This window comes from Pan paniscus, chromosome 1, assembly GCF_029289425.2.
Source record: "Pan paniscus chromosome 1, NHGRI_mPanPan1-v2.0_pri, whole genome shotgun sequence".
In the NCBI taxonomy this organism is placed as follows: domain Eukaryota; kingdom Metazoa; phylum Chordata; class Mammalia; order Primates; family Hominidae; genus Pan; species Pan paniscus.
This window is the reverse complement of record NC_073249.2, coordinates 78,533,134-78,595,408: the sequence shown is the minus strand read 5'-3', so window position 1 is coordinate 78,595,408 and position 62,275 is coordinate 78,533,134. Positions and strand designations below refer to the sequence as shown.

The window sequence follows — 62,275 nt, the reverse complement described above, 5'->3', positions numbered from 1 at the left end:
ACAGATTTTCAGGCTGAACAAAGTTTAACAAAATGTAAAGGCATTTTATTTTGTCCATTATAGTATATCAACCAATGTATTTTTCATATTAACTGAAGTTCTTGACATTAAATCAACATAGAGAGATAAGTTTATACCAATACAACAACAAAGATAAAATGAACACATTGCTTGAAAGATACATACTGCCAAAGCTCTCCCAAGAAGAAACATATAACCTGAATAGACCTAAATCTATTAAAGTACTTGAATTTGTAGTTTAAAAACTCTTCCACAAAAACAGGCCAAGAACCAGGTCTTCACTGGTTAATTCTGTCAAACATTTGAGAAAGCAATATACCAATTATATGCAAAATTTTCCAGAAGATTAAAGAGGACAGAATAATCCTCAGCTCATCGTAGCCCTGACATCTAAACAAGACAAATGCATTCTAAAAAAATAAAATATAGATCAATATCCTTCATGAAGATATATGCAAAAATTCTTAACAAATGTTAATATAATCAAACAGTTTATAAAATGAATAGCATAACCATGCAAGAATTATTCTGGAAAAGCAATGTTGGTTTCATAGTCAATGTAATTCACCACATTTGTAAACTAAAAATGAAAAACCATAGGATCATCTCAATAGATGCATAAAAAGCATCTGACAAAAGCCAACATCCATTCCTGAAGAAAACTCTCAACAAAGTGATAAAAGGAAACTTCCTCAACATGAAAAAGGGCATCTATGAAAAACCTACAGCTAATATCATACTCAATGGTGAAAAACTAAATGCTGTATTTCTAAGATCAGGAACAATATAAAGGCTTTGGTTCTCACCACTTCTAGTCAACATCCTACTGGGATTTCTAGCCAGTGCAATAAGGAAAAAAAAAGAGGAATAAAAGATATCAAAAGTGGAATGGGAGAAGTAGAACTTTCTTTATTCTTAGACAACATGATTGTCTATGCAGAAATTATTTTGAAATCTACATAAAAATTACAGAACAAATAATTATATTTCTATATACTAACAGTAAACAGTAGAAAATTAGAAAATTGTAAACTATTATTTATAACATCCAAAAATATGAAATATTTAGGATAAGCCAGCATAAGAAAGGTAAAAACTATACACTGAAAGCTAAAAAACATAGTTGAGAGTAATTAAAGGTCTAAATAAATGGAGAGTTATACTATATCCTGGGTTGAACCACCGATATTGTGGTGATGTCAATTATCCTCAAGTTGATCCATAATTTCAATGCAATACTAATCAACCCTCTAACATGCTTTTTTATAGAAATTGAAAACTGATTCTAAAATGTACAAGGTATTTAAAGGACCTAGAATTGTTAAAAAATAACTTTGAAAAGGCCGGGCACGAAGGCTCACGCCAGTAATCCCAGTATTTCGGGAGGCTGAGGCAAGCCGATCACCTGAGGTCGGGAGTTCGAGACCAGCCTGGCCAACATGGAGAAACCCCATCTCTACTAAAAATACAAAATTAGCCAGACGTGGTGGTGTATGCCTGTAATCCCAGCTACTCAGGAGGCTGAGACAGGAGAATTGCTTGAGGCGGAGGTTGCAGTGAGCCGAGATCGTGCCATTGCACTCCAGTCTGGGCAACAAGAGCCAAACTCCATTTCAAAAGAAAAAACAAATGTGGAGCATTAACACTACCTGACTTCTGATTTCAAAATTTCTTATTTTATGAAGCTACAGTAATCAAGTCAGTATGTTATGGTGTGAAGATAAACAATAGGTCAATAAAAAAGAATGGCATGTCTGGAAATAGAACCACACAATATGGACAAAGGTGAAAATTCAGTAAAGACAGGAGAGTCTTTTCAACAAATGATGTGGGAACCATTGGATATCATGCAATATGGAAAAAAAAAACCTTCAGTCAATACTTTGTACTACATACAAAAAGTAACTGAAAGAGGATTATAGAACTAAAACCCTAAAACTTCTAGCAGAAAATGAAAAAGAAAATCTTTGGGTTAGGCAAAAATGTCTTAGATACAATACTAAATGCACAATATTCATTTTAAAAATTGTGTAAATTGGACTTCATCAAAATTAAGAACAGTTCTAGCATATTCTCACTCATAGGTGGGAATTGAACAATGAGATCACATGGACACAGGAAGGGGAATATCACACTCTGGGGACTGTTGTGGGGTGGGGGGAGGGGGGAGATATACCTAATGCTAGATGACGAGTTAGTGGGTGCAGCGCACCAGCATGACACATAACCTGCACAATGTGCACATGTACCCTAAAAATTAAAATATAATAAAAAAAAGAACAGTTCTAATATTCCTTTAGGAAAGAATATAGTAAGTACATTGATGCTTATGACATCCACATTATTTGTATCTAATAAAAGCAGGATGAATATTCTAACTCAATTTGTCTAATTGGAGAGATGGATAAGACATAGTAGAAAAAGTTCAGACTTGAAAAGAAAAATGTATACCAAACTATCTCAATTTGTTTTTAGAATACGTATAATTTATCCTAGTAATCAAATTTGGTTCAAACCAGATGTGTCTCCAAAGTATTCTTGTGTACATGTGTGTATGTGTACACACATGCTAGTGTTGTGTTGTGTTTAGTATGATGCTAGATTGTGTAACAGAAAGAGTCTGTAAGAATTATAAGCTGATTTTCCAAATATCCTATGCACATATTTCTGAGTCCTCTGTTCAATCTGGGGACTACCAATGAAGACTAATCTGGAATCTTGGAGAGAGACACTTGGGAAGAACAAGAAAAATAATATTTTGAGTGGGGGTCTCTTTTCTGGAACATGTTTCAGGGTGTGAGAGTCTCATTCCCTCCTCAGATCTATTACTAGAGGGATGTTCTCCTCAACAAAGACTGTGGTGAAAGTTGGCTAAATGGACTGCTGAGCCCTTCAGACTTAGTTTATTTGAGCCAACTAGAAACTTTTTTGTAATTCAGACTTCTTGATATTTTATTCAATCATATGGATAATATTAATTTGCACTAAATTAAATTTGATGGAATGTTGCTTATAACCTCTGTGTATTTGGTCATGTGTAGTAAGTAGACATAAGTGTGGTCCTTCCCATCATCTTTACCAACTATGCAAAATAAAGTGAGAACAAAGAGCCGTTAAGGAGTGACAAAAGGCGAGGGAGCATGCTAACTCAAAGCTAATTCATGCACCTCATTCTACTGATTGGGTAGCCTGCTCATCTGTGAAATCTATGTTTGTGTGTATATACAATCTGTAATTGAATCTAGTGTAAGGACTATACCAGACAAACTCATTAATAAACTAACTAAATAAAACCCTTTCACCAGCTGATTCCCAAAGACAATCAGCTTTTCAGTCAGATCAATAGCAAATCTCACAGTTAAGAAACTACTATGTTTTGCATCATCAGACACAGAAGAAACCATATTTTTAATGTTTTACTTTGCCTCTAAAATCCTAGCATAAATTAGCATATTTTTAAAATAGGGTTAAGAGTAGTAGTTTATGCCTGGAACCCCAGCATTTTAGGAGGCCCAGGCACAAAGATTGCTTAAGCACAGGAGTTTGAGACCAGCCTAAGCAACATAGCAAAACCTTGTCCTACAAAAAAATTAAAATTAAAAAATTAGCCAGCTGCTATGACTCGGATGTGTGTCCCCTCCAAATCTCATGTTGAAATGTGATCCCCAGTGTTGGAAGTGGGGCCTTGTGGGAAGTGATTCTCTCATAAATGGCTTAGTGCCCTCCCCAGGGTAATGAGTGAGTTCTCACTCTGTTAGTTCACGAGAGCTATTATAGTTGTTTAAAAGAGACTGGCACCTCCTCTCCTCTCTCTTGCTCCAATTCTCGTGCTCCCTTTCACACCATGTGACATGCCTGCTCCCCCTTCACCTTCTGCCATGATTGCAAGCATCTTGAGGCCTCACCAGAAGCAGATGTCGGCACCATGCTTCTTGTACTGTCTGCAGAATGATGAACCAAAATAAACCTCTTTTCTTTATAAATTACCCAGTCTCAGGTATTTCTTTATAGCAACACAAACTGTGTAACTGGCAAAAGGGTCCTGCTGCTTGCCACTTTTAGAAAGATACCAACATAACAAGAGCGAGATGTGACAGAGAAAGAGTGAGTTTTATCATCTGTGTTAGCAAGGAAAAGAGTGGGCAGAATTCTTTCCCAAAATTTCCACTCTTCAATTTGTGGGAGGAACACAGGGTTTTTTTTTTAAGAGACAGGGGTTTGGAATGCAGGAGAGGAAAAGGGCAGCTACACAGATCAAAAGGCAGGCCCTTAGACATGGCACCTTGCTCTGTATATACCAATCTCTTTAAGGATATAAACCACAATCTGGTTTATACATTACGTTGATGATTATAATACTTTGATAATTAACAATGGTATATCTGGATGCAGTGTCATAATATGGCTTTTTAGTAAAAAGTACTTGAAGGCAAAATGAATAATTAGATTAAAAAATGAAGCCACAAGGAAATGATAGCTGAAATTTAAGCCACAAGGAAATGATAGCTGAAATTTCTATGCATATATTTAAAATTTACATCTTACATTGAACTGCAGTGATCTAGGTGCCTTCAACTGCCCTGTCCTTAGATTTAATAAGGTGTAGATAGCTTCACAGATTACCTTTTCTTATATTATAATAAAAGAAGTATAACCAGAGCCTTTATGACTACATTTGTTAATTTCTCCTCTCTGAAATAAGACAATGTAATCTTCAGGTATTTGGTTTACTAATATATCACAGATTCATCACCACCCCACCCAACTAATCATCAAATGAGTTTTGAAGCTAAGAACTGACTCATGTTCTATACCTGCCTTCTTAATGTATTAAGAAAATCCTTAAGCTCCCTTAGGCTTTGGCCAATATGAGACATCCAAATCCAGATACTTTTGGGACTAGACTGAAAAAATAAGTAAGTAAAGCAGACAGATTGCATATTAATCATTCTGTTGGCACATTAAACATAGAGAAATCATCCTTTACTTCTGCAAAAATATTTGCAGGCCCAGGACAACCAGATTTTCTAAACTTTTTAGAGAAGCCTTGTATTGATATTTCCATCTCTTATTTTCTGGATTTTTAATGTTTAGCAACAACTTTTAAAAAGAGATTTGTAAGTCTTAGATGGGCTGGAGAAAACTCAGTAAGGGCAGATTTCAGCTGAAGAACCTCCACTTCTCCTTACCTTCTCTGGAAACAATATGTATTGCCATCTTCCAGCCACCATTCTCAGGGTTCAGAGGGAGTTTAAAGATCTCCTAATTCAACTCTTGGTTGATATTTGTGTTCTTTCTACAATATCCAGCCTCCTCTTTAACACCTCTTTGGACACAAAATTCATTCATTACCCTCTGGAGCAGCCTTCAGATAAATGACTGCCTCTGGCATTTACCCAGTACAGCCACCATTCATTCACAGTGGCGAACACCAGCCCTGTGAGATAGAAAGAGGTTCAAATGCGGGAGTCACAGCTACCTGCTCAAAAACTCAAAGCAAAACACTGAACTTATTCCAAACTAGAGTCTTCGTAACTTAATAGAATATTTAAAAAGGAATAATTATTTCTAGGAATCTGTTATATGGATATTTTTGCATTAAAGCACAAAGATGGATGAACAAGGAAAATCATTGCAGTCTCATTTATAATCATGAAAACCTGGAAACAATTCAAATATCTATAATAGTATAAAATAACATATAGTAAAATATAGGAGATCAACGTATATATACTGACATGGAACTCTTTTCAAAATATATTGTTTAATGAAAAAAGCAAGTAACAAAGTAAACAATATTTCTTCATTTATGTAAAGTCTAGTATCTGTGTATACAAATGTTATTTTTACACAGAAGGAAATGTCTGAAAGCCAGTTGTCATCAGTAGTATTCTCTGAAGATTAGACTGGGGCTGGAAATGGGAGGAAGGAGTAGGAACCGCACTTTTGTTTCTACATACTTTTGCATTGTTTGAGTTTTTTCATTGAAGACATTTTCATACATGACTTGTTTTATATGTAAGAAAATAATTTTTTAAATAGGTACCATTTAGTCTAGAAAGCACCTACAAGATGCCTGATTGGTGAACCTTGTGAAGACAAGAGAAAAATGAAAGATTTTGTGTATGAATTTTAGTCTCAACTGCAAAATATTTTTCTGCTTTCTCAATGACACTACTTTGTCCTGTGTGTCATGTTACCACTCCCTGTGTTCAGATGACTGTGTTTGTGCATTACATAACAATATTAATTGTGCTATTGCCAGAGAAGGCTGTGACTAATGAGGTATATACTAATTAGAATGCACTTTACCAGAATACACAGTTGTGGATAAGCCAACAAAAGTTTGAGCGCAGGTTGTGAACTTCTCCTTACCTTTCCTGAAAACAACATGAATTGTCATCTTCCAGTCACCATTCTCAAAGTTCAAAGGGAGCTCAAAGATCTCAGCCGCTTTGCCCTGTACATGGGAAAGGGAAGAATAATGGAATCGCAAAAGTCCCCAGGTAATGCATGTAATTTTTTCATAATGCATCACCCAGATCAATGCTGAGATCTGGAAAGAGAGGACCATAGGTTGTGATAATGCCCTGCCACCTCCCCATCTATCCTCAACTCTGCTGCAAGTCTGGCCATAGCACGCCCCGCTCAAAACCCTTCAAAGACTTCTCATCACCTTTTGGATAATGCCCAAGCTCAAGAGCAAATGAGGCCCTCTACCACCTGGCTCTACTCTTTCTCATTTTTACCTCTTCCTTGCTCCCTCTTAGTACTCTGGTAGTATTGGACTGGCGATATTTCCTAAACTCATACCATAATGATCCTCACCTCTTTGCTCCAATTCCTGCTGTTCCCCTGGTCACAGATACCTTCCATCACCCCACACACATCTCTACCACCATAGCCTTGGGCAACTCCTGCTCTTTGTTATTTATCTTTATTCTTTCTGCACAGTGGCTTTTCCTGGGGACCATTGTCTTCATTCCTCTTTGCCTATACCTATCCTTACATATACATGTTGAAATGATTGCTACAGTCAAGGCAATTAATATATCCATCATCTCACCCTTCCCTAATTGGTATGTGTGTGTATGGTAAGAGCACCAAAAATCTACTCTCTTAGCAAATTTCTAGTATACAATACAATGATATCTGCAAGAGGCAGGCAAATGCCTAGGCAGACAGGGGCAGGTCCCTGGTGAAACCCCACCTTCAAGCCAAAGACAGTTTAAAGCCTGAAAGCCAAGCTACAAGTCAAATCCACAGACTGGATTGAGAACCTCTCTTCCCATTTGGTACACTTTCCTCTGAATGATCCCTACACTTCACCTATTTTATATGTACCTACCCTTCCCTAATTGGTTTTTTATACTGCCATGCCCACTGAGTTGTGCCTTTGTTTTAACCTTTTTTGCATACTCACAAACCAATCACCACTCCCCCATTCTGAGCCCATAAAAGCCCCAGACCCAGCCACACTGAAGGGGAGACCACCCAACTTCATGTGATGGACCACCCTCATGGCCCCTCTTTGCTGAGAGCTGTTCTGTCACTTAATAAAGCTCTTCTCTGCCCTTCTCACCCTTCAATTGTCAGTGTAACCTCACTTCTCTTGGATGCAGGACAAGAACACAAGAATTGCTGAACATAGGTATGAGCTGTAACACAGGTGGGCTGGGGCACTCTTGGGCCAGTCATGGGGTGAGCTAGTGTGCAAATGGGCAGAGTACCTCCTGCAGCAGGCCTGGGGCTGAGCGAGGCCCAGTTTGGGGCATCGCCAGCCAGACACTTCCAGCTGGCAAAAGTGACAGAAAAATCCTGTATCAGCAACACTATTAACTATAGTCCACATGCTGCATATCAGACCTCTAGATTTATTCATCTGACAAAACTGCAACTTTGTTTCTTTTTATCTACATCTCCTGATCTCCCTCTACCTCTGGTAACCACCTTTCTACTCTGTTTATGTGTATTCAGCATTTTTTAAGATGCTGCATATAAGAAAGATGTGGAATACTTTTTTTTTCTGTGGCTTATTTCACTTAGCGTAATGTCCTCTAGGATCATCATGTTGCAAATGGCAGGATCTCCTTCCTTTCTAAGGCTGAATAATATTCCTGTGTGTGTGTGTGTGTGTGTGTGTGTGTGTGTGTGTGTGTGTGTGTGTAGAAACCAGCCCTTTCAAAAGATTCCATGCGTGATTTCAACCAACTGCCTGACTGATAAGAGATCACTGATGACCATGGAGTGGTTCTGGCCAGTCTGCAGAGAATGCACAGTGAGGATTTTGTGTCCTCTGCTTCACCTTTTGACATCAGAGGGCCAAAAACGCCACCCTTGGGTCATGCTGATCCTGCCATTTTTTGAACATGGGTCCCGTGAAGGAAGATGAAGCTCAGATGTGCACATAAATGTTTCTCATTTCATAAATACTCATGATTCCTCCTATAGCATATTGAATTTGCATATTTAGCCACCCTGCTCAACATAAATTCATGTTCCCTTTGCCCCACCTCCACACCCCTCCCCCCAAAAAGTGCCTGCTTCCAGCTTCTGGCCAGAGGCCATGCTTCCCAGCTGTCAGAAGGGCCACCCTTCAGGCTATAATCATTTATGAGAAATAAAGCTCTCCTTCACAAATTTATGAACCTTGTCATTCTTCAACTGACACTAGTATATCATGATCCACCAAGCTTAAAATCTTACAAATAACCTTTATTGTCTCTGTCTCCTTAGCTATTTGTAGTTATTAGGTCACCAAGATCTGAAAATAGACACATCTATGGGAATAGAAGAGGCAAGGTCAAACCACAAGATATCTATATTCTTCCTGAATTCCTCCCTATGTGAGCATGTATGCACATGCACTCATGGACATGCACATGAATGCACACACACACTCAGATTTGAACATGAAATACATTGGGCTTAAAGTAAATAAGTTACTCCTGTTGGCAACCTGTTCTTGTTCCCACTTTAAAGTAAGACTCAGCTATTCCCTAAAAGTACATCCGATTCTATGAAATGTTAGCAAATCATTCCAATTTTTCTATAGGAAGACAAAAGAATACACCTGACAACAAAAACATTAATAAAAAATCCTCATTAGATCTCTGTTTCCTCTCAAGGTTCTTCTCAGATGACTTGTCACCCCCACCCTTTTATCAACCCTTCCTCCCCAGAGCTTCTCCACCCTTGATTTCAAACTAACTGCCTATTCAGAGCAAGGTCAAAGAATTATTTTATGGCCTATTTCAGGGAAGAAAGACAGCAAGAAAGTCAAGGAGTACTTTCTGCTTGTGCTGTTTTCTCAAATGCCAAGCTGTCATATTTTGAAGCAATGTATCCTCAATCCCATCACCACCAAGCTTCCACTCTTTTCTCATTAGAACAATTCAGTTATCTCTGGCTTTTCCAACTCAGTACCCTAACATCTATTATCTCAGTTAACAAAAGATTATCCTTTGAAAATATCTGGGAATAGTCCACACAACTACTTTTCCTCATGTGTCATAATTGTTTGTCCTGTGACAGGTACATCCAGTACAGGCTTGAAAGGTAAAAGAAGCCATAAAGAAGCATCTGCAATCAGAAAGAGGTTGTAGAAAAGAAGAAAAAGTCAGTTATTTTGCTTTCTCTACAGTTAGAGCCAAGAAAGCTATATTTAGAAAATTGGATTTTATTCTAAAATTTGGAGATTTTTCCCACATGTCTTCTCTGGATAGATTATAATTCTATACCCCTATCTCAAAACTTTTAACATATGCAGAATAACAGGTATTTGCATTCCTCTTAAATATCTGGTTGTGACAAAGCTTGTTGTTGATCAGACTCCGTTTCACTCATACATATTATAATGGTTTTGTTTTATAAATGTGTTACACACAACCAAAATGTGATTGCTTCAAAATATTTATAAAATATTGAGGAAATTCAGGATGTACCACCCCAATATAACTGTAGGAGACCAGACTATGCCACCTTAAGAATGCCTCTTTGGCACAAAAAATTACTTAAAGTTGATTATTTTGAGAAACAGCAGACACAAGAGAAGCTTTGAAAACAGAAGTTATTCTTTTGTAAGGAAAATTTATATCTATAAAGGAAATCTTCATTTGTAAGGGTATCTCCCTCTCTGTACCAGGAAGAGAAGGATTACTTAATCATTAGAAATTCTTATCAGTGGAAAAGTCATCAGCAAAAATCTGCATAATAAACCTTGTTCTTGTTTAACAGGCTTTTCTTGGCATAATTTTTTTCTTGTCATAACTGAGTCTCTCTCACATACTTCTTTGTATCAGGGAACCATGGTATTTAAGCTCGAAGTCAAAGCCACCTGTTTCAGATCTACTCCAGAGAACTCCTCATTTTTCCCTGAAAACGTATAGATAAGATATACATGTGATTAAACTTCTGTTTGTTTTTCTCTTATTAATCTGTCTTTTATTACAAAGGTCTGTCCCAACTAAGAACTCATGCAGGGTAGAGAGAAAATCGTGTTTCTTCACCTACAGCTCATTAAATGACTCAAAACAATGTTTAAATAGGAAACCAATGGGGTGTTTAAGCAGGGAAGTAGCAAAAATTGATTTAACAGTATAGGAAAATACTTTTACCTTCAAGGCAGAGAATTTATTATAAATGGGAAAGACTACAAACAAGAACACCAGTTGAAAAGCCACTGCAACAATCTAGGCCTGATTTCAATAATTCAGAACATATGACAATTTTGACAAGAACATGGCTGAAGTGTCCCTTTATTTTATCTATAAAAGGGATATTTCATGAACACTTAGCACTATAAACAAAATTGTAAGAGAAAGCTTAAACTATTATACAACACAAAATATTTTAAATACCGTGGAAGCAATCACATTCCCACAATTAATGTACTAGTTATAAACTATTACGTGCTTTTGAAAGTATGTTCTTGAAAGACTTTCACTGGGCAAGCACTTGTTCAGTAGTTCAAGTATGTGCAATACCTGGCACACAATATGTACTCAATAAATATTTACTAAATAAATCCATACACTCATCATTTCTTTAAAAATAGCACCCCATTCAGATATCACACCAATTTACTGGCTTTACCACCTCCACCTACCACCCTGCCTCCAGTTACTATGGAAAAAAAGTCTTTTATCCATAACATATTCTCATAGAATATGAGCTACAATCCTAGTATATAAATATTTTTAAATAGACCAGAAATTGTCTTTGACTTATAAAATTAAACAACATAATTTTAAATCACACAAAATATAGTAGGATTAAAGTTATGAATGTATCTACAGAGAAGCCAGCAAAAATTCAAGTTGTTTGTTTTCCTAAACATTAGTCATATTGGAAATGTGTTGTGTTAAAAGACAAAATTACAACAAATCTAGTTTTACAGGCGTTAATTGGCCTTTATTTGTGACTTTAGAATTGAACAGCAGTTCAGTCCAAAAATGGCTCAGAATGTTCCATCCCACCAAATGTGTAGGTTATATTTGTAACTAGAGAAAAGGAAGTGACATACAGAAAACTGCACTGAGGTACAGAGATAGCCCAATTGGTTATAGTTCACATCTGTCTTATTTGAACATGGTTTGAAGAATTGGCCGTCTGTGATTGGCTGAGATTCTGTTCCTAAGTTATGTTTTCAGTTTGTTTAAGTGCTGAGTTGGGCTGCATTTAGGAACTCACACATAGGCCTCCTTGGGCCCACTTTTAGTTTGTTTTAACAGTTGTTCATGTGATTTAATGGATTTGATTAAATACAGTAAAGAACTTCCTGGTGGTGAGGACAGGTAAAAGAATGAGTGATAAAGAGAAATTCAGCATCTCCCTCTCTAGGAAGCTTTATAAACACACTAACTCCTGATAAGTCTCGGTAAATTTCTATGTAAAATTCATAATGTCATGGGTATAGTTTGAGCTAAAATTTACTTCTGCTAACTATAACTTCTGTTTTTAAGTTTGCAGAGTAAATAAATTAAGTGAACAATATTTCAATGGGGGAACTTAGACTACTGAAGAAAACAAAATGCAATCTGGTACTATTTTAACATAAAATCCGTACAATTAAGAAATATAACAATTATAAATAATTACTTCTTTGCAAAGAAAGTGCTCCTGAAGGTCCTCACCACACCTGAAAGTAATCATACTGCATTTATTTTTAAATAAATCATTATTCAAAGCTTTCACTAATTTTCACTGACATCCTAAAACGTAAATACTAGTCAGTCTCTTTACATTTTGTTTGTTTGTTTGAGATAGACTCTTGCTCGGTTGCCCAGGCTGGAATGTAGTGGTGTAATCTCAGCTCACTGCAACCTCCACCTCCCAGGTTCAAGCAATTCTCCTGCCTCAGCCTCCCAAGTAGCTAGGACTACAGGCACACACCACCACACTGGGCAAAATTTTATATTTTTAGTAGAGACAGTGTTTCACCATGTGGGCCAGGCTGATCTTGAACTCCCGGCCTCAAGTGATCCTCCCGCCTTGGCCTCCCAAAGTGCTGGGATTATAGGCATGAGCCACCACACCTGAATAATTTTTTTATTTTTAGTAGAAACGGGGTTTCGCCATGTTGGCCATACTGGAGTCTCTTTACAGTAAATTCAAAAAGTATCATAAAATAAAACTAGTTTACATTAGAAACTGTAAAAAAGCATGTAAGCAAGTCAGAGTACTGGCTACTAGAAAGTAATTTCAAATACTAGCTATTTAAAGGACTAGGCACCATTGAAAAGGATTGATGCAATATAAAGAGACAGGTGAGATTTAAAAGGATAGACTACATTTTAAAAGTTGGTCTTTGAAATGCATAGCTCTGAGTGAGAAAAGTAAAGGCAAAAAGAAGGAAGACAAGCCCTGTGGCAATTTGGCAGTGAAGGGAGCAAGAAGAAAAAAAGGAAGAAAAAAATTAGGGTTCTATAAGACAAAAAAAGAACCATAAAATTGGAGGATTCAAAACCCTTCCCCAATCATCATCGTTAAAACAAACAAACAAAAGGAAAACTGTTAAATATCTGAACTTTTCTACTTTTTCAGAAGAGGGCACCACTAAATAAGGAATCTGGTAAAATATCCTAATTTCATAAAAACAAATAAAGATAAGCTATGTCCAGAGAGATAGGAGAGAGATGAAAACAAGAAAGGAAGGAAGGAAAGAAGGAAGGAAGGAAGGAGGGAGGGAGGGAGGGAGGGCGGGCAGGAAGGGAAGGGGAGGGGAGGGAGGGAGGAAGGAATCAAAAGGTTTTCTAGAGATCCACTGGGAGAATTCTGTTTATACCTCATTGGTCAGAGTGGAGATTGCATGGTGACTTCTAAGTACAAGGGCATCTGAAATAATGATAAATAATTTTTCCCAGCCTATAGTGGAAGGTAAAAAGAGAAAAGTGAACTTGAAAACTTTTGGGTAACCAATAAACAGTATGTGTCATACCTCTTCTGTAACTGAAATATATTACTTCCATGCTCACACTTTATTAGTAATTCAGCTAAATGTAAAAGTATAAGCTGAAAATTATACTACCTTAGACTTTTAAAGTCATTGCCCCATTGCCTTCGAGCTTCAATATTGTTAAAAGCCCATTGTTCATTCTACTTCCTGTCCTTTATATGCGACTTGTATTTCCTTTTCTGAAAGGTTGTGGAATCTCTATCTCTGGGGTTCTGAAATTTCTTGGTGAAGTGCCCTGGTTTTGAGTCCTTTTTATATTATCAGGTCTGGAACTTTACCAGTTCAATTTCCACAAAGATCAAACCTCCAGTCTCCAACCAGGATGAAGGAAGGTCAGTCTCATAGTTGTTTGCAGAATGGGGATGAGAAATATCCATTTCATAAAAAGACTTTCAACGAATTCCTCTGTTATGTCCCATTACCAACATCTTTGCAGTTCCTGATGCCTCCAATCACTCACTAAGCTATCTTAAAATCATCTGGCATGCATTCACTTTTTTCATGATAGCATCCCATTTGCAAGCCCTTGGTGTTAGCGTTCTCTTTTCTGATAATTCATCAACTCACTTCTCATCTTCAAATAGTGTGTTGACATTTCTTCTCACTGTAATCCCAATCTCTTACTTCATTTATCCTCTAAGTTTATGCCTTTTAAAATACTCTTTCGTGAGATTTCAAGAGGAAGCAGAGGAAAATGTGTCTTCAGTCCACCATATTTAATCTGAAGTTCTCTCAATTTCAGCTGTAGTGTAAAGAATGAATTGGTAGGGGGAGAGCTAGAAGTGGTTGGAGTGGGAAGGCGGTGGTGGGTCAAGACTGAGAGGGAGGAGACAATCAAGACTTCTAGTAAGAAGTGGTGAGTATCTGAACCATGATAGTAGCAGGAAAAATAGAGATAAGGGGACAAATTTGAGACAAACTAAATTGATAGAAGCAACTGGAGTTGATAAGTGTCGTAAAGAAGTCCAAGAGGTACAGCACATAAGAGGAATTTCTGTAGGTTACATTTCAATAGTAGCAACAGTGAGCTTTAACTCCTGGCTGGGGTAATCAGAAAAAATGGGTGAAATTTGATAGATGGGGATGGAGGCAGGGCATTCTAAGTTAGATGATTAATCATGAGCATTTATTTGTAACAAGTGTTTTGTGAAGACTAGAACTTAGAATGTTCTGAAATAGAAAAACTTTTATTTTGACAAGCACAATTAGTGTGTGTCTTCCTGAGTGGGGAACTGTGATTTGCCTTTTGGGCATATCTTCCCTTTGTTCCCTTTGTTCATTCCTCTATCATTTCAGTAATGACCATGTAAGGCAAGTGCTCAGACATTTTACTTAGGCAAGCCTGAAATCAGAGAATCAACCCAAATGTCGATGCTTTATTTATCATGGGCTAACAATAAGTGTTGTGTTTGTGCTATTGTTTTAAGTTATATGTTCTCATGATTCAAAAAAAAATTTAAGTGAAAAAAATCTTACTTTCACTCCCAGCCTCTATCTGCCTAAACACTGCCTTCTTCTTTTCAGTTCCCACCCCCTGATCCTCTCAAGTGTCCATTCTTACTAATTTCTTGAATATTTTTCAGATTTATGCAGATATGAGAAAAATAAATTGTATTTTCCTTTTTACACAAAGCATAACATTGTGTATATGCTGTTCTGTATCTTACTTATTTAATGATATACCTTGACAACTAATATATAGAGAGCTGTGTCATTCTTTTCAAAGCTACATGTTACTCAATCATAGAGATGTACTATAAGATATGGAACCAATATTCTATCGATGGACATTTTGTTAGTTTTTGGAGCGTTGATGGAAAATTCCCCTCTGCTCTCTGAAGATTTGCTAAAAATCTACTGACAAAAGGCATATTAATAGAAGAAAATGTACACAAATTTATTAACTTCCACAGGAGTTGGGGTAAAAAATCACATGATTATCCCAGCATGCAATGGGGTACAGATGCTTATATACCCCTTCCTTAGGTGACAGGGAGATGAGAAAGTGTAGATTGATTTTAGGGTGACTATGAAATGATCTCTAGGGGACCCAACGGGCTTGAAGAACATACAATGGCCTGGAATAAAGTATGTTGGGCCCTCAGCGCAAACAATGGCTTATGACAAGTCTGTCTAGGTGTGTTGACAGAATTCTTTCTTCCTGCAGTATGAGTTCAGTTAATGAAAACTCAGGGAAGGTACCAAAGGTAATTGATTTCTTCTTTGGCAAGTCTAGACTTTAGGCAAATAAGGGAACTGCAGAGAACAACTTCACCCTGTTTTTTGGGAGAGTTTTGGGGGATACAGAGGATTGAGATACAGGAAGAAAGGGAAGGTCAGAGAGATCCTGAGTCGTCTTCTTCAGTTCAGCATGTTAAAGTGCCATATTTTGGGGTATTGGTTTCTAAGTCCCCAAATTTTCAATCTTATTTGGCTTCAGTGAATAACCTTACACATGAACCAGTTCACACACATTCAACTGTATTTGTAAAAAGCAAATATTTTAAGGAATAAAAATTGAGTGTTTTAGCAAAACTATAATCATGCAGACCCAGTAAAATGTTTAGCCTTGTTTTTCTATTTTTTCATAAATCTGGAGCTAGACCAATGTATGCTTAAAACCAGTTTTTGAGTAACTTCTGTGAGTTTGTGTTTACTTATAATTTAACTTCCAGGATACTAAAGTAGAATTGAGAGCACAGCTAAAGAAATATGCAGGAAGTCCTCTGAGAGAAGAACGGGGTAGAATGATATTGGCCTTGGCAGCACAATATGCCCCAACTGTTGGAGTCACCCACATGGTGTTGAGGCTTTCTAACTCCAACTTTGGGATATCTCTACTGTCATTCTAACAGTCTACCAGTTTTTTGTTTTGCTTCACTTTGTTTTGTAGAGATGGGGTCTCACTATGTTGCCCAGGGTGGTCTCAAACTCCTGAACTCAAGCAATCCTCCTGCCTAAGCCTCCCAAACTGCTAGAATTACAGGCATGAGCCACTGTGCCTGGTGTACTGTTATTCTATTATATTCTTATCCTATTAACCTATTATTATGTTCTGCCCTGACCATACAGACCAAAGATATTCTTTATGAGAATGGATTTTCCCTGAAGAATATTAAATTCTCATTATCAGCTGAATGGAGAATGGGATAATCCTCAGGCAGCACATGAGGTGGACATTGGTGAACTTGATCTCTGCGTTTTGCAGGCAATTTGGCCTTCGCTTCAAGGTTAGTGCCTCCTAGAAGCTAAGCAAAAAGTTGGTGAGAGACTCTAAGGTCTAATTTAAGTATATGGGCTATAAGAGAAGCCAATTCTGGGCTGGGCACCGTGGCTCATGCCTGTAATCCCAGCACTTTGGGAGACCGAGGCAGGTGGATCACCTGAGGTCAGGAGTTTGAGACCAGCCTGGCCTACATGGTGAAACCCGCCTCTACTAAAAATACAAAAATTAGCTGGGAGTGGTGGCATGTGCCTGTAACTCCAGCTACTCAGGAGGCTGAGGCAGGAGAATCACTTGAACCTGGGAGGCCAAGGTTGCAGTGAGCTGAGTTCATGCCTTTGCACTCCAGCCTGGGCAACAGAGCAAGACTCCGACTCAAAAAAAAAAAAGCAACTCTGGCCAGGCACAGTGACTCAAGCCTGTAATCCCAACACTGAAGCAGAAGGGTTGCTTGAGACCAGGAGTTCAAGACCAGCCTAGGCAACATGGGGAGACCTTGTATCTACAAATAATTTTTATTTAATTAGCCAGGCAGTGTGGCATGTGCCTGTGGTCCTAGCTACTGAGGAAGCTGAGGTTGGAGGATCACTTGAGCCTAGGAGGTCAAGGCTGCAATAAGTTGTGATGGCTCCATTGCACTCCAGCCTAGGCAACAGAGTGAGTCTTGTCTCCAAAAAAAAAAAAAAAAAGAGAGAGAGAGAGAAGCCATTCTACCAATTATTGTATCAACTGTTAAGTTACTCTCTGATTGTACTGCTACCTCCAAGTTTTTCTTAATTCATAGCATTGACTAGTAATCAAGGAAATACAACTTAAAACCACAATAAAATATATTTTCACATCTTAAAATCAGCAAATAAATTATAAAAGTCTGACAATATCATGTATCAGATAGAATGAGGAACAAAAAGAATCCTTCACAGTTGCAGGGAGCATAAATTGGTACTAACATTTTAAAGAACAATTTATCACCATCTAGTAATGTTGAAAATATGCATATTCAACAACCTAGCCATTCCACAGCTGGGCATGTACTCTGGAGAAACTCTTGAATGGGTGTACAAGTAAACAAGCACAAGAATGTTTTTGTATTGTTTGTATTAGAAAAAATGGAGAGAATATAAATATCAATGGGAAAGAGCTAAATGAATTCTAATATATCTATATAAGAGAGTTTTTCACATAATAAGAATAAAATAAAGTTGCTTAAATTAGAAAATAGATCTCACAAAAACAACAAGCAAAAAAGCAAGCTGAACAATGCATATACCTCAATAAATTGTTGTAATAATATAATGTCTTGATTCATACATAGGACTTTGAATTTTCCTCTGTTAATTAGAACTAATTCTGGAGGCAAATACTCCTGCTCCCAATCCCCATGCTGGGAGATGATGGGTGGAAGCATGAAGGAAGAAAAATAATCCCGGCTGTTACATAAGCTCTCATTTATTTAATTACTTGGATTAACATCCCACAACCTACTCCTCTTCCAACGGTGATTAAGAGCATGTAGTGCATAGATGGCCTAGATTTAAAACCCTCCTCCTTGTGTTTTCAGCATTTTACTTAATTATTCTGGGTATCAACTTTCTCACTCAAAAAATGCAGCTAACAAGATTTACTTTTCACAAGATTGTGATAACAAGCAACTTAATCTACGTAAAACTTAGTGCCTGGTAAATAAGAAGTACTACGTAAATGGTAGGGGTTATGGAGCCTCTCACAGTTTCTACTGATAAGAAAACCTCCCATCTCTGCTCCAGGCTTCTCTCATCCGTTCTGGGGCATGGTTTCTCCTCTGGTTTGTCAAGATGCTCCCATGCAAATTCCATGTTTCAGAAACATCGTTGATATCTAGTCCATGGGTTGGTGAAGACTTCTTAGATATGATACCAAAAGCACAAACAAAAACAATAAAATGTACTTTATCAAAATTAAAACTTTTGTACTTCAGAGGAAACCATCAAGAAAGTTAAAAGACAATGCCTCAAAAAACAGAAAATATTGGCAAATCATTTATCTGATAAGAGAATTGTATCTAGAATATATAAAGAATTCTCACAGCTCAATAGGAAGATGAAATGGGCAAAGGATCTAAATACGCATTTCTCCAAAGAAGATATACAAATGGCCAACAGGTATATTAAAAGATGGTCAGTATCATTAGCCAGATGGTAAATAATAGGAAAATGTAAACAAAACCACAATGAGATACCACCTCACATCCACTAGAAGGGGTATAACCGAAAAGAAGAGTTGGAGAGCATATGAAGAAATTGGATCCCTCCTATATTGCTGGTGAGAATAAAAAATGTTAAATGTGCTTTATAAACAGTTTGGCAGTTACTCAAAATGCCAAAGATAGAATTACCATATGACCCAGCAATCCCACTAAACATATACCCAAGATAAATGAAAACATATGTCCATACAAAAACTTGCATATGAATTTAGATAGAATTTAGATAGAAGCATTATTCATGACAGCCAGAAAGTAGAAACAACCCAAATGTCTATCAACTGATGACTAGATGAATAAAATATGATATTCATACAATAAAATACTATTGAACAATAAAAACAGAAGGAACCACTGATACACACTGTACTATGTGTGAACCTTGGAAATGTTACACTAAGTGAGACAATCCAGTCTTAAAAAAATTGTATGATTTCATTTATATACAATTTCAGAATAGGCAAATCTATAGAAATGGAAAATAAATTGGTAGTTGCCAAGGGCTGGGAGTGAGGGGAGCTTGAAGCAAAATAGAGAGAGACTGCTGACAGATACAGGAGTTTTTTGGGGGGAGGGGGTGGTGATGAAAATGTTCTAATGTTGATTGTGGTGATAATTGTACAACCTGTGAATATACTCCAAACCACTGAATTTTACATTTCAAATTGATGTAGTTTATAGTATATGAATTACATCACAAAACTGCTTTTTAAAAATCTGATGCACAGAACACTTCCCTTTCTCAGGGCTGTCATGGATTTAGTTCTTTTGTATAACTTTCTTACCACTTTAATGAGATTTTTGAAAGGGTTAGCAAATGTGCTTGCTCAGTCCACTCTTGATTCAGAAGCTTTGGAGGGATTATTTTTAAAAAGAACTGCCCCCAAAAATATAGAGGACACACAGAAGTTATGGAACTATATATGTCACACAGGAAATGCAGATGGGTTCATACAAAAAAAAAAAATTGAGTCATAGGCGAGGGAAGAGAAAACCAGTTTGGTTGTTATTTCTCTAAGGTATAAGGCAACTTAATGAGAGAACTTGTTGGTTTGTTATTTCTCTAAGGTGTAAGGCAACTTAATGAGAGAACTTGTCCTCACAACTCTGTGCTTCTCAAAAAGTACCATGTGGTTTTAAGGAGTTTTCTGTTGAAATATGTAACAGAAAGTTAAAAATGAAGGAGGAGATACCAGGGCTGATATGTATATTGTTCTTATGATAACATACACAATTAAGGGAGCTTGGACTCATCCAAGAATGGTTCAGGGGGGTGACTATGGGGCCCCTAACCATGTAGAGGGTTGAAGGGGGCCAACACCCTCTTATTCTCCTATAGTAACCGGAGTATTTTCAAATCCAAATACTTCTCAGCATTTTTATGCCTATCTTAAAACTTTAATGGATGATAAGATTTCACATCTAAGACCCTAGACTCTTGCAGTTAGTGACATTACTCCTCTTTCACATGCTGCCTGAATTCCTCTCTTATCCACTAACAAGTGGTCATCTAACCTTTGTTTGATATTTACAGTGATAGGGAATTCACTACTATACAAAACAACTCACTCTATATTTGTACAGCACGGTTGGCTAGAAAGTTCTTTCTCACATTGAGACAAACTCAGTTTTTTTGTATCATTAACATATGTAATCCTAGAGAGACTTGTTTCTACCCAAAATAGGCTTGTATGACCTTTTCCGTATAGGAACCTTCTTGAAGGCAATTGTCATGGATTTTTCAATATCTCCTCTAGGCTAAGCATCAGAAGTTTCTTCAGTGGCCCCTTATGTGACATGACTTTAAGAAGTTCATTGCCATCTTGGTTATTCTTAAATTCTCTGGTAGCTAAGCCAAGCTTATTTCCACATGCGTGAAAGATGGATGGGTGGTAAGGCCTATGGTCCTGAACTAGTAAATGAATTAACATATGTGAAAGTATTTTTACAACTTAAAACACTTTGTAAACACAAGATACTATTAAAACATATCTCCTTCATAGAAGGCAACTTGGCAAAGCATATTAGAAACTTGCAACTCAAAATATGGTCTAAGGGTACACCTGGCATCACCTGGAAGCTTGCAAGAAACAATTTCAGGCCCACCTCATATCCATTAAATCCCACCTGCATTTTGACAAGATCTCCAAGTGTTTCATTTGCACATTAAAGTCTGAGGACCTCTGTAAACTTAAAAATATGCAAACACTTTCACTAAGCAATCCTTGTTTTTAGGTATTTATCCTGAGAAAATGATTAGGTTAAGTACACAGCATTTTTATAACAGCAAAATCTTACAAAGAAAGTTCCACTAATAGAAAATTGGCCAAGGTGCTTTACGGTTCTTCTATGAATACACCATTTGCCAGCCAAGGCTAACTCTATAAAGCAAGCTGGTTCTTCTCAGCTGGTGCTGGTACCTAGAAGATGCCTGCTCCTCAGCTGATGCATGCCACCGTGAACATAGATGTATGTTTAGTTGACACAAAAGGCCATTAATATCCCCACATCAGTTATCCCTGGAGGAGAACTAAGCCATCTGCCTCCATCATCTTTTAAGGGTTCAGTCAGTTTAAAAATTTGCTTCTATACCTAGGTATTTTCTTTTCTCTTTATGTTGGTCAGGTACAATTATTTTTAACAGGGCTTCCATCAATATCATAACTACCTAGAGAAGACATTGCAAAGATAAAATTGGAGAATTGTTAACAGGCTGTTAACAAAATGTGTACCCAACTGCCAATGAAGTGGCTTGATTTTTTTCTTTTTTTAAAATTTTTCTTTTGTATCCTTTTATTTACTTATTTTTTAGAGACACGGTCTCACTCTGTTACCCAGGCTGGCGTACAATGGCACAATCATAGCTCACTGCAGTCTCGACCTCCAGGGCCTCAAGCAATCCTCCCACCTCAGCCTTCCAAGTAGCTGAGACTACAAGTGCATGCTGCCATGCCTGACTGATTTTTTGTTTTTTGTAGAGATGAAGTCTCACTATGTTGCCCAGGCTGACCTTGAACTCCTAGGCTCAAGCAATACCCTACCCTGGCCTCCCAAACTGCTGGGATTACAGGCATGAGCCACTGTGCCTGGCCTTTTTTCATTTTAACTGAGAAATGTGTTCAGCTCTTTTGTTCCTTAGTCATTGATCATCACTTTTGTTATATCTGTTAGTCTTGTCATAGAGTTGCTGCACTTATTACACAGAGAAGGCCTTTTATCACGACCAATTTATTTTAGGAAATTTCAGGGAAAACGTTTTTCTAGAACACCTTATTTGACATTATAAAACAACTCTTCACTCTTGCACTCCAGACCTCCCTTTCCAGTTTTCTTTTTCTCCATAGTGGTCATCACCACTTGTTTTATTTTATTGATGGGCTGTCTGGCTCCCTCAACTACAAAGTAAACTCCACAAGGGCAGAGAGTTTTGTCTCTTTTATTCATTGCTGTACCTGCATCACTTAGAAAGTTTCTGGCACCTAGGAAGTGTTCAGTAAATATTTATTGAATAAGTTTATGTAAAACGTCTCAGACTCCTTAGAGAAACTGGTCTTTTGGGGTTGGAGAATAAAGTTCTTTACCTCATCAGTTAGACTCTATCTAAGGTACACAAGGGCTTGCTAGTCTCCTAAGTTAGTCTGCTAATAAATGTTAACCCTAATAACTGAAATTGTTAGCAGAGGTAATTATCCAGTTCTATATCAAGGCAAAAAGACAGCAGTGGATAGAAAGATCTTAGAAGTCCCACTAGGTTCATCCAAGCCACCATACACATAGGCAGAAAAATCAAAATAAGACATGAGTCTGGACAGGGTGAGCAATCTGGGAAAAGATGAACACAGTATGCTAGGACCCAGAAATCATCAAGTCTATGAAAACTAAGCCAGAACACAAATGTGAATTCCATAAGATCAGGAACATAATCTGTCTTGCTCATCCAGGCATGGTAATCTGCCAGAAATAGTGCTTAACTGTAAGAACTGAATATTTGTTAGATAATTAAACCATCAACTAAATGAGATTCATGCAACCTTGAAAAATGCTGCTATAGGTACACAATATTGATATACTAGAAAGTTAAAAAATCAAGTTGGAAATTAGACTATTCCATTTTTGTTTGTGTATATGTATCTATAAATAGGTGGAAGGATATACCAAAATGTCAACAGCAGTTACCTCTGGGTGGTGAGGTTAGGAGTAATCTTAACCTTGTTATTTATCCCTATATGTTCATTTGTGAATGAATATTTATTACATCATTATAAAAAGGATTTTTAAACTATCTCTATGTTTAAGAGTATATGTTGCTACTATGTAAGAGTATATGCTGTTACTGTAAAGACATTGCATTACTACTATTGACCTCAGAGCACACGCCTCTTGCCTAATTCTAGGACTCCTAGCTAAGTCTTTGGAGTTTCAGCTGGAAGAATGCTGGAGGAATACGGAGCTCCTCCCATTTCTCACAGCCACCTCCAACTCTTAAAAACGCTTCCAACTGCCTCCCAGCACACAACCAAGGGAGAAAACTATTCTGTCAAAGAGACGGTGCCAAAAGGCAGAAACAAAGGTAAGGATGATCGCTGGGGAAAGAAGCTGAAAAGGAAAAGCTCAGAACTCTAGCTGGAAATTTGGCTCACATCCCTAGTATGTTACTGCATAGTCTGGCTTTGTTGAATGGGTCGCTTTTAAATATTAAAGCTAGATGTAAGCAAGGTTTGCAACAAAGTCCATAAGACAACTCAGCTTTTCTCAAAGGCAAGAAGAGAGCAGGATTTTTGACTGGCTCTTTATTCAATAGTGCTGCTTATTAAATTACCACTGCTACAATGTTTAAAGCCAATTACCTGACCACATCATAAGGATTCTCTTACTGGTTGTCCCAGTTAAGTAATGTTGATTGATCAACTCCTTGACAGGAGCTGATGGCAAAGAAGGTAGCTGTGATTGGAGCTGGGGTCAGTGGCCTGATTTCTCTGAAGTGCTGTGTGGATGAGGGACTTGAGCCCACTTGCTTTGAGAGAACTGAAGATATTGGAGGAGTGTGGAGGTTCAAAGTAAGTGAGATTTTCTTGGGTCTTGAACAGGTTGTGTTGTTATTTCAGGGTGAATCACAGTTACTGATGGGTCATATTGAGAAATTTATTAAACAACACTGATCAGATTTTATTTCTATTTATTGATGTGGCCATAATGGAACTGAAGTCATAGGCTGGCATCTCTCCCCCAGTCAACACTAACCCAACCCAGGTAGCTGACCCAGGCATGTAAAAGATCTCTTCTTTTGGATTCAGCAATGGTCTTACAGCCCATACTTTTGTCATTCTTTAATACGCTAATATTAGAGAACGTTTTACAAAAATAGAAGTAACAGGGATTCTTCTCAAGATATCACTTCTGTTTCAATTATTAAACCAAATGCTTCTTTAGAGACCATGCTCTTATCATTACTATTTTTCTCTGACAAATGAAGCATGTTTGTTTACTGAGCTTTATCAATGACATTCTAGTATAACTGCTGTGAAACTCTTTGTTAAATGTTTTATTAAATTTATTCTATTAATCAAACCAAAATATTGATAATGCTAGTTGTCTGTATTAGTCCATTCTCATGCTGCTATGAAGAAATACTGAGACTGGGTGATTTATAAAGGAAAGAGGTTTAATTGACTCCCAGTTCCACAATGCTGGGGAGGACTCAGGAAATTTACAATCACGGCAGTGGGAAAGAGAGGTGCTGAGCAAAGGGGGAAAAGCCCCTTATAAAACCATCAGATCTCATTAGAACGCACTCACTATCATGAGAACAGCATGAGGGTAGCTGCCCCCTTGATTCAATTACCTCCCCCCACCAGGTCCTTCCCAAGACATGTGGGGATTGTGGGAACTACAATTCAAGATGAGATTTTGATGGGGACACAAAGCCAAACCATGTCACTGTCCTTAAAAATTTGTATAAAAATTAGAAAGTTGCATAGATAGCTATAAGGAGTTACAATTATTCCTTCCCACAACCTCTCAATAGGTAGTAGCTTACCACCTTCTAGCTGTGAGATCTTGAGCAAGTTATTTACATCCTGTGTTTCAATTTACTCAGTTATAAATGGATATAATAACAGGAAAGCGTGATTATCTCATAGTGCTATTTTGAAGATTAGGGGAGATAATTCATATAAAGAACTTAGATAAATTATGGACTCATAATAGAGTTCAATAAATGTTAGCTACTAATAATAACTATATATTTTATAGATGAGCAAACTGAAAGTGAGGGAGGTTAAGTGAGATGGCCAGGGCCACACAACTGGAGGAACTGGCCTTCAAACCACAGCCTACGTGACTTCTAAACAGATAAGCCCTGACTTACAACCATGCCCTAACTTGCATTCTTGCTCAAAAAGATTAAACAAAAGTTTAAGTTCAGAATCCAAAAGCAATGACTTTAGAATTATGTAATCAGGTATCTCTGAGATATTAAAACACATAAGAATATTCCAAATGGGAGCAAAAGGTTTGAATACATGAAAATCAAACTCATATCAGCAGAGACCATACAAAGGTCTCTCACTGCAGGCTGACTATTTAGGAGGATGGCAAGGTGATCCAGGACCTGTGCGTGCTTTGTCAGTTCAAATTGAATCTCATGCCAACAGGGATATTTTTTAACATGTAACATTAGGTGTCTCAGGTACACATGATCATAAACCACACCTGGAGGGTTTCTTTTCTTTTCTTTTTAATATTTTTCTGAGACAGGGTCCTACTCTGTCGCCCAGGCTACCATGCCCAGCCATGGAGAGTTTCTTAAAGATACTGATTCCTTTGGTTAAACCTGCCACCAAAAAATAAAAAAATAAAAAAATACTGATTTGTGGGCACCATCCCAAATCTACGGAATCAAAATCTTCTGGGGGTTTTTAATAAACATCTCAAATGAATCCTATGATAAGACAAATTTGGTAATTGTTACACAAACACCTAATTTAAAAATCTGATCATTCTACTATCTAAACACACTCAGAGTTAATGAGGGAGAAGGGAGAAATTGATTCTTCTGTAAGACAGGTAGCTTTGCAAAAAGGAAAACAGCTTAAATCACATTCATTTATTATTAAAAGCTGATGATTATCATTTTAGTTTTTCCTGGGATGGTGATATAATATGGTGGTCATTCCTGTCTTAACCAAAGATATTTATATTTTTGTCCACTCTAGGTTCACATGCAGATTTCAGCTGGAATTTTTTTTTTTTTTTTTTTTTTTTTTTTTTTTTGCTCCCAGGTAGATTCTTAACCTAAACAAGAAATGTAGAAATTACAGTTGGTCCTTGGTATATGCAGGAGATTGGCTCCACAACCTCCCTCCCCCAGTATACCAAAATCCTTGCATACTCACATCCCACAGATTTATTGTCAGCAAAAGAGATGAGAGTTAGTTTGAATAGTCTGCCAACAATATGATTTGGTGAATTCTAGGAAGGTATTGTCTGCAGTAAAATATTTCTCCAACTATCCTTTTGCCAGTATCTAAAATTTCAGATTAGAGATACCTTTCTATTCACTAGAAAAACTGGATTAAAACCTGATTAATTAGGCTTTATTGAATATTAAAGGTTAAGTATATAACTGTGGAACTTGTAACAGTATGACATTTCAAATTTCTCTTAAAACTATATCCAATAGAGGAATGTAAACTATTGTCTCCACTCAACGAAGTCAAAGAGTCCAAAGAGTCTCCCTGCAGAGTGAAACATAAAATAAGCAAAATTTAACAGGCTGCCTGCACTAGGGCTATGTGAGGGTTTTGGTTACCAGGTGACTGGGAGTTTCCAAGAAGGATGCTGGGAGCCCCATGCTCTTCCCTGGGAAACTTTGCCTTTTCACTATTCTACCATCCAGAAGCAATTTTTTAAATGGGTTATTTATTAATTTTTGTATTTACACAACTCCTACTGAGATTACTTAACATATTTGGTGGTGACAAGTTAACAATAAATAAGTAAATTTAAGAATCCTTGTCCTATACCCAACCCAGACAATACAGAATTCTTCCAGACTCTCCAGCACCCCCTAGTGGCACATATGGACCATGGGACAGGTAGGTAATTAGCATGTATTTTTCGTTCTGTTTCCAGCAACGGGAAGCACTTGGCAAGCAGCACCTTCTTTTCTTCGCAATACTGCTAGGAAGTATGTATTACGATTATCTTTATTTACATATTAAGAAGAAATAGTTTTCAGATAAAGAATTTGCTCAGGGGAACATAGGTGGCGGGAGAAAAAAAACGAGGGTTTACAATTTCGGAGCTCTCACACTTAATAACCTTGCTGAAGTATTGATAGAGGAAAACATGATCTTCTTTCAGCCGCTAACCTTCTCTGTTTCCTTTATTGTTCCTAATACCTTGTATTCACGTGGGAGTTACCATGTACATTTTTTTTTCCTGTGGGTTTTCTTTTAATATTTGGATTTGGATCTCCTCCTTTTCCAGATGTATATGTTTAGTTATTTTAATTTTCATGTAATACTCTCTAGACATATCTCAATCTTGGTTTTCTTCCTCTAAGTTCAATCTGAAATATCACTTTCTCTCTTAAAATTTGGCTCCCCCAAGATCCAACATTCCAAACATATTGCCAATGAGTGTATACCTTTTACCTTGAAAGCAGCAGGAAAAAAGTAGTAAATACCTGAGCCAGGGAACTTAATTAGGGGGTTCTATCAGTGATCAAGGCCAGTGATCAAGGGAGACACCAGCCTAATGAAAGATGACAGAAGATAGCAATACTCTAATAGAGATGTGGTTCACAAAGTTCATTGTGCAGAAGCAGCTAGGGAGAGCTTCTAAAATACAGAAATCTGAGCCCGTCTTTTTTCTTTTTTTTTTTTTGAGATGGAGTCTCGCTCTGTTGCCCAGGCTGGAGGGCAGTGGCGCAATCTCAGCTCACTGCAACCTCCACCCCCCGGGTTCAAGCGATTTAGCTGGGATTACAGCCTTGTGCCACCACACATCTTCTAATGCAACTGGTCCACTGACTGGCATTTGGGAATTGCAATTTTGCCTCTAATTGTAGGACAAGGAAGTAAGAAGAGTTTTAATCATATTCAATTCAAGTAATGGAGCAGATAGATGTAAGGTCCATCTGAAAGAGTGAAATGATAGAATCACAGAATATTCTTAAAGAAAGGCAATTTTATTCTTTCTAACTGCTTATGGTAACTACCCGTGAAAGCAAAAATATTGATTGGTAAGGGTCAATATAATGATGTTTCACGAAGAAAAAGTTTAATTTGTAAGTTTTTGTAATTCACATTTATAATAAATAAATCTGTTTCTGCTTTATAAATTTCCTCGCTTGAGTAGATTAAATATTACTCTTATAATCTTCTTTAAACTTACTGTTTACAACCTTTTCATTGTCATGAAGTCAAACATAAGCTTCAATTCAGCTCGTGATCAAAAGATCATAAATTCTAAATAAGTGCTATCTGAATTAACTTGGTTTGCTAGAGTTTTCTGACATTCTGAAAATTCTATATTAGAAGAATTCTTTATTATATGATAATTTATGTTAAACAAATTATAGCAAATTCTATACATAAGGAAATTCAGACTATATTTATGCTTAATTATCCAGGCAGTAGTAGTACTTAAGTAAATATGTGAGTTAAATTTATCTGTTTTGAAAACTGTGTCTCTGTCCTCCTCTTGATTGACAATAAACCCTCTGTCTCCACTTTCACATCTCCAAAGTTCAAGTGCATTTTAATACAATATAACAATAAGCTCCATAAAGATATAAACTATGTTTGTACTGTTAGCATCTTATCCCTAAATCCAAGCTCAGGCCCTGGTCAATTCAAGCATTTGATACATACTTGTCTATTAAATCAACATTAATCATCTCTTCATAACTAGGAAAACTAGGCCAATTTTACCCAGATTTGTCTAAATACACAGATGCCTACTTCAGCAAACTAAATGTAGAAGGAAGCACATATGAAGACAAGGGGGTCTTTTTTAGCTGCTATTTACCAATTAACCCAACAATAAAAGTTTATCACTTGGCTGGGCGCGGTGGCTCACGCCTGTAATCCCAGCACTTCGGGAGGCTGAGGCAGGTGGATCACCTGAGGTCGGGAGTTCGAGACCAGCCTGACCAAAATGGAGAAACCCCACCTCTACTAAAAATACAAAATTAGCCAGGCATGGTGGCGCATACCTGTAATACCAGCTACTCAGGAGGCTGAGGCAGGAGAATCACTTGAACCCAAGACGGGGAGGTTGCAGTGAGCCGAGATCATGACATTGCACTCCAGCCTGGGCAACAAGAGCAAAATTCTGTCTCAAAAAAAAAAAAGGGATTATCACTTGATCTTCAGAAAAATAGTGAGGTCATTATTGTTTGCTGACAGACTACACAAGTAAAATCTCCCAAACGCCAGTTTTGCCCTGGCCCTAAGATTACTGTAGGGCCTCAGACATCAAATCAGTTCGTCTCATCACTCAAAATTCCCTTAAAATTGACCTGATAGAGAAGCCAACCACATTTTTAAGCCAAATTGTTGGGTCTTTTAAAAACTAGCATTTTGGCTGTAGTATAACAGTCTTAGTTTAACTGATTCAAAACTATGGCTGGCTTAGTAAATTTAACGCTAGTGGCCAATAATAACAGAAAGGAGATAAATATTCTTAAGTATGTATTTTGAGCCAGGGATTCTGCTAAGTACTTTATTCACTCTCATCAAAGCCTTGAAACAATTGTTGCATGTTTAAGTTATTAATGAGCCCCATTTTACAGAGGAAAATGAGGAAACTGACCTATGTAACTTGCTCATGGTCACAAGCCATTAAAGGTGGCAGAATTAGGATATCAATCCAGTCGGTGTGACTCCAGAACCCTCCTATTTACTCTATACTACTCATAAAATTATTTGGTCTTGGGGCTGGGCGCAGTGGCTCATACCTGTAATCCCAGCACTTTAGGGGGTTGAGGTGGGTGGATTGCTTGAGCTCAGGAGTTTTAGACCTGCCTGGGCAACATGGTAAGACCTCATCTCTACAAAAAAAAAAAAAAAAAAATACAAAAAATTAGCCGGTGTAGTGGCACCCGCCTGTAGTCCCAGCTACTTGGGAGGTTGAGGTGGGAGGATCACCTGAGCCCAGGAGTTTGATGCTGCCGTGAGCCATAATCATGTCACTGCATTCCAGCTTGGGCCACAGAGTGAGACCCTGTCTCAAAAATAATAATAATAATCTGGTCTTGAGAAAAAACAGTATTTTTTTCTTCATAAAATGTTTTCCATTTTGAGAACTTGATTAAGAAACTCATTGTCTTGCCAATGACATTACATTCAATCATGCTGAAACATCCAGAAATAGTTTACACATCAGTTTGACATCAGTATTATGCAATTTGAAGCCAGTGTTTGAAAATAAAAACACTGTACCGTGATTTGTTTATCTAGAGTTCAGATTATTATATCCTTGTATATGAGACAGAAACCCCCTTGTATTCTAGTGCAAACTCTCTTTGGATCTTAATATGTATAGTTAACAATAACACCATACTACATTCTAACTACCTAGAAAGCTAGCATACCTTAACCTGATTAACTTTTACCAAGTTACTTGAAATTATAGCAAAGTTACCATTTAAATCTTGATTCTGGCCAGGTGCAGTGGATGAACCAAGCATGGTGGTGCCTGTAATCCCAGCACTTTGGGAGGCTGAGGCGGGTGGATCACGAGGTCAGGAGATTGAGACCATTCTGGTTAACACAGTGAAACCATCTCTACTAAAAAATACACACAAAAAAAATTAGCTGGGTGTGGTGGCAGGCACCTGTAGTCCCAGCTACTCGGGAGGCTGAGGCAGGAGAATGCCGTGGACCTGGGAGGCGGAGCTTGCAGTGAGCCAAGATCACGCCACTGCACTTCAGCCTGGGTGACAGAGCGAGACTCTGTCTCAAAAAAAAAAAAAAAAAAAAAGATTTGATTGTATCAGTCTACTCACCTTTATCGCTTGACAATGATTGATTTGTGTAAAAGGATTCAAATCAAAATTTGCAAACTCCCTTCCTCCAAAGGTACTCATTTTATAATACTGAAATTCTCTATTATGTTCTCTGCCCAGTGTCCCAGGGTTTATTGGTTTCTAAAGAGGTAGTGGGTATATACAGCCTCCCCAAGGGGAATTTAGGAAGTAAGCTGGTTGTCACAAAGACTGGCATTAAATAGGTAGAGACCTAGGATGCTAATATCTTGCAATGTGCCAAAATAATTGTCCCTGTCCCCAACCTCACCATTGCCAATATTACCCCTACCCCTCACAGTGAGCGTCACAGGCAGGCAACAAACTGGTGTCGTCACAGAATGATTGATGGAACACATAGACTGCATTCATTACCTAAACATTGTCGTCACACTGCAGCAACCAAAGACAATCGCATTACCCAGGGGTTAGATGTAGGAAGAGTAAAAAACAAAAAATTTTTGAATGCGTAATTATCACTAATTATTTTATTTGATCCTTCAGGAGAATGTGGAAGATGGCCGAGCAAGTATCTATCAATCTGTCATTACCAACACCAGCAAAGAAATGTCCTGTTTCAGTGACTTTCCAATGCCTGAAGATTTTCCAAACTTCCTGCATAATTCTAAACTTCTGGAATATTTCAGGATTTTTGCTAAAAAATTTGATCTGTTAAAATATATTCAGTTCCAGGTATTGTATTTTTGGGGAAATGGGTTTCTCTGCATTAGTTCAGCTCATATTTAAATAGAAAAGTTACTCTGATAATGAAAGCAATTATGAATGAAGTATCCCATTCTAAGTATTTGTTGAAATATAACAGCCTCATATAAAACCCAAAAAGCAGTGTCATTACCCTTGGTATTACAGATTATATACATTAATTGAAGAGGAAAATCATCTGTTAAAATTAAAGGTTTGAATAATAATATATTGATGTCAAAACTTTTTTTTTTTTTCTCCCTGAGACAGAGTCTCACTCTGTTGCCCAGGCTGGAGTGCAGTGGCATGATCTCAGCTCACTGCAACCTCTGCCTTCCAGGCTCAAGTGATTCTCCTGCCTCGGCCTCCGGAGTAGCTGGGATTACAGGCACACATCACCATGCCTGGTTCATTTTTGTATTTTTGGTAGGGACGAGGTTTCACCATTTGGGCCAGGCTGGTCTCGAACTCCTGACCTCAAGTGATCCACCCGCCTCGGCCCCCCAAAGTGCTGGGATTACAGGTGTGAACCACCGCACCCAGCCTCAAAAATTCATTTAAACTAATATCTGTTATCATTGAATACACCTAGCTTCATTTGCCTTGAAAGGGCGTATACCAAAATTAAATTGCTGTTTTGTTTTCTTAGCTTCTTCATAGAAATGGGATTTCTTAGATGTGTATTAAATAAATTCATTGGTCTCTGTTCATACTAGAAGGCTGTGGGAAGTATTTGCTTATCATTTTTTTCTGAATGCAATCTCTTACAACCTAAAGATGGCCAGATCATTTTGAAAAACACTTGGAATTACCTTTTCCTGTGCTTCCTCAAAATCAACAAAAAGCAATATTTTAATTAAGCATGCTGAATTTTTATCAATGGTCTATACTTTGAGAAATAGCTACTATGCTTAGAAAATAAAATATAAATCACATTTCTTGGCCAGGTGTGGTGATTCATGTTTGTAATCCCAGCATTTTGGGAGGCTGAGGCAGGAAGATCACTTGAACCCAGGAGTCTGAGACCAACCTGGGCAATACAGTGAAAATCTGTCTCTACAAAAAATTTTTAAAAGATTATCCAGGCATGTTGATACCCACCTGTGGTCCCAGCTATTCTAGAGACTGAGAAGGGAGGATCGCTTGAGCCTGGGAGGTCAAAGCTGCAATAAGTGGTGATTGTGCCACTGCACTCCAGCCTGGGCAACAGTGTGAGACCCTGTCTCAAAGTAAATAACTAACATTTCTGGATAAATAACTGTTAGTGAGGCTTATTTTTTAATACATGTCATTTTCTTAGTAATTCTAATACTAGGCTTATATAATATCAACTTACAATAGTAAATTTTGGTGAAAATTTGTATTTATAAATTCCATTAAAATGTCCAGTTCTACCTAATGTAGTTTTTCACCAATTCCTGGTAGATCTAACTTCTGAATAACAGATTAAGTATACCAGAAGGTTTTGTAACTTTGTGCACTTAACTATCAATCTACTTAACAAATATATTGCCTTTTTATGATATATAACTTCTATTCCATTCTTTTAAAGATCATGTTAGAGTCACAAGGAAGTCATTTCTCTTGGTTATTGTGTTACTGCTACTTTTGTTTCTTGGAGAGTGAAGAGGGGTTGGGAAGAAAGGTTTCTGTTTATTGGTCTCTGAGTTGGTGTAAGTCATAGGTGTTAGAGCTCAACTCGAGAAGCAGGCAAACTGTAACAAGCCCTGTTGCTTATGATTGTCAATGTAATCTACATCAGTGCTTCTCAAACTTTAATGTGGACATGAATCACCTGGATATCTTGTTAAAAATGTAGGTTCTAATTTAATAGGTATGGGGTAAGTTCTGAAATTCTGCATTTCTGACAAGCTTCCAAGTGATACTGAAGATCCTGGTCCTCAAATCACATTTTGAATAGCAAGGATCTACAGCACTTAGTTAATATACTACTTTGAACTACCATCTGAAATCTTTTCTTTCATCTGAAAACTGCCCAGATATTTAAAGCCCTTTTACAAGATTTCTACTAATATTCTATATACATTTTTAAGTTGAGACAGCTTAAAAATTACAAACCCAGCAGTTGGAAAAATATCTGAAAATTTGAGATATATAAAAGACTAAAATACTTGCAAATGAGAAGCATGCCATTCCTCTAGCATTATAAACTTTGCTTCCACTTGACATCTTTTCTTAATCCAGCAGATATGAAACATTTATGTACAATTTTAAAAATTAACAGACCTCCAGTGAGCTACATTTAAAAAAATCAATGAACCAATAAATCATTTTATTCAAATAAGATCATGAACTGTCTTGCTCACACGATGTACTCTGTTTTAAAAATAGAAAATGTTAAAAACTATCATTCAGTGGAATGCTGACCATGTGTCAGGCTCTCTGCAAAGTGTTTTGCGTGAAATATCTTCTCTAATACAAAGTCCACAAAGAGGCGGCTACATAAAACGTTCCTGACATATGCCAATTGCATGATCACTTGAATTATTGGTTTGTTTCCTTGTTCAGATTATCAAATAACAAACAGAGAGAAGTTCTTTAAAAGAAAAGATATTTATTTGGTGATAGAGCATTGTAATGAGAATGTACATGCCATGGTAAACTATTTGTGTATTCAGGGAGTTAAAGGAAGACAAAGGTTTTTAAATGGGGAAAAAATACAATTACATAATTGTTTTGAAATAATTATATAAAGAACAATAACAAGGGTGATGCCAGTCCGAGATTGGACAGTTACTGAGCAGATGTTCTTGAAGAAGTCATTTTTGTGTAAGATTATGATGGTCTTTGTGTAAGGTGGTGGTTTTTGTAGTTTTTGTTATCAGGCACACATCATGAGAACCCGCTCTTTCTGGCCTTTCCCAATTCTATTTGTCGGGTTTCTTAACATTAGTGACTCCATCTAGATTCTGACAGTTTTCATAAGAACTTGCTTTTCTTTTCTCTCTCAAGTCCTTATTCGGTATTCAACACCCTTAACAGATTAGTCCCACTGCTGAGTCAGGCCTCTTGCATGAAGCAGCAATGAGAAGGACACACTTGGCCGATGTTATCCTGGAGTAATTCTCAATGATGCCTTCTCTGTGTTTCTTCAAGACAACTGTCCTTAGTGTGAGAAAATGTCCAGATTTCTCATCCTCTGGCCAATGGAAGGTTGTCACTCAGAGCAACGGCAAGGAGCAGAGTGCTGTCTTTGATGCAGTTATGGTTTGCAGTGGCCACCACATTCTACCTCATATCCCACTGAAGTCATTTCCAGGTGAGACCCGCTGGGATTCCCAGCTTTTTGGAGTAGGTTTCCAGGTACTTTATATGTAGTTTGGATTGACAAGCAGGATTCATTGCTGCAACTGGGCAGAACTTGGCTCAATAAGATTGAGACAGAGCTAGAAAGATGAAAGACACCAAACATCATCTTTGTTTCTATTGGCCTCTGAGTCTTCATCACACATAGATCTCAGAGCCAACTTCCTTGGAAGTCACTAAGTCCTTGGCATAATTTTAGAGAATTCACATCAAACTGGTTCTCTGTTGGAGAGGCCCTTTTAGCCATGTGCCTGCGTTGGCCTTTTTCTACCCTGCCAAACATCGAGCCTTTTTCACAGGGCCATGCTCACACACAAGGGGAGAGCTTCTAGAAAGAAATGCTTTGCAAGTTAGTGATAGGGAGAGAAGTGCAGGAATAGAACCCTGCATCCAGCTGTTCTGGTCCACCCAAGTCTTTCCTCAGAGAACACACTTCTTTCCCAAGGCCCTTAGGAAAATATGTAATATAGTGGTTCATAGTCCAGGCCTCATATTAGAATCACCTGGGGAGCTTCTAAAGCCCTGATGGCCTGGGGACCTACCCCCAAAGATTCAAACACTATGGAGTAGGGTTAGAGCAATGAAAGTTTGCTCAGGTGATTTTAATATACAGTCAGGATTAAGGCCTGCTCATCTAAAGCAATTGTTCTCAAATAGAGTCACCTGGAGGGCTTTTCAAAGCACAAATTGCTAGGCCCCACCCTCCATATTTCTGATTCAATAGGTGCTATGGCTTGAATGTCCTGTCCAAAACTCATATTGAGATTAATCCCCAATGGGGCAGTATGAAGAGGTGGGGCCTTTAAGAGGTGATTGAGTAGTAAGAGCTCTGTCCTCAAGAATGGATTAAGCCATTTGTGGATAAATAGGTTAATGGATTATTGGGTTACACAGGAGTGGAACTGGTGGCTTTATAAGAAGAGGAAGAGAGACCTGAGCTAGCATGTTAGCATGCTTGGCTCCCTCACCATACAATGCCCTATGCTGCCTTGGGACTCTTCAGAGTCCAAACCAGCAAGAAGGCTCTCAGCAGACGCAGCCCTTCAACCTTGACTTCTCAGCCTCCACAATTGTGTGCCAGAAGAAATAACTTCCTTCCCCTATAAAATATTCGGTTTCAGATATTTTGTTAAAAACAATAGAAGACAAATTAAGACAGTAGCTCTGGCATGAGGCTGAGAATTTGCATTTCTAACACCAGGCAATGCTGATATTGCTGGCCATGTGACCACACTTTGAGAACCAATAATCTAAAGATTCTTTCAAGCAACCCCACCGTCAATGGCAAATACTTTATAAAGTCATGTGTTTCTGAGAAGTGTAAAAGTAGTAACTAGGAAAGGACACAGAGAAGCTTGTCTGTGATTAACCACCAGCAAGTCACTGATTTACACAATATGGAAACCAACTCCTATGTGCCTGGTTTTTAGTTTTAGTTTTTGTTTACTTTTTGAAAATAAGATTGCTAAATTGTATTCTAACTATTACACAGTTATAATAATAGCACTTCATAATGTGCTTAAGAAATATTTAAGAGTATCTGATAAACGATTTTTTTTTTTTTTGAGATGGAGTCTCACTGTCACCCAGACTGGAGTACAGTGGCACGATCTCAGCTCACTGCAACCTCCACAACCTCCATCTTCCAGGTTCAAGCAATTCTCCCGCCTCAGCCTCCCAAGTAGCTGGGATTACAAGTGCAGGACCACTCCTGGCTAATTTTTGTATTTTTAGTAGAGAGCGCCTCATCATGTTGGCCAGGCTGGTTTCAAATTCCTGACCTCAGTTGATCCGCCCGCCTTGGCCTCCCAAAGTGCTGGGATTACAGGCGTGAGCCACCACACCTTGCCTAATATGTGATATTAAAGGGTCAAATGTCATTATATAGTCCAAAATAGTATATAATAGGCAGCCAGAAGACAGTATCTGGTCCTGCTGTGTTCATCACCATTTGTTTGTCTCTGATAAAGACAAACTGCAGCCATAAGCTGCAGCCTCTGAAATAAAAAAATCAACCCCTTTGGTCCTGTTTTTTTGTTTGTTTTTTGTTTTGTTTTGGTGTTGTAACAGTCTCTGTCACCCAGACTGGAGTGCAGTGACGCAATCAGGGGTCACTGCATTCTTTACTTCCCAAGCTCAAGCAATCTTCCCACCTCAGTCACCCGAGTAGCTGGGACCACAGGCATGCACAACCATGCCCAGCTAATTTTTGTATTTTTTGTAGAGACAGGGTTTCACTATGCTGCTCAGGCTGGTCTCAAACTCCTGGGCTCAATCAACCTGCCTAGGCCTCCCAAAGCGCTGGGATTACAGGCCCCACCTGGTCTGGTACCTAAACTTTCTTATGTGCTTTACTCCTATAGAGAAGAGGCAAAACAAATTATTAACTCCAGAAAGGAAAAGCTGGCAATGCAGTTTTATTGAAATTAGCTTGACATAGTTGCTCTGGAGCTCACAGACTTCTCTCTTCTTCCCCCTGAAGGTATCGAGAGGTTCAAAGGCCAATATTTCCATAGCCGCCAATACAAGCATCCAGATGGATTTGAGGGAAAACGCATCCTGGTGATTGGAATGGGAAACTCGGGCTCAGATATTGCTGTTGAGCTGAGTAAGAATGCTGCTCAGGTGTGATGCTCTCTGCTTACCATGTACCTGGAGGGGAGGAAGTGGGGATGCCATACTGGAGAACCCCAGCCATATAATCGCGGCTCCAATCCTCATTAACTAGTTGGTTGGTAGCGCATTGTGGCATCATAGAAAATCTGGAAGTCAAGAAACCACTTTACCTCCTAGCTCTGTCACTAACCAGCCATGAATCCTAGAGTGATTCATTTCACTTCTCTGGGCAATGGCTCCCTCATTTTTAAAATGGGAACTTTTGACCAGATGATTTTCCATATAAGAGGCCTTTCATCAACATGGCTCACTGCAGCCTTGACCTCCTGGGCTCCAATCTTCCTGTCATCTCAGCCTCCTGAGTAGCTGGGACTACAGGCACATGCCACACCACACTCAGCTAATTTTCATATATTTGTGGAGATGAGGGTCTTGCCATGTTGCCCAGGGTAGTCTCAAACTCCTGAACTCAAGCAATCTGCCCGCCTCAGCCTCCCAAAGTGCTGGGATTACAGGCATGCACAACCACATCCAGCCAAGAGGCCTTGTTTCTACCTGGATGTTTAATGAGAGGTTAATCTGTTCATATTCTGGAGGGTGGCTTTTAGAAATTTAGTGCATATTTGAATTATACTTGAAATATAGATAACCTTCAGTTACCCAAATATTATGAAAAGAAAGATTAAATAGATAGTAGGTCTCTCAACTAAAATCATAGATATTTAGGTGCTTCCTGAGGCCTTCTAACCACTGTCATCTTTGCACCTGCTCAGGAATGACACCAGCTGAGCTGCCAAAGAGTCAAACATTCATTACACGATGATGCTGCTGACAGTGGTGGTCAGGAATAGCAAAAAATAAACTCCTTCTGCAAGGACAGACCTAGGCAAAGAAGGGAAAATCACTAAACATCCTTTCCCAAAGTATCCCCTCTCAAGAAGGCCTGAACCAGATGCCCAATCACTCTTACCCTAGCTCTTTCAGCCTGATGTCTCTGGCTACCCAGGGCTTACCATGGCCCTGTGCACAACCAACAAATCATTTCCATCCTAAGTCTTACACTTTCAGGACTCTAGATACCCAGCGGCAAAAGTTACAAGCAAACATGACACCCGCCCAGCAGGTTAATGAAGGGGTTATACTGGGACCTGTCAGAGTCATCTATCAGTCAGTTAGTGCCAGCCCGGGAACAGAGCAGGTCACTAACACCGGAAAGAGACTTACTAGACCCAATAAGTCTTCACTTTGTGAAAATAAACCTCTTGTCACTTATCACCTCAGTGTGAAGAACAAGTGAAGAGGCAGGAACTGTGACAGCCTGGAGAAGAGCAGAGCTGGAAAATGAGAGTACCAGCTCTAGGCTCTTTCATGCTAGGAATACCCGCAAAGCCTTAGGAACAGTGTGTAATGGGGCAGTATGTGAGGAGCTAATATAGCAGTCAGCCAAGTGAAGATCCATCCTAGACTACTTCACGTTGTCAGACCAGTGATTTGGATTTAGAGCTCTTCATTCCAAAGATATCAAATCTGGCCGGGCGCGGTGGCTCACGCCTGTAATCCTAGCACTTTGGGAGGCCGAGACGGGCGGATCACGAGGTCAGGAGATCAAGACCATCTTGGCTAACACGGTGAAACCCCGTTTCTACTAAAAATACAAAAAATTAGCCGGGCGTGTTGGCGGGCGCCTGTAGTCCCAGCTACTCGGGAGGCTGAGGCAGGAGAATCACGTGAACCCAGAAGGCGGAGCTTGCAGTGAGCCGAGATCGCGCCACTGCACTCCAACCTGGGAGACACAGCGAGACTCCGCCCCAAAAAAAAAAAAAAAAAAAAGATATCAAATCTTAGATGGCAAGAACCAGTTCCTTGTATGGGTCTTGTCCTACAGAAAGGCTTATGGTGCGAGATTCAATATTAAGAAACTACCTTGGCTCTATTTGCATGCCTTACAGCTTCTTAAACAATCTTTTGCACAGAGTGCAAAAGACTTTGTTTCCATCTCCCTCTATCAGTGTAAATGCCACTAGATGCCCCCTTTTTAGGAGGTACTTCACTTTGAGGTCAATCATCTTTAAAACAGAGCCTCAGTAAATTCTGGGGCTATGCATGTGATACATCACCTACATAATAGATTCCTCCTAAATATAATGTTATAATCATACATTTCCAGGATTATACTCATTCATCTGCACTAATCTCTTCAATATTTATTAGAGTAACAACATAAATCTATAACTATGATAAAACCTCTTACACAGAGTAATATACTCTCAAGCCTTCTGTGAAAAGACTAACCAGAGACTTTACAGGAGCTATATATGCTAGGAACGGAACTAGGCGCATCTGCAAAACTTGAAATTACAACCTGAACTCACCAAAATTCTGAGTGTGCACTGCTCTGTTAAAAGAAATTCACCTTCATAAGGATACAGCACCCTCTACCACAATCCAAAAGCACCACTCAAGATCATATGGGATGGTGCTGCATCGTTGTATTAGTCCATTCTCAACGCTGCTATGTAGACATACCCAAGACTGGGTAATTTATAAAGAAAAGAGGTTTAATTGACTTACAGTTTGGCATGGCTGGGGAAGCCTCAGGAAACTAACAATCATGACGGAACGCACCTCTTTACGAGGCTGCAGGAGAAAGAATGAGAGCGAAGGGGGAACCCCTTATAAAACCATCAGATCTCGTGAGAACTTACTCCCTATTAGGAGAACAGCATGGCAGAAACCTCCCCCATGATTGAATTATCTCCACCTGGTCCTGCCCTTGACACGTGGGGATTATTATAATTTAAGGTGAGATGTGGGTAGGGACACACAGCCAAACCATATTAGTCATTTACATACTTCTGACCAAAAACCAAATCTCTGGCCTTTGACCTAAAACATGCGTCTCAGAGAAAGCAGCCTGAGCCTAAATCCTCATGTTTCTCTCACTGTTGCAGCTAGTGTCATTAAGGCAGGTTAGACCACCCTGCTGTAGGGAGGGTCACAACAGAAAAAGAGTGAATCAAACAGGCAGAGCATTCCATTTGAAACATGGTTTGCTCCTGAGAAAGAAGAGGTGACAGTAAGTAATGGAAAGAGACACTAATGAAAATATTTTTGTATCTAATATCTAATCAAAGTATTGCCAAGTCAGCCTATAAGGGCAACGGCAGGAGAAATTCAGAACATAGGTATATACCACACACAGACCAGCAATATAGGAATGCTTGGTATAGGTGCTACTTCACAAGCTGGGAATGTAAGGCCCATCCCCACAAAATTTGTCTCCAAATTCTGGTTTACTCCAGACATAAGGCACTGTATGAAACTCCTCTCTTCCAGCCTAACTTTATAACTTAACAGCTAGCAGTACTTATCACTTGCCAGGCAATATTTCAAGTACTTTATATATACCACCTCATTTAATCTACACAAGAATGCCATGAGGTAGGTACTGTTAATACCCCCATTTTACAGAGAGAGAAACTGAGGCACAGAGAGATTGAAATAATTCAACCATGGCAACACAGATTGAAATAGTTCACCCACAGTAGTGTGATTGGGATTCAAACCCAAGCAGTCTGTATCCAAACCTCTCAAGTAAATTGGTTACCTTGCAAGTGAATCTTATGTGTTTATCAAGTATAGCCTTAAACAAAAACTTATTGCATGGTATGTAAAAATTTAAGAAGCAGTTCAAGTATGCATTTGGCCGATGGGGGAGTAACAGCAAACACAGCAAAATATACATTTGAAAAGAGATTAAATGTACATTTTGGAAACAAGGGAAATCTTAGTAAACAAGGTAAAGAAAACACCTGAAAGAGGATTCAGATGTGCACTTTAAGAGAAAGAGAATCACAGTATAAGTTCAGAGTTTTTAACTTTTAAAATACATTACAGGCACTGTGTCTCATGCCTGTAATCCCAGCACTTTGGGAGGCTACGGCAGGAGGATTGCTTAAGCCCAGAAATTTGAGACCGACCTGGGCAACATAATGAGACCGTCTCTACAAAAAAATTGTTTGAATTAGCTGGATGTGGTGGTACATGTCTGATACTGAGGTGGGAGGATCACTTGAGCCTGGGAGGTCGAGACTGCAATGAGCTATGACTGCACAACTGCAGTCCAGCCTGAGTGACAGAGCAAGACCCTGTCACACACACACACACACACACACAATAAAGTCTTTTAAGTATGGAAGGAAGATTATTTCCCCTGTTATTCTCCATCCAGGGATATTCAGATGCATATACACTTATACTTGTGTAGTCACTAGGCTATAATCGCACATTTCCAAGGATTATAATCATTCTACCTGCGCTATAGAAGAAACTTAGGTGAGTGGAAAACATGAGAGGAGGGAGGGAGGAACTTTCTCTTAAGGAGCAGCAAACCACAACTGTAAACATGGGAAAGACTTGTGGATTTTATCATCAGAGTTAGCCCAAAGACTTTCTCATGTCTCCATGAAGTTCTCAAGATTTTGTTGCAGTCTTCCTGCATCAGTGTAAATGCCACTGGGTACCCCTATTTAGGAGGTACTTTACATTGAGGTCAATCATCTTTAAAACAGAACCTCTGTAAATTCTGGGGCTACACATGTGATATATGACCTTCATAGTAGATTCCTCCTAAATGGGACAATGCCCTAATTTAAACTGCATTTCTTTTTGCTTGCCAGGTTTTTATCAGCACCAGGCATGGCACCTGGGTCATGAGCCGTATCTCTGAAGATGGCTATCCTTGGGACTCAGTGTTCCACACCCGGTTTCGTTCTATGCTCCGCAATGTACTGCCACGAACAGCTGTAAAATGGATGATAGAACAACAGATGAATCGGTGGTTCAACCATGAAAATTATGGCCTTGAGCCTCAAAACAAGTAGAGTTATTTTGCTTTTTTAATGGTATACTCGTTGGTGAGCAAAGTTGTCTGAAGGTGTCTCCCTTAACAAAGATTCAAATTGCTAACAAGGTAGTTAAAACTACAATCTAACAATATGAGTATCTTATAGGTCCTGGAGTTTAGCTTCTAAATTTGTTCTGTATGCCTTTAAAAAATACTTAAGAAGATGAAGCAGAAGTGTTATAAGCTGCTCCAGAAAGCAAAACTAGGGGAGAACTTTCTAATACCCAGAGTTATCTAACATTGGAGAAAACTGTTTCAAGAGATTACGACCTGCCTTTCAGAGGGGTGTGGTGGGAAACATATAATTCTCCATCTAATAATTTATGCTTTGCTAACCCTATAGCATGAAGGTTCTTCCCATGGGAAACCTTTGAAAACACATTCCTTTTTCTTTGCTAAAAGACAAATCTCTGTTGACGTCAAAGTTATATGTCAGTGATTTAAGCACAAGCAAATGTTATGAATGGTTCTTTTGCTTTAGTTGTTACAGGCTTCTTCCCTTAAAAAAACAGAAGAGCTTTAGAATCTTTTAACAAATGCCTGCCGTGCAACTACCATATTCTAAGATCTGACATAAGTGCCACGTATCGTCTATTAAAAAAAGAAAAAGAAAATGTTCTCAAATCTACAAAAAAAATAAGCGGACTTTGCATCAACATCCATGCTATTACTAACAGAGACTCCATGGATATTTGGGATTAACAAATATCACCAAACCTAATTTTATACATTAATTTTCACATTGATCCCTTCATAGATTTCAAAACTAGTGGAAATTTAGCAAATTTTTTCTTATGATCAAATAGGGGTTAAATAAAACAGCAAAATAATAAAAGCTAGATAGCATGAAAAAGGTTAAAAACAGAAATGGTATAATAACCACCATAATACTTGGGGATTGACCATAGGCACAGGCATTTTGTCTAAGCCCTTGGGGATGCTTCCTTCCTTAAAATCTCTTTCACTCACGTTGCCTACATGTTTTTCCTTATTTATTGACAAGAGTTATTTGTGACATGAGAACTAAGTCAGAAAATAAGGATTTGCACAGACAACCCGTTAAGTTAGAGTTTTACAGATATTTGAAAAGCCCTTTTATTTTCAGAGCCGTACCCCAAAAATATCAAGAGGGTTCAAGATTCCTCAGCAAATGATCCTTCAGAATGTTTTTCTTCTGTATGTCTCAGATACATTATGAAGGAACCTGTACTAAATGATGATGTCCCAAGTCGTCTACTCTGTGGAGCCATCAAGGTGAAATCTACAGTGAAAGAGCTCACAGAAACTTCTGCCATCTTTGAGGATGGAACAGTGGAGGAGAACATTGATGTCATCATTTTTGCAACAGGATATAGTTTCTCTTTTCCCTTCCTTGAAGATTCACTTGTTAAAGTAGAGAATAATATGGTCTCACTGTATAAATACATATTCCCCGCTCACCTGGACAAGTCAACCCTCGCATGCATTGGTCTCATCCAGCCCCTAGGTTCCATTTTCCCAACTGCTGAACTTCAAGCTCGTTGGGTGACAAGAGTTTTCAAAGGTAAGTGTGTAGGCAGGTGAGTGGCTAAGCATTTCAGATCTGGTGAAGTTTATCAATAATGATAAGAAGGTTGCCTGAGATAAAAAGGTTGCCAAGAAAAAGTTTGACAACCTTGGCTGCTCTCACAAGACTAACATTCTAAAAAGTTACTGGAGAATTCAAAGAAAAACAAATACAGGAATTTAGTAATAATAAATACCTGCAATCATCCTTTTAAAATATTAGACAGTCAAGAGAATTTCAACTGGCATAAAGCTAAGTGCATATTAACTTTTCTTTGAATCGTGAGACATAAGTTTAAGAAAAAGATCTGTCTCCTGGTTTTACCTATATGTTGTTTAAAAATTCCTCAGCATATCTGCAAATCAATTTAACTCTTAATACTTGGGCAGCTCAACCTCACAAATCCCTACAAGTTATAAAATTATTAAAAGGTTTCTTTCTGGGTGTCTGTGTAGCACTTCATACCCCTCAGGACGGTGTTACCTCCCTGCCTCCAGGGTTCAATTCTGTTCAGCAAAAGCTTACTGAATACCTTGCCCTGTGCTGGGAACTGGTGGGACAGAGAGAATTTAAACAGATCATTTCAACATAACATGACAAATTCTTTGATTGAGTAATATATGGAGTGCTCAGGGAAGGAGAGAAAGGGCACTTATCACGGTAAAATAAGGGAAGGGCACATGATAAAGGAAAACGTCCTGGATAACTGCATTTCTCAGGGGCAGAAAAGGGGATTGCCTGAACAAAAGCATAGAGTCAATGATGCATATGGAAAGGCACATGCTATTTGACATTGCTAGAGCATGACGTATGAGGCAGAGAGAGATGAGCCATTACTCTTGGAGAAGAAGGAGACAGGACACAGGAATTTTGTAAGACATGCTATGGAGCTTAGATTATAAATTATAGATCAGTTCTTCCCAAATATGGCTACATATGAAAATCATCTGATGGATCCTTAGGGACCCTGATTAAGTAAGACTGGCCAAGGGACCTGGAATCTGCATTTTAGAAAGCTCTTCAGCCCGGGGCACCAGTGAAGGGTTATAAGCAAGGAACAGGCATTAGCAGATTTACACTTCAGATAGATTGTTTCAGCAGTAGTGTGGAATATAGATTTGAAAGTGGGGAAAGACTACAGCCTCAGGGATGAAAGAGAAAGCTACTGAAATAGCCTATGCTAAAATATGATGCATCCTGGGCCAGGGCAGAGACACAAAGTGGAAAGGAAGCCATAAATGTGAGAAATCATTAAGGGAAAAATCAGCATGACATTATGATTGGTTCAATGTGGGAAAGTCAGAGAAATAGAGAGGAATCAAGGAGGACTTACAGATCTCTGGCATTGGAAACCAGGTGGACAGTAGTGCTGTGAATACAGAGGGGGTGTGCAGAAAATGATGCAAGTCTGGACAGGAGGGCTTCAGTGAGGAGCTCAGGTCTGGACTACTTGAACATGAGATGTCTGATGACTCTAGGCAAGGGGACTTGACCATATTTCAACCCATCCAAAGCTCAGGGGACACTTGTGGGCAGGCGATGGAGTCATGAGCACACAGTAATAACTTCTGCATCAATCTTTCCCTATCTCTACTGCCCTACTCTCATCTCTCGCCAGGTTTATTTCAACAGCCTCTTTACTGGTCTCCCCAGCTTTGGGCTTGCCTCCCTGGAGTCCATTTTCCTAAATTCAGCAGCCAGACAGATCTTTCCAAAAAATAAATCTGATCTTCTCACTTCATTCAGACTACTCTTCCACTGATTTGATTTGGGGCCTCCTGTCACCTTCAGGATAGAGCCCAAACCAATAGTCATGGCTGCCAGGCTCCTAGACACACTTCCCTTTTCCAGCCTCTTCTCTTGGCCCTCTCCACTTGTAGTCCATGCCGTAGACTGTGCACCCTGGACAGTGTCACATAGAGTGCTATGGGGGTGGCACCCCCTGAAGTTCAACAGCATGGAAGCCCTGACTGGTATGACATGGTTCAGAGTTTAATTTTAAGAATCAACAACTAGACAAAGTAATGATATTGACTCAAACTTACTATTCAAACCAACCTTTTATTCCTTAGGCTTGTGTAGCCTGCCCTCAGAGAGAACTATGATGATGGACATTATCAAAAGGAATGAAAAAAGAATTGACCTGTAAGAATTTTTTTTTAATTCTTTACATGAAGCAGTGTTTCTCAAAGTACAGTGATCTAACAACTTACAAGAACCACCTAGCTGCCTGATAAAATGCAAATTTCTGGGCTATAGCCCAGATGATTGAATCAGAAACTCCGGTGTGTGAGTCTAAAAATTTGCATTTTTATCTTCTTTCTCAGCGATTCTTATACATACTAGGTTAAGAACCAAATACTTAAAGATAAGAATTGTACCAAATCAGAGCACTTCTCCTTGGCTTAATTTCATTTCAGTTTTATATGATGTCTATGTCAGATTCCATAACTTCTCAAGCCACCTACACTCTGTGGTTAGAGAGGGAATGGGATGAGACAGTGGTGGTGATAGTAGCTTGAATAGCTGTGAAAAGTTAGAGAATCCCCATCAAAATAAATTAGGAAGGGGTTGGTGTGAAGGTTCAAGGATTTGTACTTTGTGATGAGGTAAAATGAGGTTCAACAGTGATCGAGTACCCTTGGAAAGTTGATTTGGGGCTTACATCAGGTGTAAGGAGTTTTCTCATGTTCAAATTCAAATTTACCTAAGATTGATTGAGTATCTACTATATGCCATCCAGACTGCCAGGTACTTTAGTAATTTAACAAGCAAATATTAAGCATCTCCTTTGAGCAAGACACCAAGCTATGCTTTCATATGCATTATCTCATGAATTCCTGCAGCCGCCCTGGCTAGCATGTACTTGCCTGGAGATTTGCCACTGCTTAAAAAATGCCAAACAATGGTTACCAATCTTGTCACATTTCTAGAGCATCCATGAATTCATGGCTCTTTATTTGAGGGCGTATTCTCAATCTGAGATATGAGCCTCCTGGTATGATAAACTCAAACTTTCCACCAGAGATTCATTGAAAACTCATTCACATATTCACTCATTCCTTCATTCCTTTAGCAGTTTTGAATGCCTAATATTCTAGAAAACTTAGAACATTCTGTGAACATTCCCTTTTTACTTTCTTCACTAAGGTTTGGAGAAAGCCAGAGCCAGACGTTGCAGACCAATTATGTTGACTACTTGGACGAGCTCGCCTTAGAGATAGGTGCAAAGCCAGATTTCTGCTCTCTCTTGTTCAAAGATCCTAAACTGGCTGTGAGACTCTATTTCGGACCCTGCAACTCCTATCAGTATCGCCTGGTTGGGCCTGGGCAATGGGAAGGAGCCAGAAATGCCATCTTCACCCAGAAACAAAGAATACTGAAGCCACTCAAGACTCGGGCCCTGAAGGATTCATCTAATTTCTCCGTTTCTTTTCTGTTGAAAATCCTGGGCCTTCTTGCTGTTGTTGTGGCCTTTTTTTGCCAACTTCAATGGTCCTAGTCAGCATAATGCTTTGGGCTTTATTATCTTGTCAGTCACTACCTCCTAAAGAAAAAAAAAAAGGCTAGAAGAAAAAACATTACATTCATGTTCTAATTATAGATTTTAGAGTTAGGTAGTACAGGTAAGGGGGAAATTGTAAAGAATTAGCAGAATTAGGCATATATACAAAACCAAAATTTTGTCATGAAATTTTGCCTTTCCACGCTTCCCTCAGTTCACCAAAGTTACCAAAATGTAAAATAAAATAAGACTGGCTCAGGTAAGTAGTGCTGCCAACCCTGATATAGGGGAGTTGTATGGAAAAATAGTAGAATTACACAGCATGAAAAGCAGCCCATGGTTTAAATTATTGGACAATTTAAATTGTGGGTAAATATTTAAAACTCCTGAACAATGTTTCTGATGGTCTTCTATCCACCCTACTTGGTAACAAAGTTCTCAGATGTTAGGTCATGTTTCATTTGCTCAGTCGGGGATCACTCAAAACTACTAGACAAAAAAGTGAGAGGATAGATTTAGAAAACATCAGTGATGCTCAGATGAACTTTTAGGACCTCATATTAAGAGCTAAGCAAATGGCCACATTTCCTATATTTTGACAGAGATACTGCTGGAAAAATTAAAATTAAAATGCCATAATAGCTACCTAACAAATATATATGTTTAATGTTTATCATAGGCCAGACATTGTGCTATGTGCATATCATATGTATTATTTCATTTAATTCTCACAACAATTCTGTGAAATGGTTACAGCTATTATAGTCATTTCACAGATGATGAAGCTAAGATTCAGAGCAGCTGATCTTGTGAGGCAGCTGGAATTGGAACTCAGATTTGTTGAACTCTAGAACTAAAGATCATAATGTTGTCTTGTAATATATTTATTTACAAAACACTTCATTATTTATAAAGAATTTACTAACAGTTTATCTTATTTATACCCATACATCTGCTACTTTGGGAGGCCCTTTACATAGAAAACAGCATTCTTTTTGCCAAATATGACCAAATTACTTTTATTTATAATTTTTGATTTATATTTCAGCTAGATCTAAAAAGCATCTGAAGGAATTTACAATGAAAGATACCTATGCAATAACATTTAGGATAATCTTTGACATTTTGGAAAAATAAGAATTGAGGAAAAAAAGTGTATCTTCCAAGTAGATGCAAAGCATTATAATGATTGACACTTGTATCTAACTCCAGTCTTACAGATAACTAAGGCAAAAAGCTAAATAAACAATATGTAACCTCTAACATTTGGTAAAAGGAAGTATACTGGTCTGTTAGGAGAGACAAACTTTTTTTAGAATTGAAGTCTGAAACAAACAAAAGCAATTCAATGTCAATAGACATTAAGCAACATAATAGACAAACATCTCCTAAGGGAACATTTGTTACAGCTGCTCCTTCCCTGAACTGTGCTTTGGAAGATAAGCTCTGTCCTGAGTCCAAACCAAGCCCTTCCAAGAGAGAACAAAGGTCGGAGATGTTGAAGATTCCAGCAAATTTCTCCTCTTATTTCTACCAAGCCTTTGTGAACATTGCTCTTCATTTTGGCCTGTACTTCTCCCTCAGGGACGTAGAACAATGGAATGTCAGTCAGTCTCTGTAGTTAAAACTTTTTCTTTAAAATTCAATTAAGTTACACCAGGATTTACAGGCAAGATTTTTTTTTCATTGCTCCCATAAGCAAATTTGTTTTAAAATAATTGTAAATGAGGTATATACTTAGTTCTTGGTTAAAAAATATATTGCTTTGTTAAGTATTAAAGATTATTTGTAAGTCATTGTATTAATAATACTAATAAAATTTATCAAGCCTTTATAGCAAGGGTCAGTGAATTACCACTGCCTGTGGGCCAAATGTAGCTCACTATCTGTTTTTGTAAATAAAATTTTATAATAGTACACAGCCACACTCATTCATTTATTTTCTGTGGTTGCTTTCAAGCTACAATTGTAGATTTGGGTAGTCGCAACAGAATCTGTGTGGCCCACAAGGCTAAAATATTTACATTCTCACCCATTACAGAAAAAGTTTGATAATTCCTGCTTTATAATATGTAAGGCATTGTCCCATTTTGCATAACTTGCCTTATTTCATCATTATCACTACCCATTTAGTAGCTATGGTTGTTATCTTACTTCTACAATGGAAGAGATTGAAAAGCATTTGTCAGGTTAATGCTAAATCAGTGCGGAAATATAGCTCCACTAGGAAAATATTATTAAATTTATATCCCTAAAATTTTTAGAAATCTCTCAAAATCTTTCCAAATGTTCTGGTATCTTTGAAAAATGTAAATAGTTTATTTATAGAGAACCCTACCTCTGAGGTTGACTCAAAGGTTAAAGAAGGCTCATCAGTCTATCCTTCTGCCTCCATATATCCTGAACATCAAACTATCCCAGGAAAACCATCTAGAGTAGTTTGTTTCAAAATATTAGCCACAGACCACCTACATCACAATAACTCAGGGAGCTTATAGAAGTGAAGATTCCTGAATATAAACATAGTAATAATTCAACCTACTGAATAGAAATCTCTGCTGAAATCCACAGTTTTCATAAGCTCCCCAGATGATTCCTGCGTACATTAAATCTAGAAACCATTAGTTTGAGATCTCTCAAAAATAAAAATAAAAATTGCTTTCAGAGAGTAGCCCATGAAATTTCCCATTCTTCAAGGACAAATTCCTCCTTCTGTTCAGCCTTGGTGCTCCAACTGCAGTTTACAATTTTTGTTCTTCTCCTGTAAAGAATGTCAACTGGTTATCACCTTCAATAGTTTCAATATGTCCCCCAAAGTTATGTGTTTGAAACTTGCAATAGTATTGGGAGATGGGGCCTAATAAGGTGATTAGGTGAAGTCTCTGCCCTCATGAAAAGATTAATCCCATTATCTCAGGAGTGTGTTGGTTATAAAAGCAAGTTTGGCTCCCTCTTTTCCCCACACACTCTTTTTCCCTTCTGCCTTCACCTTTGCCGTGGGTGGACACAGCAAGAAGGCCCTCATCAGATGCTGGCCCCTTGGTCTTGAATTTCCTAGCCTCTACAACTAAGCCAAATAAATTTATGTTTATTATAAATAACCCAGTCTCAGATATTCTGTTACAGAAACACAAAATGGACTAAGACACCACCCTTTTCCAAAATCTCTCCTTGTGATGGCTCCCTTTACTAACCTTTCTTTTAGCTATTCCCTTTATGATAGTTTCTTAATTTTTTCTATCAAAAGCTAAATATGGCACACTTGTTCTTTACAGAAAAATAAAGATATTTTAAACAAAATACTAGGGCCATGGTATGTAATAAAATTTGAAACAATAATTTCAAATAATAAAGATTGAAAATGCTTAACCCAGAAAGAATCCAGCATCCACATTATAATGAGGATAAAAAAGGAAGCCTCTTTTGTACCATCAGTCTTTCATCCTGGAAGCTGCTGCTCCTGACCTGCAACTTTGGCTGTTTCCAAGGAGGCAGAATGTGTTAACAGGACTCACTTTCTTGCCCATTATGCCCTGTGACTAAATGGATTAATGAAGCTAAGTACAAGGCTTCTAAGACTAGATTCTACTTAATCCAGGTCAGATGTCAAAATGAGACTAAATATGCAAGGATTTTATTAAGGAAAATACCCGTATAAAGGAAAATAAGGAGAGAGTATGCTAAGGTTTGAGTGTGTCCCCCAAAAGTCCATGAGTTGGAACCTTAATTCCTCCATGCAGCAGTGTTGGGAGGTAGAACCTAGTGAGAGGTGTTTGGGTCAGGGAGGTTCCAGTATCACGAAGGAATTCAGACAGCCATCTCTTTCCTCTTCCACATGTCCACTTCCGCTTTCACTTCTCTGCCATGTTATAGTGCAGATCAAGACATTCACCAGAGGCCAATTAAATGACAGTTCCTTAATCTTAAACTTCCTAGCCTTCAGAACTATAAGAAATACATTTCTTTTCTTTGTAAAAGAAAATAAATTTATTTTGCTTTATATATTCTGCTATAGTAACTGAAAGAAGACTAAAATAAAGGAGTGAAAAGCTGGAAGAGTCATCAGATTGCAACAAGTCTGACACTGAGTGAAAAAGAGAGGGGAGAAAGGTTGGGTAGAAACATCTTAGACTGCTGTGCAGTCTAAGGAAGATTCATCAGGGCCATTGAGAAGTCTTCAAGCCACCAAAGGTGTCCCAAGTCTCTCTAACATACTTACCCACTGGCTGAAAACAGCTCATAGGAAAGTGAGACTTAGCACAAGCACCGAAATGTATCTCAAGTACAGCAGCTAAAGAGCTTGGTCAATTATACTGCCTGTACTAACTATATTAGAGATCCATGAGGCACATTCTCATAGCTGCCACAGGTTTATCACCTCCTTTGTCATTCAAAACTCTCTAATTGATTGTAACCTATCTTCCCAGCCTTACCTCCCACTGCTATGCCCACCATGCTTGCTTTCCGGCCAAACCACATGACTTACTATTCTACAGAGATGGCGGCACTTGGTCTTGCTTTGTGCTGTTGCAGGATTTTTCCGTAGTTCAACTAAAGTCGGGGTTCTTTGTCCCACAGCCATGAAAGTTCAGGCTCACAGACAATTTGAATGGTGAGTAAGACAGGGCTTTATTGAGTAAAAAGGAAGAATTAAGAGGAAACAGGGATTCTCCGCAAGGCCAGAGTCCCTTGCTAGAGTGCTTCCTGCCCTGGAGTTCAAACTCCAGTTTCCACACGGGAAGAGGAGGGGCCAGGCTCCTCCCCGCTACAAATGGTGCAAATTTTTGAGGCTCCACCCCAGTGCGCAGGTGGGTTGGAGTTTTTCCAGGGACCTTCTCCCACTTGGCTGTCTCATTCCCCCCTCTAAAGAAGTACATCTAACTGCCCTTAAAATAAGGATAAGGACAAAGACCAATCTTAACAGCTTCCTGCTGACAGGTGGCACTGTTTTGGGGAAACAGCAGTCAGAGCTTCCTCAGAGGCCTATTTAAGGGTTCCTGGCACAACGGGCCATTGTCAGAGGCTCTGGTTGCATGACCATTTGGAGTTCGATGGCCTGAAGGCAAGGACAAACAAACCGGGTTATTAGAAAACATATATCAAAGCAAAACAAAGGGAGGGACAAAGACAGCTCAAAAATTCTAAGGTCTTTTTCCAGTTTGCACAGGGAGAGGGAGGCCAAAAGCCCGACTGGTTAAAAAAAAAATTGTTTAAAGTAAAAAACTTCACCTTTTTGCCGGAATGTTGGGCTTCTGGGTTTCCTTCCCCTGAGCCCAATCCTAAGCCAACCAGTTTAAGGTTTGGGAAATTAACTCTTTCCAGTTTGGAGGATGCATCTGATGTGAGTGTCTCATAGTATGAAGATGCAACTACCTATTTGTGAAGAGAACTGAGGGGGAAAAAGGAAAGAAGAAGGCATTTTTTAAAGGAGTCCCAGGGGTTCAGGATGCATTCGAAAGAGGTACAGACTGAAGATGAATCGCTACCCATCTAGAAAGAGGAGAGCAGACATCTCTGGTTCCCTTCTTTTCCTAGCAGATACATGGGATACATGAGGGAGAGAGGGAAGAGTGTCCTCTTTTCATCTTCCATCCTTGCATCCCCAAGTTCCAGTGACCTTGGCAGGTGCTGCCATGGGTTTTAAAGTGGCTTGCACCCATGAAGCAGGGGGGGTCGGCAGGGGAGTCATCCACTTTTACCCACGTATGCCGTTTCCCCTGCTGTCAGTAGCCTTGGAGTTCCCTAGATGGCATTTATGCTATGGATATTAATATAGCCTGTATCCATGAAACAGGAAGCTTGGGCTTGGCTTAATCAGCAGGAATGAGCCACACTCACCTGTGCTGTGCCTTTTAACCTCTGTTGCTATCTGCCTCTGGATTCCTCAGATCCAGTTTTCTTCCTAGGGCTTTGACCCAACACTTGGAACTGAGTCTGGGACAAGAATTTATCTTGGGGGGTTGCATGGACTCCTTATCATAAGCCAAATGCTAAAGTGAGGCTGTGGAATTAAGTCCTCCTCCAACAAGGGAGAGGAAAGGATGTCTTGTGACACACCCAGATAACTGGTAGCTGTAGTTACGCTTGCCGGGATTTGGGTGCATGATGCTCAGTTTTGGTTAGCTCCCTTGGTCTCACTTTCCCCAAAAGAAAACCTCCAAGTCTGGGGCATCCTATTTATTCCCATCACCTGGCAGGATTTGCAGGATAATTGCTCAGAACTAGACTATTGATCCAGATTTCTATGTTACCCATCCCTTTTGTTCTTTCTGAGCTGCAGCCAGGGATTGCTGGTTGGTTCACAGGAGCAAGCAGGGTTAGTCTAAAATATAGGCAAAAACTCAAAAACAACTATTGAGTTTAGAATTTAGTGACAAATATGTGATAAGTTTTGGAACGTAATTTCTGTCTCTCCAGTCCTCATTTTTGTTAAGAAACAAATAATCATAGGAATTAGTTGTTTAAATAGACTTTAGTCTTATACTTGGCCTGATTATTTGCATAAAGTCCAGCAAGAATAATTATTTTTACATAGGCCTTTTAGATTGGCTTTGATGGAAGTCTGTTCCACAAGGAGTCTCAGATAAGACCTTTTAAAACTGAGCCCATCCATGGGTTTGTATCCTTAAACACCTGTGAGTTGGGTGATCCTCTCAAGTTCCCAAGATAAACTTGGAGCTCCTAGACCTGTTAGAAAGTGATATTCTTTACTGACCACAGGTCAGGAACCCTGTACAGGGACTATGTAGACAAGGGTATGAGGCCAGTTTCCCCACTGGGCTTTTATTGGCTCTGTCAGTTGAGATTAACTCCTTAAGAGGAAGCATACCCTTCCAGTCAAAGCCTTGGTAAAATAACCACTTTCTCCAATTGTGTTCTGTTGCAAAAGAAAAATGGATTCTTATTGCATGGATGCAAACAACTATATTGCCAGAAGTTAAGAATACTCACAGATAGGTTCTAAATTCTGGAGGAACTGGGCAGAGAGAGAGAAACAAACATGCTCCAAATTTTGATAATAGGAGTACACCTTGCTTAATTATTAAAGGCCATAAATAGCTCAAAATGAGTTTCCTTGACTGAAAAACAAAATAAGGGTTATCAATATTCCAAGCAAAAGTCAAAAAGGTTGCTTCAGCTTTCTCAGTTCAGTCCATTTAGTTAACTCTTGTTTTGCTTGATATTTGTGAATATTTCAGCTCTTTATGAGTCCTGTACATTTTCTTTTATTCCAATGTTACAGTCTCTAAAGTTATCAGAAATCTGTTTTTGAGAGCACCTGTTAAAGTTCTATAGCTTGTTATAAACAATCTTTTGAAAAGGATTAAAACAAGACAACAATTGTCTGTGAATTACAAAATGTCCAGGGTAGTTACAGTTAGAAACAAAACTGACAAAGAAGTTTGGTTATCTCCATGGTTTACAATAACATCACAACCTTATTATGATTGATAGCATACACTTAGACATTAGAATTTTAGAAATCCCATACAATATTGGAACATATATTAGCATTATTTACCAAGATATAACCTAAAGAAGACTGAACATCATTTTGGCAATACCATGTACCTAAACATGTCAAATAATCCTGTTTACTTCTCTTTTCTGGACATTCTAGGGGCCCTCTGGACTATCCAAAGAGTTAGGTGTCAGGAAAGACCATTTGGAAACTGAAGTTTGATTTTGGGAAGCCTATTAAATATGTTTAAAGCACTTGATATTATGAAATAGAATTCCAGGTTACCATAAATTATTTATTTTGCCAAAATGATACTGAGAAATTTAAAAGAAGCAAAAACTTTTATAACCCTTTGAATTTAGCTAATATGTTCACATAGACAACCTCTTCGGCAAGATTAACTTCCACAATGCTTCTATCACTTGTTTGAACGTTCAACTTTTCCTACCTAACTCAAAACAATCCTTTAACCCAAGGCAAAAGTTTACATTTCCATGCCTTCTTATAACCTTTTACTAAAAAACACATTTTACCGTTCTTAGGCATCTTGCGTGTAAATCTATTTTTAGATTATGTGATATAATGGTAACTCCTGGCAATTTTTAACTTTAATGTAAAACCTGCCAAATTGCTTTAAGTGTGTGGTAAGGGCTGCAAAGGTTTGCCTTCTTAATCTAGGGTGTGTTTAGATCCATATATCCCCAGGCCCTACCAATTGTGAAGCAGGCGAGACAGACAGGTCTCAAAACCCAAAAAACACTTTGTAACCTCAAAAAACTTAGCAAACCTTGCATCTGACCTGCATTTTACCGTAGTCTTTACGGCTGGTTTTATTTCTTAAAGATTAAAGTCAAGTGAACTGAAAGGTACCAGAAATTTTATCTTTCCTTTAAAAAATATTAGATTCAAGTGTTTGTCCTTCTTTGGGCCAGATTAATTAGAGCCGTTTTTACAGACATCACACACAGTACACAAGCAGACAAGCACAAGAAAACCCAGTCACTGGGTGGGTACCTTTAAGAGACAAGGCTAGGAAAACATGCAGACATCAAACCAGAGAGGGCTCATCCCCTAAGGCAGGATTGCTAAGCAAAGCCTTGCCAAGCAGTGGTTACCAGCCATGCCCTCAGGATGTAAAACAAAATGGAGGCTTGATTTCACAATAAAAGCTTTGCAGAAAACATAAACGGTGATAGGTGTGGGGCCTGACCTAGTAAAAACGTCTTCTAAAAGAAAAAAAAAATTAAAGGTTCACTGCTGATGGGGTGGGGCAGATAAAAGAAAAAAAGTTTTTTTTTTTTTTTTTTTTTTTTTTTTTTGAGACGGAGTCTCGCTCTGTCGCCCAGGCTGGAGTGCAGTGGCGCGATCTCGGCTCACTGCAAGCTCCGCCTCCCGGGTTCACGCCATTCTCCTGCCTCAGCCTCCCGAGTAGCTGGGACTACAGGCGCCCGCTACCACGCCCGGCTAATTTTTTGTATTTTTAGTAGAGACGGGGTTTCACCGTGTTAGCCAGGATGGTCTCGATCTCCTGACCTCGTGATCCACCCGCCTCGGCCTCCCAAAGTGCTGGGATTACAGGCGTGAGCCACCGCGCCCGGCCAAGAAAAAAAGTTTTAAAATGCCTGGGGAAGACCCTCTTATTCTTACACAACTGGTTCCTCCACCAGGAGAAAAGCTTAATTACTGTCCAATGGAGTAAAGCCCCTTAGCAGGGGAAGGTGAAGGCTTTGGTGGTGCATGGTGGAAAACAACAGCCAGCTGGCTGTACAGGACACTTGGACCATGCGTTCCAGCCCCAGAAGGGAGGGGAGAGCAGCGGGGAGCTACTGCTTGCTGGTCAGTCCCAAAAAAGGAAGGAAAAGGCCTGGGAGCAATAGAGGATTGGGGAATGGTTTCCCCTACCCTCAGAAATTTGAGGATGAAAAGGCTTAGAACGAACGTTGAGAGGTTTTGAGTCCCCAGTTCACTTGCCACTTCTCAAGCCCCACGTTGGGTGCCAAAAATGTTGTAGGACTCTTCCTTAGTTCAGCTAAAGATGGGGTTCTTTGTCCCACAGCCACAAAAGTTCAGGCTCTCAAACAATTTGAATGGTGAGTAAGACAGGGTTTTATTGGGTGAAAAGAAAGAAAAAAAGGAAACAGGGACTCTCTACAAGGCCAGAGTCCCCTGCTAGAGTGCTTCCCACCTGGTCATTTGAATTCCAGTTTCCACACAGGAAAAGGAGGGGCCAGGCTCCTCCCCACTGCAAATGGTGCAAATTTTTGAGGCTCCATCCCTGTGTGCATGCTGGTTGGAGTTTTTCTGGGGACATCCTCCCAGCTGGCTGTCTCAATGCTACTCCACTATTGCCTCCCCAGCCTCTAATAGTTAAAATTCCATCCTTCCTACAATGCCTAGGTCAAATGTTGTTCTCCCTCAGGCTTTCCTGAGTCCCTCCAGCCAAAAATAGTCTCCTCTGCTTCTGCATTACCAAACCATTTTGTTTTAACTCTGCAATAATGTTTACCCTCTTGCCTTCTACTATTAGGTTACTTTTGTAGTCTCTAGAAAAGTTACCTCACCTTTCTGGGACTGAGTTTTCTCATCTCAGCATATAATAGAGGGCAGATAATGACTAAAGTCTATCAAATCCAATATTCTATAATCCTAATTCATCCACTGTCAATGCTTTTATGATGGTTAAATTGAATGTCATTTTATCATGGTAACTGACACTAATGGCAAGATGACAATTTTGTACCTAATAGTCACATTGCCACTCTTCAGCATTGTAAAAAGTAAAGTAGAGGTTCCTCTTCAAAGACTTTCCTCCTTATCTAATTAGGAATAAATAGTAACTTCCCTTAAAAGCAAAATTTATTCAAAGACCTATACTAACATTCTTAAATATCTGCTAGCCATAATAAAGAAATCAATGTACTCTATGTTCTTAGCTCTTACAATTTAGCCTAAATATTTGCCTTGGCATGCTTATACTATTCCAAGCAAGCATTAGGTCATAGCCTGTTTCTCTTCCTTATTTGAAGGTGTTTTTACTTTTCTCAACATTCCACAAGTTATTTCCCCCTTCCTTTGTTCTCCTCTGCCTTTGCCTCTTTTAAAAAGTTCTAAGTTGCTAGCCAATCGGGACAAATACAGAATATGAGGTCCCATTCCAGCCAATGGAAACTGAACACAGCAGTAAGGTGGACACATCAAGTTATAAATGACCCTGTCTCCTTTGTTTGGTGTACTGTCATGGCAAAACTGCTGGCAAGTGTACCCTTTCTGCAAAAAGCATAAAAATGGCCTTGCTGAGGAAATTAAGTTTATGTTCAAGTGCTATTTCTTTACAGCACCAAGGAACAAACATTTCAAATAATTTGGTGGCCTGTACGGGGATACATTCTCATATGGAGGCAGTCTCCAGTCCTGTCTCATGAAGAAGCATGGTCCTCTGCCTCTCTGCAGTAGCCTCAAGGATAAGGACTCGAGACCCACCCAGTGTGATGAATAAACCCAGACTCTCAGTAACACACACACACACACACACACACACACACACACAAAGAAAAGAAAAAAAGAAAGACAACAACAACAATAAAAACTGGCTGGCAACCTGGAGTAAAGGATCCTCACATATCACATGAACCAAGAAACTCTGTACACAGAAAAGAAAAAAAAAAAAAAACAGAAAAGCCAGTAAAGTATTTCCTTAGTAGTCAAAACCAAAGAAAAAGCCACAAGGCAGTAAAGCATTCCTTAATTAAGACATTCCGAAAAAAGAGAAACCACAATGGGGGTAAAGCATTCCTTAGTCAGGACTAAGGAAAGAAAGCCTCGGGGGTGGGGAGGGGGTGGTGGTGAAGTATTCCTTAGTCAAGATGTCTTGGAAGTTAAAAAGAAGTAAGAAAACCCCATTAAGAAAGAAGTTGAACCTCAGAAAGAAGTGAAAAATCCCCATGGGGGGTTGAACCTCAAAAAGAAGTAAGAAATTCCCACTGAGAGGAGGTTGAACCTCAAAAAAAAGTAAGAAATCCCCATTGATAAGAAGTTGAATCTCAAAAAGAAGTGAGAAATCACCATTGGTGAGGGGATTGAACTTCACAAAAACCTCTGGTAGTAAAAAAAATTATATATACGTATATATTCAAAATTCTCCTTTTCCCTCTTCTCCGGGAAAGAAAAGGCTAAGCTCCACTCCCGCCGGTTGCTCCCCTAGGGGAAGGGAAAGGAGAAAGACAGCAAAAACAGCAAGTGCGACACCAGACAGCCAGGCACACCAAGAGTTAAGCCCCTCTCCCCAGCCAGGCTCTATGTGAAAAAGAGGGCAGGGACTGATGCCAGGAGAAGAGTGTGGGGGACTGCCTGGGGCCAGGACTGCAGCTGTGCAAATCCCACCCAGCCCAAGAAACTAAGTGTAGGAAGAAAGGGGAAAAAAAAGTAAAAAGGGAAATCGGAAAACAAACAAACAAACAAACAAAAACAGGAGAAACAGATGGCAATGTATGCGCAGGGGTGGGGCCCGTGCCGTGGCCTGGCCCTGCCGGTGGTGGGAGCCAGAGAACTCAGGAGGGGAAAAGGAAACGGGATGACAGAGAGAGAGAGAGGAAAACAGAGTGCAAATGAGAGAGAGATAAATAGACGGAAAGAGTAAGTGAGAGAGAAACTGGAAGAGACAGAAATCAAAGGAAGACACAGAAGGTGAAACTACGAAAAGAAATAGTGTAAAAGGAAGGCAGAAAGTTAAGGCATGTTGAAGATTGTCTGTGAAAGTTGTAAGGAAAGTTATGAAAAGGAATTTATCCCAGAAATATTGTATAATTTAAAAAGTAAGTAGGGCTCCTGAATGTAAAATTATTTAAAAAACAGTTTATTTACAAGGTATGTAAGAAAAATAAAATATATTTTTAATAACAGGATTATAAGGAGGCATAAAAATATAGGTTTTTACATACATTAAAAAGTTAAAAATATATATTTTGTTTTAAAAGTTTAAGCAAGTTTTCAAATGTTAATTGTAAAGGAAATTCTGTGTGTAAACATAATGGCTAAAGTTAAAGAGGTATCATCCAGTTTTTCTGTGAACTGGACATTAAAATAAAAGCACAATAGATTTTTCTTAAAGCACTAACCTGCTATTTAACAAAAATTATAAACAGTTAAAAAGAGTCTATAAAAGTCTTACCTTATAGTCAGACATCAAAAATAGATTAAATAATATCTACAAGATTTTATTAAAATTAAGCTTAACATTAATAGCACATTAATATAAAAAATTTAACTTATCTGGTATAAAATCATACAAAAACACTGTCAAATATAAAACGGTGTTTAGCTTTCTTAAGGCCCAAAAGCGGCTGGGTAAGTCACAAGGCTCCTCATCCCCAAGGCCACAGCGCACAGGGGCAGTGAAGGCCACAAGAAGGCCAAGACCTTAAGAGAGGGCAAGGCCACAGCATCCCCTGGGCAGTGCTGAGCAGGGATGGAGCAGGAGGTGTCACCATGAGGCCTCAAGCCCCAGGATATGCAGCAGAAATTACACACTTAATTTATCTTCCACTTTCCCTTCCCTCAGAACTGAAAGTATTTTAGCACAAGTACCATTCCTAGAATTTCCAGTACACCAGCAGCAGCCTGAAAACCACATTCTCATCAAAAGATAGAAAAAAACTCAAGCCAGCCTGGGAAGGATCCTATTTTATGCTGTTAACCACTGAGATTGCCGTCCACACAGCTGAGAAAGAATGGACCCACCATACTCGAGTCAAGAAAACATCTTCCTCTTCAGAATCATGTTACTGTACTAAGATCAAGCCCTAGTAAGTTAAAGTTAAAGAAAGCTTAATTTTCATATACCTTCTATATTGCTTCCTTTCCTTTCCTTATTCTGTTACTAGCTTCTTTGTTATTAATGTAACTAAGTCTGACTCACCTCAGACCATTACCTTTAATGCTTGCTCTGTCATACCTTGTGGAGATGTAAAAGATCAATGACAGCTAGCCTTTTCACACAAATATTTATGACCCGGCTCTCTACTGGACACAGTTACCCCTAGCACTCATCATTGTGATCAGCTGCAGCCAAGACACTGATTTTCCGCTCCTGCAGCCTGGCAACCTTGTAGAAAATAGGACTATGTCCTTTAAACTACTTAGAAGCAAAGTTGGACTTCCACAAAAAAGGTTTGTGCAGATCTAAAACCCCTCATCTATTTCACTAAAAGGACTACCCCTTCTAACTGGCAGCCTTATCTATGTAACCCTGTCCTTCTCTTTATCACCACCTCCACCTTGACTAACTCTAGACCAGCCCTTAGTCGCTTCTACGGTATGAAGATTGACATAAATGGAAAAGACCCCTAAGTATTTTTAAAGTATGCATGATTCTCCCATCTTCCCCTTCTTCAGTAGCCTCAGTTCTAGATCCCACACCAGTTGCTTCTACATCTAATAATAAAACTAAGCTGTCTGTTGTAAAAATAAGAGATCTAAGACAGACCTTAGCCATCAAGACAAAAATATCAAGATGCAAATGCCTGGCTGGAATGAATTAAATATTCCGTTCGCACTTTAAATAAAAGCGATTATTATGCTTGTACGCATGGTAGGCCAGAGGCCCAGATTGTCCCCTTTCCACTTGGATGGTCTCCTTGTCAACCAGATATGGAGTGTATGGTGGCTCTCTTTCAGAATCCCATGGCTTAGGATAATACATCATGCCGAGCTCTCTATCTGCTATTTCCTGAAATTCAACACCCTACGGGTCAGCCCCCAAGGGCAATCCAGCTTCCATCTCAGATGGCCAAGTTTACTTCATGCCTCTCATAGCAAGAGGAAAATTTGGTGTTCCTTGGAAGCATAAAAAAAATGCAAGGAGCTCAAGTCTTTCCAAGAGCTTGATTATCAGTCTATGCTTAGCCATCCCCAAGCAAATGTATAGTAGTACTGTAGAAGACCTTTATTAGACACTCTGCCAAATAATTAGAACAGTACTTGTGCTCTAATCCAATTCGCTATCCCTTTCACCCTAGCAATTCATCAATCTAAAAAGGTAAAAACAAAACACCTCAGGCCAAAGGAAACTCCTTATGAGTCCTTTAATCCTCAGGTTTACATAAATGCCATTAAAGTCCTGTGAGAAGTGCCAAATAAGTTTAAAGCACAAAATCAATTAGCTGCAGAATTTAAATCCACATTGTTCTAGTAAGTAACTATAAAAAAAAGTAGGCTAAATAAACTATATCTATTACAAT

General features: G+C 38.7%; 1 protein-coding gene across 1 annotated transcript; it reads left to right on the top strand.

Annotated features, from left to right (window-relative positions):
* The first annotated feature begins 23,419 nt into the window (after positions 1 to 23,419).
* Positions 23,420 to 49,402, top strand: FMO2 (flavin containing dimethylaniline monoxygenase 2). Its single transcript, XM_003824649.5, has 9 exons — positions 23,420 to 23,512; positions 23,862 to 23,999; positions 31,481 to 31,669; positions 34,796 to 34,958; positions 37,488 to 37,630; positions 42,301 to 42,500; positions 43,715 to 44,070; positions 46,146 to 46,218; positions 47,224 to 49,402. Exons 2-9 carry the CDS (start codon positions 23,868 to 23,870, stop codon positions 47,573 to 47,575), a joined length of 1,608 nt encoding a protein of 535 aa, XP_003824697.1. The 5' UTR covers positions 23,420 to 23,512; positions 23,862 to 23,867; the 3' UTR covers positions 47,576 to 49,402.
* Positions 49,403 to 62,275: the final 12,873 nt, after the last annotated feature.

Excerpts from the sequence above, each read along its gene's own strand:
- FMO2 (XM_003824649.5), top strand. The coding sequence starts at position 23,868 with ATGGCAAAGAAGGTAGCTGTGATTGGAGCTGGGGTCAGTGGCCTGATT. Across the intron at positions 37,631-42,300 it reads TGAGTAAGAATGCTGCTCAG|GTTTTTATCAGCACCAGGCA; the intron begins GTGTGATGCTCT and ends TTTGCTTGCCAG. Across the intron at positions 42,501-43,714 it reads GGCCTTGAGCCTCAAAACAA|ATACATTATGAAGGAACCTG; the intron begins GTAGAGTTATTT and ends TGTATGTCTCAG.